General features: G+C 37.3%; 1 protein-coding gene across 1 annotated transcript; it reads left to right on the forward strand.

Annotated features, from left to right (window-relative positions):
• The first annotated feature begins 44,573 nt into the window (after positions 1–44,573).
• LOC123953045 (mitochondrial import receptor subunit TOM5 homolog) lies at positions 44,574–44,791 on the forward strand. Its single transcript, XM_046022955.1, has one exon. The coding sequence runs from the start codon at positions 44,574–44,576 to the stop codon at positions 44,727–44,729; it is 156 nt and encodes a 51-aa protein (XP_045878911.1). The 3' UTR covers positions 44,730–44,791.
• Positions 44,792–72,089: the final 27,298 nt, after the last annotated feature.

Raw genomic sequence — 72,089 nt, forward strand, 5'->3', positions numbered from 1 at the left:
TGCAAGCAACTATGACCACTGTTGAATGCTTTTCCAGCCAAATCTTTTATACTGTGCCAATTAAGCAGAAGGTGTGGAATGTTGGCAGGGGGATTTAAATGTCTCATCAAAAGGTCAACACCTAACAACAAGACAGCATTTATCCTGAACTGGACTGTAGAGTCAGCACTGGGTTTGAGCCCAGTTGCTGTGGGGAAACTTAAATATACAGTCCTCCAAATGAGAGCGGGTGGTGTCAAAGGAGCTATACTGGTGTTCAAGATATATCCTAAAATAGCTTTAAGCTTCTTGATGACCTCATTTTGCCATGCTGGCTTGCTTACGAGTGTGTTTTTGGGTGGTGTTAATGTTCTAGTGTCAGCCATTATAATTTATGGACTGACATAGTATCATTAACACTGAGCATGGATTGTACTCAGTAGACAAAGCATAACTTTTTTTTTCCCTCTCTATTTCCTGCAGCTGGCCAGTGTTTTGTAAGCAGGGCACCAACTCTGGAGCCAGTTGGTAACTTTAGATGTTTGATTGGATGTGCAATTGGCATTACATTCATGGTTAACCAAGGATAATATTAGAGTATGCGTGACAGTTTCAAGATTTCATACTGTGAGACAGAACTAGTTTTAGCACAAGATGAAACCAGATAGTTGTATTTATAGTAAGATTTTATTTAATAAAAGTATTTTAGGCAAGGTGAAAGTGACTGTGACTATTTAGACTTTGAATAGGTAAATGAGCTAGTAATTTTTAAATAAATTTTTTATCAAAGTAAGCCATGCATTTAGTGTGTTTATGAAGCTTAATAATGTTGTAAGACTTATAATGAAAAATAGCAGACCTTTGTCTTGACCTCTTGTTCTTCACTTTAAGTCCTGCTTCCAAGGGCAGCTACTTTCCGTTCTTTTAGACATTTCTCTTGGTATTGCCACCATATTTCTAAGTAACACAATTATAATTTTAGTTCCTGATTCTTCAGTTTTAGAAATTATAAATTGAGTTTCTATTATGAAGGGGAGTATTTAGCCCTCTTCAACCCTTTTGCCCCCAGCACACATTCTCCTCCCCCTCTTTGTCACAGTTTTTGGTGAAAAAAATCAGATGATTTTCAATAGGGGCAGGAATAGTCATTCTTAAACACTATTCATTAAAAGATTATAATAACCTAGGTTAAGGAGCTTGATGGCCTAATACTACTGTTGAGACAGAATGATACACAGAACATAAAGAAACAAGCTGCTTCCTAGACTTGAAAGGAACATAGCAATAGCATAAAGACAGGTGCCAACTAAAGGAAATCAGACCTAGACGGTCTCTTGGAGAGAGAACTGGCAGGTCTTATAGTCCCTCACTTAGGTGACCCCACCACTTTTGTTTTAGTTTTATAATACCCGCTGAACCTAAAGTTTTCTGCTTAGAATGGTCCCTGACCATTTATTTATGACTCAGTCTGGGTCCATGAGGCAACATCTCCAATGACACCAAGTGGGGAGGAGTGGTGAAGTCAGCTCTTGACTGAACGTTAGGCAGCAGGTGAAGGCTGGCACGGACTGGAGCTATTGCAACCTTGGACAACATTTTGTTATTGCTGACTAGGGAGACACTGAAGAGTTGAAATTAAGTATTACAAATGCTTACAAGGTTGCAGTAATCCAGAGCAGAGATCAAAGTGGATGTATCATTCCATGCATTACAAGCACCGCCCGCACCAAGCACACAATTTTAAGGTGTATCTTGTATGTTTATCAAAAAAGTCCTTGGAACAGCCTTATGCATTATTACAGTACCTGCATTAGCACCTAACACATTACCCATCACATGCTAAGAAATAAATAACAGTGGTTTAAGTCTCAGCTGTTTGGGTATAACTGTGTAGTACAGTTTAACTTACTGCAGAAAAGCAGGTATTAACTCAGGCTCCATCCTTTTATGACGACTCTTGTTTAACAGGTGTGTCCACTGGCAATGCTAGACTCTTGACAATTGCCCCTTGCTTCATCTGATCAAGTTAACAAGGCCATAAGGGCTCTTTCACTTGGGATATTATGGTCATTCTCACAGTTGAGAACAAGTGAACACACACAGGAGTGAATTTTATATATATATATATATAGTTTATATATATATATATAGTTTATGAAATGCTTGATTTTAGCAAATATGTACTGTATAAGAAGCTACAAATAATATACAAAGTGGCTTGATTATTTAATTAATACCTACTCTTAAGGAAAAACTAGATTACATTAAGAGAAATACCTCTATTTGATCTGTTTAGATTTTTTTCTTTATCTTTTTCTAATATTATTTGTTATTTTTGGTTTATGCTCTGCATTGGTCTACATCCTGCATTTGTTTATCATTATAAAAATTTAGATATAAAGCACCAATTATTATAATCTACCTATGCTTTAGGTGTATATTTTATTTAGTAATTTTTAAAAAATTAAATGTTCAGTTGAAACACTAGAAAACAAAGAAGAGCCAGATGATCAAACAAAAAACCCATAATTTTCCTGCTCTGGAAAAAGTTCTTTAACACATTGCTGTATGTACTTTCATACACATTCTGTGAATGTGCAGGTATTTGTGTGTGTGGATTAAAAGTTGAAATCATACCATTTTGTAGCTTGCTTTCTTTTACTTAGAATTTTCCCATATCAAAACTGTTCCTTAATAATATTACGGGTGGTGGTTGCATTATGATTTGCATGAATATGTAACCATTATAAATAGTAAATCCATACTACTGAGACTTTGGTATGTTTCTAATTACTTTTGGTCATTGTATCTATAGATTTTGCTAGCCTTGTTCCTCTGTCTTATTGCACAGCTTTGGGCAAAGCTGGAAATGTAGAGGTTTGCCATTTTCTAATGTAAAGGCTGCAAAATAGGTTATGGTTCCTAGGTACCCTGACATGCATGCACCACCCCTTCTCTTTGCCTTCTCTTGCTCTTGCCTTGCTCTCTCACTCTCCTACCATAAGGTGGTAGGAGGGCTATAAAATCTCCCAGGATTCACTTGGAAAGAATAGAACTTCCTGTTTAGGTTCAGCTAGGAAACCTCCCTCTGCACAGGTATTGTTAGCTTTTGAATCATAACAATTCAAGGTACCCATTTGGGATTCGGTGTTGTAACCATTTCAAGCCCAGTCAGTACATTGTTTGCATACTTCTAAAACTAGCTTCCATGGGCTGCAACCTCTCCTTATCAAAAGTGGTTTATAGCAAAACTACAAGATGAAGCCTGCAAGATTCTTGGGCTGGGGGATGCTGTGGAAGCAGGACAATGTGGTGAACAATCGGCCTGCCAGGACCTGGACCTTTGTAAGCTAATTACTGCTGCTCAGCCTCTATTTTGTCATCTGTAAAATGAGTATAGTTATACCCAATTTTAAGGGTTTTTGGAGATTGAAAGTGAAAATACATTTATTGCAAATTTAGCAAAGAGTATGGTGCTAAAGTATTAATATGCACAAAGTATTAATGATAACATCATATTGTTCTGGTGAAACTGCAGATGACAAGAGATATGCTGATGCCGTGTTGAGAAGCACAGTCAGATGGACAAAGCCAGATGGAACCTTAAAACAGATCTTCCATAGTCTTTATCTGCCTACCCTCCTCCATACATCTTGGAAAAAGCAGCCCTTTTTGATTCTAGTATTTTCTCTGTCCTGAGAACCAGTATAATACTGACGAAAAGGGGAAAAAAAATTCAAACAACCTGAAAACTGAGTGCTCTGAGAGGCTGTCATTTGTTGGAGCTTTTCCACTAGATTAGTTTTCATTTGTCCTACTTCCCACTGTCGCCTGGCCCCCCAACCAGCCTCAGTTTTACTTTGTTATTGACAATAAGGCTTTGTTCATGGACAAAGCAAATATGAGCATGGTTAAGTTATTTGTTTAACCCTCTCTTAAAGTTATTGCTCTTTGCAACCCAGGGCATTTCTGGTATTTGAACAGGAAAAATTCTGAGCGAATGAGTCAAACAGTACATTTTCTTTTTTTAAAGATTTTATTTATTTATTTGACAGACAGAGATCACAAGCAGGCAGAGAGGCAGGCAGAGAGAGAGGAAGGGAAGCAGGCTTCCTGTTGAGCAGAGAGCCCAATGCGGGGCTCGATCCCAGGACCCTGGGATCATGACCTGAGCCGAAGGCAGAGGCCTAACCCACAAACAGTACATTTTCTTAAAATGGATCCTTTGTTACAATGAGTGAGCTAACCAGAATAGATTAGCAATACAAGTGTGATTTTATTCCTGACCAAGGTCACCACACTTAATTACTCAGAAGTGTCATCAGCAAATGTTCTAAATGAAGATACTCTTACTATAAATCTAAGTAGTAATTTCAAGTGGTAAAATTTTTCAAATCTCATAAAAGGAGCATAAACATACCTTATGCATTGATTATTCAGGCGATCTTTATAACGTGTACATATAGCACATAAAGTAATCAAATATGTTATAAATTGTCCTAGCTCAAATTATAGGCATGCTATGACAAATATTAACATTTAAGTGACAGCTTTAAATTTAAGTTCATTTGGAGGCATTATTTGATTGATCAAAATAGCTTTAAAAGCTATCAAAGGAAGTTTGATAATTTTTAAAATAAATAAATTTTTGATTTAGCAAGTAGAAGCATTTGGAGTCATTTCATTGACCTTAAGCATGCTCTCAAATTTGAGATGTTTATATGTTTGTTTGTTTGTTTTTAAAGAGTCATTGAGGCATCTAAATATTTCAAGGGCTCTCCAAGGTTTTTCACTGTGAGAGTTTGAAGAGCCACAGACTCTTAAATATGACCCTTCTGTTTATCATTTTTCCCTCTTCTCAGCAACTATAAGGGCTGAATAGAATAAGAAAAGAAGTCACAGGAAGGCCCCTGATACAATAGGGAAGATGGCATTGGGGAAAGACAGTCAAATCTCTTTGCCTTTCTGGTGGGAAGTATTTATTGGCTCATGTATGTAATTAGATATGTAACTATAGGAAACTTGAAGACTGAGACATACATACATACATATGATTTATCCTATGGTATGTTATTTGTATATGTGTATATGTGTCTATGTATATATTCCACATTAAATACACACATTTCAATATAACACATTATGTGATACATATATGACATATAGATATATATATCTATTCACACACACACATGTATCTCGCAACCTCAGAGTTTCAGATCTTTTCAGACCCCATCTAGTGGAGTTATTGTCTTTTTTCAGATTTAATTGTCTAGGTCAGCATTGTGTTGCAGAAACTTTATAAGCAGATGTCACTAAAAAGTAAAGAAAGTATTATAGACTGACTAGTTAATAATCCCTATTCTATCACTTGTTAACTCTGTGAACTTGAGGATATTATTAATCTATTGAGCAGGAATTTCTTCATCTATGAAACATAATTCTTAATACCAATTCTTTAAGGTTGGAGTGAGAATTACATGACATAATACATTAGCGTATAGCTAATGACTTTTAACTTGAAACTGATCATGATAGACAAGTGCTCTATAAGAGCAGTTGTTACAATTATTTTTTCTATTATGAGTAAGTTCACTACTAATAACAGTGGAATTTATCATACAGAGTATTGACTGAAAGAGACTCATTTTATTTAAGTATTTACTTATGTTACTCAAGTTCCTTGAATTTGTGCATGCAGCATTATTACTATTTATCTATTAATATATTTCTAATCTGGGTCCTAATAGAGTTTTTTTCCTAGGCAATTATTTTTTTTTTTTGAAAGAGGGAGAGAACATGCACATGGGGTAGGGGGTGCGGAGGGAGAGGGAGAGGGAGAGAGAAAACCTTAAGCAGGCTGCACACCCAATGTGGAGCCAGACGTGGGGTTCCATCTCAGGATCCTGAGATTATGACCCTGAGATCATGACCTGAACTGAAATCAAGAGTTGGACCCTTCGCTGACTGAGCCACCCAAGTACACCCTTAGGCAATTATTTTAATCCATGTTGGAAAGGATAAGCAAAGTCAATGTGGATGAGAGGAAAGGAATTAGATCATTAGAGTCTAATCTTTGTAGCTTTTGCTGATAACCAGCCTTCAGCAGCTTTGGGGAAAGGCCAGGAAGATTTAAGTAAATAACTAAGTAAAGATTTTCTAGAGTTTGCCCAGGGAGGCTCTGTGAAGAACTGTAGTTTCACTTGTTTTGGTGTTTATTAAAACCCCACAAAATCCATATTCCCACTGTGATCTTGACTAAAGACATGATATTGGCAACAAATTAATCAATCAGATGTTTTTATCCACTTGGGTGCATCTTGCAGGCAGTTGAGAAGGGAAGAGGAAAGATTTGATGACACATCTGTTTTGAAAGTGTAATATCAGCTAGATGTTGGAAAGAAAATACAATATACAACTTGCCATTACCAGTCAGTGTCCATCTAATTATAAAAGCTTCAGAACCTGGAATTCTATTTGACTTCAAACATATTAAAGGCTCAAGTCATTCAACCTGGTATAATATTTTCTGAGGATTTGGTCGGATCCTTTTCTTGCTTCAAATATTTGATTGAACCTGTTGTGGGTAAAGAGGTCTGCTCTTTGACAACTCACAAGTAGTTTTCACAATGACTTATCCTTAATCATAAGTTGTATGTCATCTTTGGCCTCCTGCACAGGTAGATGGGAAATTAGTGGGACAGTCCATGAAAATACTGGCCTGCAAAAAAGTCGTGACTGTTTCAACACCACCTGCTTTCCAAAAACACTTCACTTAGGCCCCATGTCAATGTAAATATTAGAAGACTTGGAAGAGTTTGCAATTTTTTGGCCTATGGTTAAATGATCATTTTAACTCTTCCTTTTCCTGAGTACCACTGATGGATAACTTTAGTTCGTTTAGTTTGTTTTCTTTTCTTTTTTTTTTAATATTTTATTTATTTGACAGAGAGAAATCACAACTAGGCAGAGAGGCAGGCAGAGAGAGAGGAGGAAGCAGGCTCTCTGTGGAGAAGAGAGCCCGATGTGGGGCTCATCCAAAGGCCCTGGGATCATGACCTGAGCCAAAGGCAGAGGCTTTAACCCACTGAGCCACCCAGGGGCCCCCATTTAGTTTGTTTTCTTAAAGAATCTCCACTTAACTGGAAAAGCAAATGATATAGCACACAACATAAGTCAACAACAACAAAAACCACTGGGTAATCCATTGGTCTAGTTTGTTGAGGTGTGGCTTTATTAATTTTTTTTTTCTTCAGAAAAAAAAACTCAGCACTATTGCTTGGGTATAGAGTTCTGTAAAAGCCCTAGGCTTGCTGTGAGGATTTTTCTTTTATGGAGAGGAAAGGAGATTATAGGAAAGAATACCAGTTGAAGAAAAAGAATAGTTGGAGAAATCTTTTAAAAGAATTTGCATATGAATAATCCCCAAGGATAGTAGTTAGGTATGAGAGTATCACAACCTCTCCAAAATGGAAGTGAATCCAAAAAAGGGAAATATAATTTTTATAAATTGTGTTTGAAAGTAAAATATGAAAGGAAAGATGAAGAGTCTGATTCCTTTATAAATGTTAGATGGTTGGATAGTAAACACATCAGTAGCAATTCTGTGTTTTGTGTTTCTTCAGTCCTACATAGTGCTGTTCTGGATGCATCATGTTTCTCTCTCAATACTGTTAGTTCCAGTTCAAACCTTTATATCTCAGATTTCTTATCACACACTGGTTGTGTATTAAAATTGCCTTATGTCACATACTCCATGCAATTTAGAGAAAGATTTTCATCATGGCACAAACTTGAAAAAAAAATATTTCTAGAAAAGCAATTTGCTTTGCCAGGTTTTGCCTGTATTCCCAGTACAATTACTGTAGATTATGTGAGTTTGAAAATGAGCTTTCTTCCTTGCAACCCACTCTGTTTCATTCTCTCATGAAGTCATAATCCTCTGTTTGCGCAGTAAGCCTGTTGCCATGGAGATTAATGTGATGTTACAAATTTGCTATTATTTATGACTTCATTGTAGGATGGATCCGAATAAGAAATTAATCTCTGATTTCTTCACAAATATTTGGTGAGTCATATGAGAACAGGTGAAGACATTCTTAATTAGGAGGTGGAAGTGCTTTCCCTGGTGAAAAATACAAATATCTAAGAAATAATAATTGCAAAAAAATGTTCAAATAAATACTTCTGAAGAGAAGTTGAAGCATGTGAAACACTAGGATAAAATTTATTTATTATTTACAAAATATCTGCAGAGACCTACGGGATATGCTCCTTGAGAAACATAGCTTGTCAGTGTCGTTCTCTCAACAAGTTTCTCCTTGGTGCTGCCATGTTTACTTTCTCAGCACAGAAAGGCTAAACAGTGAGCACTCTGGTGCATAAGCCCCTCAACCATTGCAATATTGAATTCTGATCTTTAATAAACCAACATTGATTTACTTCACTGCTTCTGTTTGCTTAGTTAAACTCCACTGGGATAGGAAAAGGCACACATAATTCAATCAAATTGCTTTTTTTTATTTGATTTTTTATTATTGCGCAAAGCAGGCTTTAAGCATTCAGAATTTATTTTTACCACTAAAGTATCTTTCTTCTCTCTTGGAAGAAAAGTTTGAAATTATAGTTAATTTCATCCCTCACTTTCAATATGTACAAAAACAAAACAAAGACAAAATACAACCAATGGTCTTATTTTGGGGTATTAAATTTAATGTCTTTCTTGACATCAGTGTTTATTTGAAGAATCAGTGTAACATCTAATCGGTATTGATCTTTGAGATCTCCAGATTTCAGATGCCAATAAACAAGTCAGTACCTTCAACATTTTAAGTTAGTCAATGTTTTTCTTTTGTTACAAATGAATTTTTCCTGATCATCTAGGTTAGCCAATTAATAGATGAAAAAAAAACAGACTTGGAAAGGTGACTGATTGGTCAAAGATCAGGAGGCTGATTGACCATGGTGGTGTCCTTGACATATGGATAGTGACTAGAATACTACACAATTTTTATAATGATAGTAATGGTAATAATAATTATCCTGATAATGTTGAGTACAAGGCCAACACCCACCACCACAATAGAAAACTGTGGCTCTTCATTCTACTTTCAGATCTATATTAATTTGCTGACTTATAGCTCATCGACTCAAGGGAAAAGTGGGCCTCTTTTTAAAGGACTCTACAATTTGCCAAAAGTATACATAGAAAAACATTTCTTTGATTATTCCCCCAAAAGTACTTCTCCCTGGGGAAAGATGATATTAGACCTCTAATGGATTCTCAAGTTTGAGGTTTGTGGGGACACTGATACCAGGACACCGGAAATGTTATTACAGTCTGATTACAGTCAAGACTTATAGAAACCTCATGATAAATGGTATTATGTGGATCCAGTGGGTTTGAGGATCCATTCTATGATTATTTCCTCAGTCCAAGAGGGTATAATTATGTATACTCTACATAGAAACTGGCAAAACACTCATATCGGTTTCCTGATCTGTAAAGTAAGACCCATTATGGTAGAAAGCATTGTAGAAGCCCCTTGTCCCAACAACTGGCACACAGCCACAATAATAAATCAGAAATAATACTGCTTTTGGAAAGAATTGTGGAAATTAGTACCACTATCAAAGGTGTGCTCTTTGTTTTGTTTCCTTCCTGAACTCTACAAAAAGCTCATGACAACAGATAAGGGACGACTGTAAACTTAACCAGGTAGTACCTTAATTGAAGTTGCCTTGTTAAATGTGTTCTCTTTTCTGAAACAGATCAACACTGCCTCTGTTATATAGTATGTGGCTGTTGATTTGGTGACTACTTTGTTCTGAATTGCAGTCAGTATGAAGAATTACATAAGTTCATCTTTATATTGTAAGGATAGTGACAAACTGGCACTGTTTGTCCTTAGGTCTCACTGACTCTCCTGCTGTCTGTTATAAGGGGCTTTGATCATTTATCAGTCCCTGTCCCTTCATGAGACAGAACCAAGATATATTAATATAGAAAATTGTTAACCTGGTATAAGAGAACTGAAAGGCAGAAGGGAACAAAAAGATGAAAAGGAAAGAAAGTAGTAACTACAGGAAGCACTTATTCCTCCTAGTGTTGGGTGTAAAAGGGAAAATATTGGAATTACTAAAATCTAGAGACTTGAATAAGGGCCCTGGTGAAGGTGGGACTCAGCTCCTCTGGAGGGTCCTGCTTGGCTGGTATAAGTGCCGTATGAGCTCAGTGGATGGACCCTGTGGAGCTGGGATTAGACCCATGAGGAAGGGACCCCAGCTGAAGTGCTGTTAACTCTGAAAGTGCATGATAAAGCTAGCTGTACTTGTGTCGAAAAAGTGTAAAATGGAACCAGTTCCTGCTACTGGAATCAACGAGGAAAAGATGAACCATGGGACTGGGCGTAAAGCATGTGGCACCATAGAACCTCTCCCAAAGAGGTGAGTCTCAACAATGTTCTGAGGAAGTAAACCAGCCTCTCTCTTTGGCACCCTCCATGGTTGCACAGTAAGATCATCTACAGAGGAAACATTGTGTCAGAGATGGAGGTTATTATTCATGGATCCAATAGCTCGGGCTCTTTTCCACCTGAGATGCTTTAGTTGCTGCTACTGCTGATGGCCACACTGACAGTAAAAGAAAATGCTGCTCTGTGGGTAAAGTCCTTTGAAATACCTTTGTACAGAGTTGTTTTCTATTAAGATACCCCTTATTTTGGGCTGGTCTTAGGCTTTGCCTTCTTTTCCCAGAGCTCTACTTAGTCATGCCTTCTTTTTTCCCCCTCTTTCTAGATTCCTCTTGCTTTCTTCTTTCTTTGCTTCCTTCCTTTCTTTCTGGTGTATCTTTCACTATATCTTTATTTTCAACTTTCCTATCACTTTTATAAAACTCATAAATTTGAATCTTGGCAGTTGGTTTTACAGTCACTCTCTACACTGATTGTGTAATTTATGTCTTCGTTGTTACAGTGGATCCACATAGTGGAGAACTTTTCCATGTAACGCTCAGAATGTGTTAGGGACAATTAAAATGCAAAAATTATTAGTATTCATTGAGAAGGAGTTCCTAGAAAGTGAATATCAGCAAAGAATCCATGAGCCAGAGACAACAGTAAAGCACAGCAAAGCAGTTGATTAGTTATAGTGATTTCCTTCTAGTTTGTGTTTCATAATTCATTTTCTTTATAACATTGCTGGATGAACAGCAATGCAGTTATTAATTTTAATGTAGTTATTTTTATATGTAGTTAATTTTATAAATTTGTTTCCTTTATGGTTCATTCAGTCTGTATTCTATTTATGAAAATCATCACCCTGAGTTCCTAAAGATACACTTCTTTATGGTCTTCTGAAAAGATTTATAGCTTTATCATTTACATTTAATTATTTAATTCACTTATAATTTATTTTAATTTTAATTTAAGCCAAGGATCTGATTTTTTCCCCATAGATTACCAATTGTTTCAGTGACATTTATTGAATAGTTCCTCTTTCCTCCCAATTATTTATAATGCTAGCTCCTTTCTGGAATATCTGGTCTTTTCCATTGGTCTGTTTGTTTAATCTTGCACTAATAACAAATGTTTAATTTTTACTTTATTATAATATATATTATTATACATTTATTATAATTATTATAATTTATTATAACTCTAGATACCTGGGGAGTTCTAGTCCTTTCACCATGTTTTCCTTCTTCAGTAGTATTTCTAAAAGTTCTCTCTTTCTTTAATAAATCATCTTAGTCATTTTATGAGACTACTTTCTTATATGTCATTCTTCTCTCTTATTTCTTTAAATGTATTGAACATACTTGGTTTTATAGTATGAGCCTGATACTTTCCATTTCTAAGTTTTGTTCTTTATGCTGGCTTTCTCTTTCCGTGCTTTCCTTCCTTGTATCTGTTGAGATATTTTTGAACTCTGAGCTCCTGTTCAGAGGAACTCTATTTACATCAATTCTAAGAGGTGTTTTTGAAGGTATGTTAAATCCCGAGGTTTCTTCTGCCAGATGCCCAGATAGACCAGTAATTCAGGACAAAATTATTATAAATCTTGGCCTAAGGTCTTTGGAATTATCCTGAAATATGGCTGATTCATGATTATGAATTCTCAAAGGGGATATTTACTCCATCCAGTGCCAAGGTTGAGAATGGAAATTTTTCTTTACTTCTTTTTTTTAAGATTTTATTTATTTGAAAGAGAGAGAGAGAGATCACAAGTAGGCAGAGAAGCAGGCAGAGAGAGAGGGGGAAGCAGGCTACCTACTGAGCAGAGAGCCCGATGCAGTGTTCCATCCCAGGACCCTGAGATCATGATCTGAGCCTAAGGCAGAGGCTTAACCCACTGAGTTACCCAGGCATCCCCTTGACTTTTTTTTTTTTTAAAGATTTTTATTTATTTATTTGACAGAGACAGAATACAAGCAAGGGGAGTGGGAGAGGGAGAAACAGGCTTCCCACCCAGCAGGGAGCCCAATGTTGGCTGGATCCCAGGACCAGGGATGATGGGATCATTGGATCATGACCTGAGCTGAAGGCAGATGCCCAACGACTGAGTCACCCAGTGCTCCTTTCTTGACTTTTTCTAAGGGACTTATTTATTTCTGACCCACTCCTATACCATGAGTCTAATAGCCCTTTGAGAGAATTACTTTACATAGATGTGTCTTGGTAGATCTCCCATTTTGAATTGGTCTTGCCATTTGTCTCCTGTTCCTAGCACTCTACTTAATTATCAGAACAGAAGCTCAGTGTGCCTGGGGTTGGGTACATGTCCTCAGGGTGAAAATTACTTTGATTTTTTTTTCTGTCTTTCCAGATACACATTTTACTTTATTATTGATCTTTGAAGTTTCCCTAACTTCCTTGCCAACTGTCTTTTATTTTTGCCTTCTACATTTTTCCAGCATTTTTGTTATTGTCATATCAGAGGGTCTAGTCTACCATGTTTAAATATCAAAATCTTTACAAGACCAATTTTTAAGACATGTAAAAGGATAGTTCAAGGTTGTAGACATACACATCATCAGCACTGCCTTTTACTATCCCATTGCCTTGATCATTTGATCCAGACTTAGGCCAGTTTCATGTCTGTTTCTATAATATATGCTTCCCTGTCAGGTCTGTTGTGAAACTTAAATGAGATTATGGAGGATGAAGCACTAAGTATTGGACTGCCTGACAAATATTGGGTTTTCATAAATTATTGTAAAACTAAATATGGTTAATTCTATATATTCCCAAATCAATGTTTTGAACAATTCTTCTATGAATCACACAAATATAAAGAGGTAATCAGGTAAAATATGTTATGCTTATAAAATAACAATATGAGGATGTTGAAAATAATGGTTTCTCTTAAAAATGTTGGTTGTTAAAATGGATCAATGGAAATAAACATGCATCTCCACAGTAAACAAGTGTTTAAGACAAGCTGTGTAATTGAAGATAGATCCTCTTGCTAAGAAAACTCTGGAAACAATGAACACTGTTATGCTGAAAAGAAAAAAGAAAAAGAAAAAAAACAAAGTGATATATGTTTTAGAAAAAAAGATAATCTTAACAAATGAAAAAACCAAAAATAAACCCAAAAAAACAAAAAACCTCTGGAAATAGAGGAGCACTTGCATATGTTTAAAAATATACAAATTTTCTAAATCGTATCCAATAGCTCTGTAATGAGATGTTCGCAGAAACTAACAGCATAAGCTATAGTTTTTCCATCCAAAAACTTGGTTACTTTTATAAATTCTCACTAGAGTCCTATCTGTGTAGAAGATTGAGCGTAAGTTTAGCTTCCAGATTGTTTTAAAAAAATATTTATTTGCTTACTACTTTACTAAATTCTCTATTTTTTTCCTCTTTTTTGGGGAATTAAGAGTATTTTAATGATATCTGAGTAATTCTAGAGCAGATACTATGTTGGGAATTGCAAAATGTACATTTCAAAAAAAATTTGTTTTGATTTCCTGGTTGTGGTGGAAAGTTCAGTAGTATATTGACACAAAATAATTACATATGCACATAGAATCCAAATTAAAACATATGCAATTATCTAGAAAATGATTAGGTAGGTCATTGTGGGTTCCTTTAGATTCATATTATTCCTAGCCCTAGAGAAAGTTAGAATTTGACTCATCATAATCAGAATGACGATTCTACCTGTCTGTTCTCTTTTTTAAATATAATCATATTATATTTTTTAAAAGATTTTATTTTTAAGTAATCTCTACAGCCAACATGGGACTCAAACTTACAACCCTTGCATGCCCTGCTGGCTAAACCAGCCAGGTGCCCCTACATGTCTGTCTTCTAATGATATTCAGAATAAACTTTAGTTTAAAAAGATGTTCCTACCTAACTTTGCTAGTTCCAATAGTCACAATGTATTGGAATTGCATTTAACAGTTTGATTTCCCACCTAGAAAGTGACATTGTGCATTCAGAGTACTCTTATGAATAACCCTTTTGCATTTCAAGAAATACACTTATTTTTCAGAATACCATTATCTTCTCTTGTATAGTGGTCCCCAAATGCACAAAACCATATTATTTTTGGCAATGCCAATAAATGCCAAGAAAGTCTCATACATGATTAGTTTTTCTTTTTTCTACTCAGTAAAATCTCAAGTTAAAGAGCAAGTAAGTGTTTATTGAGGCATGGTGCTACATAGAAATAATAAACATAAATATAAATGTTAGAACTTGACAAAATAACCTCTGTATTATCTTAGTTAAAACAACTGCCATATCACAGATGATAAAACTAAAGCACACTGAAGTTATGTAATGTGTTTAAGATCATATGACTTACAAGTGGCAGAGCCAAAATGCACCCTCGGACAGTCTACTCCTTAACACCAACCTCCTAACTTCTCCAGTCTATGTTCTTCCATATATATATATATATTTTTTATGAAGGATTCTTATTTCTGATTTATACAGAAGAAGCTAACCTGGGAGAAGTGAATGAAGTGACTTATCTGTTTAGCATGTGGCAGAGCAGAGCCCTTGCTTGAACCGCAGGCTCCTTCCTTCCATAGTGTCAGGGCCTCCATCACGTGGTGGAAAAAAAAAAAACAAAAACAAAAACAAGAACTTAATATTCAAGTCTCAGTTTATAATATGTTAGTTTGGCTTTAAAATATTCTTTAATGTGTTATAAAAAAAAAAAACTAGATGCCATTTTCCTGGCATTTTAAGTGAGATTTGTGTGTGTATGAGGTTTTAACTGTGATGTTCACAGTTTTCTCCTGGATGATACTGTGCCTCTTCTCCAAGTGTGGAAGTTATCAGCTGCTAGCCCTTCAGAAGTAAATTTTATGTATAAACACTGCTCAGCTTTCCATTTTGGGTTGATTAAAATTAGCTGCATCAGACTATGTGATAGCTCTGAAGTTTCAAATATTAGTCTAATCATAAATGTAACAAAAGAGACCATTGTGAAGGTTCAAGCATGAGTGTTTGTTTGGCATTGTCCAAGGAAGAGCTCCGAAGTGATTACTCCTCCTGAGAGTTCCAGAGTGACTGATTACTTCTAATATTCTTTTATGACTTGATTTCATTTCTCTAGAATAGGTAACAAAAGAGAAATGTAAAAGCATTGCCTAATCTCTGAAAAACTTCTCCTGTCTTTACTAAGATTTATTTGGCAAAATGCTAACATTCTAGGGTCACTTGTGGAAGTTGTACATAAAGCCTTATGTTTTAGAATGGGAGGTAAGGCATTACTGGTTACCACTTTGGTGATTCTGGACAAGTCATTATGACCTTTCAACTTCTTAGTTTCCTTCTCTATTGTCTATAATACCTGTTGTTCCTATACATGAATGCTCTTGAAGGTGTTGCATGGTAAGTTAATATATACAGAAGCATTTCATAAATGATTAACTGCTCCATAAATAACAAAAGAAAGTATACCAACAGCTGGAATACCAGTTTGGTACTATGAATTTTGGAGTGATTTATTTATTTTAATCCTTAAATAGGTATTTCTGTATCATTCTTTAAGCTGAAGAGAGGCAAAGAAAAGACATTAGAAAAGGAGACTCCCATAGAATAAGAAATTCATTGTATTTCAAGTAAAAGTCTGCCATATTCAAGTTAATCATGGGTCTCCTATTCAATTGTTGATTTTAGAAAGAATGAGGAAGGAACGCATAGAAAAACAATCTCTGATTTTCCCTCATTGAAAGACATTTTGGTGTCTCTTATATTTAATTTATTTAATTGTAGTTTATATAAACAGGAAAGTGCTCTTTCAAAAGATAACTGCAATATTCAGCTAAACTTGGCCTAATGTGTCTTCTTGATTTGGCTAGAGGGCAACTGTAATCCTTATTTTAAATAATGAATTATAAACACTATCCTTCTACTGTAAGTGTAAAAATTTTGGTGTTTTCTTGGGTGGCCTATTTTTTTCATAAACATCTGATCTACAGATAAAAGTTAAAAAAAAAGAATTCAAGAAACTAAAATGTTCGCTTCTCCTATAAACTACCTAATGCAAGGGCCTTGCTGTAAATCATAACCTTGCTATTGAATCTGATGTCTTCCTTGCAGAAGTGCACTGATGGGAAATTCAGATAAAATTAAAACTCTGTTTCTCAAAGGACAAGATGCTAGAAATGCCATGGGAATTATTTAATTAGAATTAATAGACACAGATATTGCCATCACATTGGAATGAGCACACATCTGGAGAAATTTTCTCTCTTCAAGTCCAAGACTCTCTCTGGGCATTGTAAGGGGCTTTGGCATAATTCTTTAATCAAAATTGGTTCTAACAAATGAATAAACAAAACAAAACAGCAAGAGGCTCATAAATACAGAGAAAAATCAGATGGGGGTTGGAAGGATGGGCAAAATAGGGGAAGGGAATTGAAAGGTACAAAGTTTCAGTTAAAACATAAATAAATCAAAGGGATATGATGTACAGCATGGAGAATATAGTTATAATATTGTAACAATTTTGTATGGTGACAGATGGTAGCTAGATTTATCATGGTGATCACTTCATAATGTATGTAAATGTTGAAGTACTATGTTGTATACCAGAAATTGATATAATATTGTATATGAATTATACTTCTGAAAAGATTTACTCTTAGTCATTCTCATGAAAAATGCATAGCTTTACTAGCTTGGACAAAACAAAGATATTACCAAAACACGCAATAATAGAATGGCTTGTGTTTAATATAAGTGACTCATGAGGAAAAATCATTAGCCTAATGGAGAATAAGGCTGGTTCTGACTTTAGTTAGCTTGCCATGTGTCTTGAAGTAGCAACTTCACTTCTCTGTGCTTTGGCTTTTAATCTCAAAAATGGGGGATTGAATTTTTTTTTTATTATTTTTTTTCCATTTTATTTATTTTTTCAGTGTAACAGTATTCATTGTTTTTGCACAACACCCAGTGCTCCATGCAAAACGTGTATTGTTTTTCTTTCTTCACTGATGATGCCCTTCTTGTTTCTAGCAGCCTAGATTCAGTATTATCTCTTATTTCATATAGTGATTCTTAATGGAAGTGCTCACTATCCCTGCCAGGTTGAGAATCACTGGATTGTCTCTAAGGTCACTCAGAATTCAAATTCTGTGTGCCCCAACTTCAGGAGTTCAATGGAATCTTTTTAGGCAAGCACTCATATTTCCTATTACTTTCACCTAAGAATGATCAGTGCTCTTGTCAGGCAGATGCTTCTGTTGTTAAGCCACTTTTTGTTGTATTACAAATAACTTATTTTTCTCTTTAGTGTGTCAGATACAGACATCAGAAATCAGCCTTAAGGATGCCTCTCTATAGAGCAGTTTGGGATCTATACAGCTAAATTCTCAGCCTGAATCAGCTACAAGAAATAGCTTATTCACTGCCTGAATTAGCATTGAAAAACTTTTCCATTTATATGCATTTATAGGAAAGGTGTAAGAAGACATTATAACCTTTCATTAAAGTTTTATTTTAGCCAGTATTTTGTTGCATTTTTAAAAAGGATTTCTTTCTTTTTTTGGTGGAATTGGTAGTGGAGTACTATTGTTATGAGAAGATATTTCATTGATAAGTCCCTCTAATCATAATTGTAAGCTACTGGTTGAATGTCCATAAATGAATTCTAACGAGAGCTATGAAAGAAAAAGGGGAGACAGAGCAATATTGTTATTTACTAGGTGTTTGAGAAGAGAGCCAACAGTGCTCCACTACCATTAAAAGAAAGTGGTCAATTTGACTTTGGCATTTAGAGAGAAGAAATTCTTGGCCCTTAAGATTTAATGTTGGCTATAGATTGAGGTGCACTTGTCTCTTCTCTACTCTTCTCCTACACTCTTTAACATTTCCAATGAAGTTTGAAATGTTCACTGTCCTGAAGTGATGAGTATGGATGGCAGTTTTCTGGCCTCTGTTCCTACACACACTTGTGTATTTCTTTTGGGAGGAGGAGTTTCCCTGATGGGTGATAATACGGAGACACATTATATTTCTCTGGTTTAGAGCTGCATGGTTCTGGGAGCTTGGACTCTATACTTGCTTCAGCCTCCATGTCTAGGGTCTCATTGAGTGAATCAGAGCCCACACCTGTCTCTGTCTCTCCTCTCATGGTTCCAGGGTGTGGGACTACAATTCTGATTAAGTAGGTTTACCCTAATTAGACCTATGTTCTTTAAATGGATCTCTGAAGGTCCAGACTTCGGGATGGGGATGAGAATGAGGGAAGAAAATTAGGAGGCCAGAGTTTGGTCCCATGTCTAAGTAATAAAGATCATGTCTTTATTTCCATCAGTCTGACTTTTTTTTTTAAAGATTTTATTTATTTACTTGACAGAAAGAGATCACAAGTAGGCAGAGAGGCAGGCAGAGAGAGAGAGGGAAGCAGGCCCCCTGTTGAGCAGAGAGCTCAATGCGGGGCTTGATCCCAGGACCCTGAGGTCATGACCTGAGCGGAAGGCAGCAGCTTAACCCACTGAGTCACCCAGGCACCCCTCCATCAGTCTGACTTTTTATTTCTCAGTTTCTCAATTGGTTTGAAATTTAGATGGGATCGAAGAATGTGAACAATATCATCTTTAAAACCCCAAAAGCTTCTTTTACTGTTGTGAACAAGAGATATATGATTATTATTATAGATGTCTTCTTTCTTTGAGCATGTGCTTTAATCAACTTTAACTTTCTCTTAATTAAAATTTTATTTTTTGGAGCAGTTTTAGGTTTACAGCAAAATTGAAAGGAGGATATAGAGATTTCTTATACACTTCTTGACCCCATACATGCATTACTTCCCACATTATCAACATCAGTCACCAGATTGGTACCTTTTTTTTTTAATCAAGAATGAATCTACATTTAATCTATATCAAAATCACCCAGACTCCAAAGTTTACCTTAGTGTTTGCTCTTATTCACTATTGTGAATTTTGTAGGTTTAGAAAAAAGTATGATGATATATATCCATCATTATAATATCATACAAAATATTTTCACTGCCTCAATTATCCTCTGTGTACTGGATATTCTTCTCTTCCCCCTCTCTCTGCCCTTAGTAATCTTTTTATTGTGTCCATACTTTTGCTTCTTCCAAAATATCATTTAGTTGGAATCATACAGTATGCAGCCTTTACAGATTGGCTTCTTTCACTTAGAAATATGCATTCAAGTTTCCTGCATTCCTTTTCATAGCTGCTATTTCTTTTCAACATTGATTAATATTCCATTGTCTTGCTGCACCACAGTGTATTTCTCCATTCACATACTGAAAGACTTCTCAGTTGCTTCCAAGTGTTGGCGATTGTGAAGAAAGTTGCTATAAACATCTAAACATCTATATGTAAGTTTTTGTATGGATGTAGGTTTTTAACTCCTTTGGATATATATCAAGGAGCAAAATTGCTGAATTATATGGTAAAAGTATGTTTTATTTTGTAAGAAACTGCCAAACTGTCTTCCATTGTAGTTGTACCGTTTTGTATTTCCACCAGCAATGAAGAATTACTTTTGCTCCACATCTCACCAGCATTTGGTATTGCCTGTGTTCTGGATTTTGGATATTCTAATGGACATGTAGTGGTGTGTCATTGGGTTAATATGCATTTTTCTGATGACATAAGATGTGGAGAATCTTTTCATATGCTTATTTGCCATATGTTATCTTCTTTGGTAAGGTGTCTGTTAAGGTCTTTGGCCCATTCTTAAAAATCAGGGTGTTTTCTTACTGTAGAGTTTTAAGACTTCTTTGTATATTTTGGATAACAGTTCTGTATCAGGTGTGTCTTTTGCAAATATTCTCTCCTACTCTATGGGTTGTCTTCTAATTCTCTTGACATTGTCTTTCACAGAGCAGGAATTTTTAATTTTAGTGAATTCCAGCTTATCAATTATTTCTTTTATGGATCGTATTTGTATCTAAAAGGGCATCACCATATCCAAGGTCATCTGGGTTTTCTCCTGTTATCTTCTCGGAGGTTTATAGCTTTGCATTTCACCCTTAGGTCTTTTATTCATTTTCAGTTAATTTTTGTGAGGGTGTATAGTCTGTGTCTAAATTTATTTAATTATTTACTTTTGTATATGAATATCTACTTGTTCCAGCACCATTTGTTGAAGAGACTATCTTTGCTCCATTTAATTGCCTGTGTTCCTTTGTCAAAAATAAGTAGACTATATTTATAGGAGTGTATTTCTGGGCTCTGTATCGTGTTCTACAAGGTCTACTTGTCTGTTCTTTCTCAGTGTGTTCTACTACACTGTCTTGATTACTCGTCTTGATTACTGTAGCATTGTAGTAGATCCTAAAGTTGGGTAGTGTCAGCCCTCCAATTTTTTTTCAATATTGTGTTGACTCTTCTGGGGTTTTTTTTTTTCTCTCCACAGAAACTTCAGTATCAATTTGTCAACATCCATAAAATAACATGCTGGAGTTTTGGGGGGATTGCATTGAATCTATAGATTAATTTAGGAAGATCCAACATCTTGACAATGTTAAGTCCTTTTATCTATGACCATGGAATATCTCTCTTTCTATCTAGTTCTTTGATTTTATTCATCAGAATTTTGTGGTTTTCCTCAGAAAGATCTTATACATATTTTGATAAATTTTTACCTAAATATTTTGTTTAGGGGATGCTATTGTAAATGGTATTGTGTTTTAATTTCAAATTCCACTTGTTCACTGTTCGTCTGTAGGAAGACCATTGACTTTTGTATATTAACCTTATATCCTGCAACCTTGATATAATTGCTTATCAGTTCCAGGAGTATTTTTGTCATTTTCTATTTTCTATACAACCTATCATGTCATCTGCTAAAGTCAGTTTTGTGTTCTTCCCAATCTGAATATATTTTTATTCTTTTACTTGCCTGATTTCATTAACAAGGACTTTATACATTGTGTTGAAAAAGAGTGGTGAGATGGACATCTCTGCCTTGTACCTGATCTTAGTGGAAAAGGTTAGAGTTTCTCATGAATAAGTATGATGTTAGATATAGGTTTTTTGTAGATAGTCTTTATCTATGAGGATGTTCCCCTCTATTCCTAGTTTACTAAGTTTTTATTGTGAATAGGTGTTGGGTTATGTCAAATGCTTTTTCAGCTTTTTCAAATGATAAGATCATGTGATTTTTCTTTTTTGGTCTGATGATGTAATAGATTACATTACTTGATTTTCAAATGTTGAACCAACCTTATATACAAGGGATAACCTCTCCTTGGTCATGATATATAATTCTTTTTATTCTTTTTGGGAGTTCAATTTGCTAATATATTTTTGAGAATTTTTGCATTCATGTTCTTAAGATATTGTTCTATAATTTTCTTTTCTTTTCATGTTTTTTTTTTTAATCTGGTTTTTAGTGTTGTGGTAATGGCAACTCCACAAAATGAGTTAGTAAGTATTCCCTCTGTTCTATCTTCTGAAACAGATTATAGAGAACTAGTATAATTCCTTCCTTAAATAGTTGAAATAATTTACTGGTGAATCTAACCTATCTGCTTTGTTCTTTCTGTTTTGTAAGATTATCAATTATTGACTCAATTTCTTTAATACATATAGGCCTATTTAGATCATCTGTTTATTTTTGTTTGAATTTTGGCAGATTGTATCTTTCTAGGAATTGGTTCATTTCATCTAGGTTATCAAAATTGTGGGCATGGAGTTACTCATAGTATTTTATTATTATTATTTTTTAAATTTCCATGGAATCTATAGTGATTTATCTCTTTCATTTTTGATATTGGTAGTATGTGTCCTCTCTCTTATTTTCTTAGTTTGCCTGGCTAGAGGCTTACCAATTTTATTGATCTCTTCAAAGAACCAGCTTTTGGTCCGCTTGCTTTTCTCTATTGATTTCGTATTCTCAATTGCATTGATTTCTGCTCTAATTCTTAGTAGTTTCTTCTTTTTTGTTTGGATTTAATTTGCTCTTCTTTGTCTAGTTTCCTAAGGTAGAAACTTAAATTGCTTATTATAGATATTTCTTCTTTTCTAATATATGCAATCACTGTTACAAATTTCCCTCTATGTATTGCTTTTGCTGTATCCCACAAATTTTTGATGAGTTGTATTTTTAATTTTCATTTAGTTCAAAATATTTTATTTTTTTAAGATTTATTTATTCACTTTAGAAAGAGAAAGAGTATGAGGAGGGGCATAGGGAGAGAATCCTCAAGCAGACTCCCTGCTGAGTGTGGAGCCCAATTCAGGACTCAATCTCATGACCCAAGTTGAAAGGAATAGTCACCCAGGCACCCCCCATAGTTCAAAATATTTTAAAATTCCTCTGGAGATTTCTTCTTTGACCCATGTGTTATTTGTAAGTGTGTTGTCTAATCTCTGTGTAGTTTGGGATTTCTAGCTATCTTTCTGTCACTGATTTCTAGTTTAATTCCACTGTGGTATATGAGCAGACATTGTATGATATTTTTAAAAAATTTGTTAAGGGGTATTTTATGTCACAGAATGTGGTCTATCTTAGCAAATGTACCATGGAAACTTGAGAAAAATGTGAATTCTGGTTTTGTTGGATGAAATTGTTTACAGATGCCCATTGTATCCAGTTGATTCATGGTGTTATGTTCTTACTGATTTTTTGTCTGCTTGATCTGAGAGAGATGTTGATGTCTCCAGTTATGATAGTGGATTCATCTATTTTTCCTTGCATTTCTTTTTTTTTTTTTAATTTGTTTATTTGCAGCATAACAGTGTTCATTGTTTTGGCATCACACCCAGTGCTCCATGCAGTACGTGCCCTCCCTATTACCCACCACCTGGTTCCTCAACCTCCCACCCCCCCCGCCCCTTCAAAACCCTCTGGTTGTTTTTCAGAGTCCATAGTCTCTCATGGTTCATCTCCCCTTCCAGTTTCCCTCAACTCCCTCTCCTCTCCATCTCCCCATGTCCTCCATGTTATTTGTTATGCTCCACAAATAAGTGAGACCTTATGATACTTGACTCTCTCTGCTTGACTTATTTCGCATTTCTATCAGTTTTTGCCTTATGTAGTTTGACTCTGTTGTTAGGAGCATTCATGTTAAGCATTATTACATCTTTTTGGAGAATTGACTACTTCATCCTTATGTAATACCTTCCTTATCATGGATAACTTTCTTTATTTGAAGTTTTCTTTCTCTGAAATTAATACAGCTATTCCTGCTTTCTTTTGGTCCATATTACTATGGCATATTTTCTCTATCCATTTACTTTTAATTTATATGTGTGTTAATGTTTAAAGTGGGTTTCTTGTAGACAAAGTATAGTTGGGTTGTGTTTTTTGATCTGCTCTGACAATTTCTGTTTTTTGTTTTTTTTTTAAGATTTTATTTATTTGACAGAGAGAAATCACAAGAGAGGCAGGCAGAGAGAGAGGAAGGGAAGCAGGCTCTCCGCTGAGCAGAGAGCCCAATGCGGGACTCGATCCCAGGACCCTGAGATCATGACCTGAGCCGAAGGCAGCGGCTTAACCCACTGAGCCACCCAGGCGCCCCACAATTTCTGTTTTTTAATTGGTGTGTTTAGACCACTGATAATACATTTTAACTTTATTCATGAAAAGAGTTTAACTGTGAAACAATAAAGTTTTGTCTATATCCTAGGACTTAGACTTAAATAAAATGAACATCATGTATTTTTAAATTTTGATATATCCTGCAATTATTCCATATAAAGTAGAATTTAGCATAAAGTCAGTCCACCTTAAAGCTCCAAATGAAAAGATTTATATGCTGTGCATTTTAATAATTCAACAAATATTTATTGAGTTCTGAATAACCTTTAGGTGCCATTATTATGTGCTGAGGATACAGTTGAAAATGACATAAACAAACTTCATTCTTTTATACAATTCATGAATGAGGTGATTTCAAAAAATGGTATAGTACTATAATGAAAATTAAATCTGAAGATGTGGTAAAGGGTGACTGGGGGATGAGGAAATTACTTTATATAATGTGGTCAAACAATATCAGTCAAGATTCTCTAGAGCAGATAGTCAAGTGGCAGAAAAGTTGTGCTCTGATCATCAAAGTCTGGAGCAACACAGGATGTCAGAGGTTCCATATATATATATGGACATACACATACACACACACATATATATATAATATATATATATATATATATATACATATATATATATATATTCATGATCATCATAGCAGGGTAGAGGAGATGTGGTGAATCAAACACTGGCTCTTAAAAGCTTCTGTCTGGAATTGACCTGTCACTTCTGTGTAAACATTCTACATGCAACTTCTGCTTAAATTTCATTGGCACAGCAAGTCATGTTGCCATGCCTAACTTCAAAGGAGGTAAGAAAATCCAATTATACCAAGTGCCCAGAAGGATCACTGGAATATTTATGAACATTCTTAATGGTTGTCAGAAAAAGCTTTTCTGAGGAGGTGGCAGTATAGTTCAGCTTGACCAGCAAGAATGAACCAAACATAGTTGTAAATAGTGATTCTTAACCCTTGCTGTTCATTAAAATCACCATAGACGACAGTGTACTGTATGCTCTCAGCCATTAACTTTATTATCTCACAGCAGTGATAAGATTTAACCTTCATCTTTATTTTATAGAAAAAGAAACTGAGGTGGAGGGAGGTTATGTTATATTTACATTTATATTTACAGTATTTACAAAAATATTAAGTACAAAAATCAGGATTTGCACTGTTTGATTTCAGTATCTACAATCTTAAATATTCTACTACAGTCTCTGCTTAGGTTATATAAATTATGGTCTTATGTATAACTAAATTTAAATCAAGAATGCTGCTCCTTAGGATTTGCTACTTCTACTCTTGCCTCAGATGTGTATGCCTGTGTATGTGCATATGAACATAGGTGCCTGCTTGTATGCGTACACTCCAACCCTTAGTAAACTGGGCTGCCTTATGTCATGGCTGCACTTGTTGTTCCACTCCAAACACACTAGTCTCCTACTATCCTTTGGAATCTTAAAGCACCATTCAACCTCAAAAACTTTTTACTGCTTCTTCCCTCTACATGGAAACCAGTTCCCCCAGATAGCTAAATGATTCACTTCACCCTCTTTAACTCTTTGCTCAACCATCACCATTTCATCCAAGCCTATCATGCCATTCAAAATTAGCAAGACAGGAAACAACGTGTGCTGGAGAGGATGTGGAGAAAGGGGAACCCTCTTACACTGTTGGTGGGAATGCAAGTTAGTGCAGCCACTTTGGAGAACAGTGTGGAGATTCCTCAAGAAATTAAAAATAGAGCTTCCCTATGACCCTGCAATTGCACTGCTGGGTATTTACCCCAAAGATACAGATGTAGTGAAAAGAAGGGCCATTTGTACCCCAATGTTTATTGCAGCAATGGCTACGGTCGCCAAACTGTGGAAAGAACCAAGATGCCCTTCAACGGATGAATGGATAAGGAAGATGTGGTCCATATACACGATGGAGTATTATGCCTCCATCAGAAAGGACGAATACCCAACTTTTGTAGCAACATGGACAGGACTGGAAGAAATTATGCTGAGCGAAATAAGTCAAGCAGAGAGAGTCAAGTATCATATGGTCTCACTTATTTGTGGAGCATAACAAATAACATGGAGGACATGGGGAGATGGAGAGGAGAGGGAGTTGAGGGAAACTGGAAGGGGAGATGAACCATGAGAGACTATGGACTCTGAAAAACAACCAGAGGGTTATGAAGGGGCGGCGGGAGGGGGTGGGGTGGGGTGGGAGGTTGAGGAACCAGGTGGTGGGTAATAGGGAGGGCACGTACTGCATGGAGCACTGGGTGTGATGCCAAAACAATGAACACTGTTATGCTGTAAATAAGCAAATAAAAATAAATAAATTAATTTTAAAAAAAATAAAAAAAATAAAATAAATAAAATTGTTACCATCCTTCTGCACGCCACATCTTCCTTACTTGCTTTATTTTTCTCTGTATCACTTACCCACATCTAAAGAAGTATATTTTTCTTTATTTAGTGTGTTTTCTTTTCTTTCTTTCTCTACCAGACTCTAGGGTATTTCAGACTACATGAGGACAAGGATTTTTCCTATTTTAATCCCTGATGTCTCTTGAGGGCTTAGAAGAGGGCTTAGAAGAGAGCACATAGAATGAACTCAGTAAACACTTGGTTACCTGAATGCTTCATGAGAACTCAGGCCAGAGAGTTGGCCATGGAGGGTAAATGAGATTGGATGCCACGGTCTTGCCATAGTATGAGGAGGCTGAGTGCAATGCCTATCAGGGAGATGTGGTATGATGGAGAGTTCACTCCTCAGCAGCCTTCTGTGGTTGTCTTTATCCCAAAGAGTCCATAAACTAACCTAAACAACAGTCACTGCAGCCAAGGAGAGGAATATAATCTTGCATAGCCAAGAAGGAAACATTTATTACTCTTCTTTCTCTCACCCTTGCCCATCCATCTCCTAAGAGATCAGCACAAGGAAGGCGAAGAGCTCATGAGGGTGGGTGAATGAGTAGATGTGCACATGAAAAGCTCCACTCAACTCTAGACTGCTGGAGTCATAGTCTGTCCTACCCTGGAGGCAGAGAGAACTTTGAATCATTTCAGTATCTTCCAGTACTGAAATAAGATTGTTCTAATAATCAAAATTCACTGAAAATTCATGAAATCTGTCAGTTTTATGAAGGAAGTCATTACAAAGAAGAAAGAGTTAGTTCTCCATAGCTGACTTGCTATGGAGGAATGTATTGAAAAAAACAAAATTGTTATTTTTTAAAAAACTGTTTTTAAATAGTTTCTGTTTAAAAAAAACATTATTAGCTTTGTCCACAGATGTAAGTTATCAAAAGTTATCCACGGTAGTTTTGATGTTGAATGCAGCTTTAAACAATAAAAAATTGTGTTTTGAGGAACCAAACAGCATGGAGGTTCCTCAAAATGTTGAAAATAGAACTACCCTATGACCCAGCAATTGCACTACTGGGTATTTACCCTAAAGATACAAACATAGTGATCCGAAGGGGCACGTGTACCCGAATGTTTATAGCAGCAATGTCTACAATAGCCAAACTATGGAAAGAACCTAGATGTCCATCAACAGATGAATGGATAAAGAAGATGTGGTATATATACACAATGGAATACTATGCAGCCCTCAAAAGAAATGAAATCTTGCCATTTGCGACGACGTGGATGGAACTAGAGCGTATCACGCTTAGTGAAATAAGTCAATCGGAGAGAGACAACTATCATATGATCTCCCTGATATGAGGACATGGAGAAGCAACATGGGGGGTTAGGGGGATAGGAGAAGAATAAATGAAACAAGATGGGATTGGGAGGGAGACAAACCATAAATGACTCTTAATCTCACAAAACAAACTGGGGGTTGCTGGGGGGAGGTGGGATTGGGAGAGGGGGAGGGGGCTATGGACATTGGGGAGGGGAGGCGAACCATAAGAGACTATGGACTCTGAAAAACAACCTGAGGGTTTTGAAGGGTCAGGGGTGGGAGGCTGGGGGAACAGGTGGTGGGTAATAGGGAGGGCACGTTTTGCATGGAGCACTGGGTGTTGTGCAAAAACAATGAATACTGTTATGCTGAAAAAAATAAATAAAATGGGGAAAAAAAAGAATAGGGAAAAAATTGTGTTTTAAGTGTACTTCTCAAAGCAAATTATACAACTAGGGAGCCCCCAAACGTGTAAACTAAAGATTCTGAAACAAATGCACCAAATAAAGTTGGCAACATTAAAGAAAGGTCACATGGATTTTTAGATAATTGTTAATACCTCAGAAAATTAATACTACTCAATAAACCAGTTTACTTTTTTCAATTTTTATTTTTTTAAACCAGTTCATTTTTTTAAAAAAGGGATTTTATTTATTTATTAGAGAGAGAGCTTGAGTGGTGTGAAGGGCAGGGGGAGAAGCAGATTCCCTGCTGAGCAGGGAGCCGGATGCAGGACTTGATCCTGGGACTCTGGAATCATGACCCGAGCCAAAGGCAGACACTTAATTGACTGAGCCATCCAGGTGTTCTAAACCAGCTTACTTTTAAATGAGATATGATTCCATTTTAGAGAAGGTTGAAGTTAAGGCTTAGAAAGTTAAACAATAAATTTAAGGTCATACCATAGAAAGTATTAGCCAGAATTAAATATCGTTCTGGCTAGGTTCGATGTTTATACTGTTGGGATTTTTTTCTGACCTGCAGTGAGATGAAAGGACAAACCAAAGGAAAACACATACACACACACACACACACACACAATTACTTCCTTCTGCTCAACCCATTTTAAGTTATTCTGATAAAGTGTTGAATCTAGGTTTTCTCTTCATGGGCATCTGCTTAAATAGTTTGATATCCCTAAATGTATGCAGCTGGAATATTATCCAAAAACATCAAGAAAATACAAAATACTAAATGGAAGCTGGTTGTACTCATTCCTTCGTATAGTTTTCCTCTGTTGTTTTTTTTTTTTTTTCAGTAACATTCAATTAATAACTAGCATTCACTTAAAAGCTTAGAATTACTTCATTAGCTTAGCCAAATTATCTTTTTATGCTGGTGATAAATAAGCAGTTATTAGCAATGGTTCAGATTAGTTCCATGGTTTAAAACAGCTAATTTCCTCTTGGATGCTTTACAGCACTCACACTGATACTTTTTCTCAGTGTATTCATATTAGTTTACTTGTGCTAACAAGGTCACTCTCCTCTCTTGAATAAGACCATAAATTTCTCTTCTCTATAGGACAAGGCTTGGTAGATCCTACTTTATTAGAAGTAGGTATTTTTGTTTAGATCTCTGGATTGGTTCAAAGGTCTAGGGTAAAACATGGAAGACAGACTAGCTCTTTTCTTTCTTTCTTTCTTTCTTTAATTAACATATATGGTATTATTTGCCCCAGGGGTACAGGTCTGTGAATCATCAGGCTTACACATTTCACAGCACTCACTATAGCACATACCCTCCCCAATGTCGGTAACCCAACCACCCTATCCCTACCACTCCACCCCCCAGCAACCCGCAGTTTGTTTCGTGAGATTACAAGTCTCTTATGGTTTCAGACTAGCTCTTTCAAATGTTGGATACATTTTCAAGGCACAAACAGTGCATGCAGGGCAAGTCAGTTGTATTGTGGGGGTAGGGGCTAAAGGTCCCACAATTCTTGTTTTCTATCTCTGTCATCATTTCTCTTGTCCTTTACCTTATCCTTCCACTTGGTTTTAGCAAGAACTCAAATAGACTCAAAATAGATAGTTCTTTCTAAAGTTCATTGTGTCATCTGTAGAATGTAATCATCTTGCCTTTGGTGCTTAATCAGTAGAATGACTGGCCTGAGAGTTTTACCTTACTGTCAGAATTTACGTTGATGTTCAGTGAGTTATCACACTCAACATACACGTGTTTATCTATAGAATGGTTTTGAAAACAGTCTTCACACAGTATCCAGGTATTCTACAAGCTTATTAGGAGGAAATCAGCAAATAAAAGTAAACTGGAGGTGCCAATATTTCTGTGTTATATTGGTGGCTTCCTTCTCATTAGATCAAATTTCAGAGGTTAAATTCTTATGTGTGGCTCTCATATTTGCTGTTACTTTGTAAATTTATACTCATGATATTCTTCCTTGGGATATTTTGGCAACAGTTGGACAATTGTATCGTGATCTAACAAACTAGGATTCTCAACAAACATAAGGCACATTTTATTTTGTTTTTTAAAGATTTATTTATTTATCTTATATATAGAGAGATAGCATTTGTAGGGATTGTAGGGAGGGGAAGAGCAAGAGGGAGAAGCCCAAGCAGACTCCCTACTAACCTCAGAGCCCAATACGGGGTCATGACCCTGAGATCATGTCATGACCTGATCAAAATCAAGAGTGAGATGCTTTATCAAGTGAGCCACCAAGACACAACTAAAATAAAGCACATTTTAAATTTAATCTTGCTTTTTAAAAAAAAAAAGATTTTATTTATCTATTCAAGAGAGCAAAAGACAGATACAGAGACAGAGAATGCAAGAGAGAGCATGATCAGGGAAGAGAGGGAGAAGCAGGCTCCCACATCAGAGGGAGTCTGATGTGGGGCTTTATCCCAGGACCCTGGGATCGACCTGAGCTTAAAGCAGACACTTAAATGACTGAACCACCTAGGCTGCCCCTAATTTTGCTTTTATAGAAAAACAACTTTTATAAGCCACTAAGTCTCATCTTAGTTCTAAAAATATATTTAAGAAGGGTTTTAGAAGAAACTATTAAGGAAACAAATGTTTAGATATAATTTAGTACTTTTTAACTGAACTGGGATTCCTCCTGGTGGTAGTAGTGCTTTCTTTAATTCATTCTGAATCTATGAATTAAGTCAAAGCCCTCCTTGTTTGTATTATGCTTCAGAGTCTTAACCAGGCTATCATCTGGTGGTCTTACTAAAATCCAAAATTCTTCTTATGTTCTTGCACTCAAGAGTGAGTCAGTTTCTATATACTCAACTTACCAAAATCTGGGGGGAAAAAAAGAAAATGTACATGATAGCATGAAACTGTTCATGGAGTGGAAATGCCATAATTGTGATTTGGGGGCCATTTCAAGGGACCCAATTTTATAAATGATCTTATAAAAATCCTAGCCAGGTTTCCTTTTAAAAAATGATTAAATAGCTCAAAGATTCTTAATGAGTAACTCATGTAATCTCCTTTATGTCTTTTAAATACTAAAACAGTAATTCATGATATCACTTTGCCAATTATTTCTTGTTTTATATATAATTTCATTCAATTATTCAAAATAATTTCATTCAATTATTTCATGCCAATTATTTCATTATTTCATGAGTCTTTTCAAGTTATGTTTATTGGGAGTAGAAACTACATCTTAATTATATTTTACAGTTCCTAAAATTTTTATTCAGAGTTGAACTCATAGTAGATTCTCTGTGGTTAACAAATGATTTTAGTATGACGACTAGAGTGATCATGGCAGCCATGGAAGCACAATAAATCATTTAATGTGTTGGGTTTGGCTTTCAGTTCACTTCCTGGTTATCTTTAGTATTTTGTGGGACTGTTGTTCTGTAGCTGTTCATTGCAGTATTTCAGAACCCATCTAAGGTCCAATCCATGTCTAATTATGCCATTTAAGTCCTTTTATCAGGCTGTAATGGAACTTAGAGTCTACTCTCTTACAAATAAAATTGGAATTATTACCTTTTTTGAAGATTTTATTTATTTAAGAGAGAGACAGAGCATGAGTTGGAGGGAAGGGTGGGAACAGAGGGAGAGAGAGAAGCAAACTTCCTGCTGAGCAGGGAGCCAGATGTGGGGCTTGATCCCCAGGCCCTGAGATTGTGACCTGAGTCGTAGGCAGCCATTTAACCAACTGAGTCACCCAGGTACCCCAAATTTGAATTATTTTTTAAAGACATTCAGAGACAATTTTTTTGGGTAATGGTTTTATTGAGATATATTCACATATCGTACCATTCACTCATTTACAGCGTTCCATGTATACTTCTTAGTATATTCACACAGTTGTGAAATCATTACCGTAATCAATTTTGGTGGATAGTCATTACCTCAGAAAAGTAACCCTATACTCCTGAACTATCACCTGTCAATATTGCTATTCTCCCAGCTCTAAGAAACCACTAATCTGCTTTTTATCTCCATACATTCACTTATTTTGGACATTTCATATAAATGGACTCCTATAATACATTGTCCTTTATGACCAACTTCTTTCGCTTTGCATAATCTTTCAAAGTTTACCTATATTGTAGCATTTATCACTACATTTTTAAAATGACTGAATAATATTCCACTGTGTGGATATATAAAATGGAAACATCTTGTTTATCCACTCATCAGTTGATGGACAGTTGGATTTTTCCATCTTTCACCTGAAATTTTTATACCTACTCAAATAGGCTCAAGGTGCTTTGTGCTACTTATCCCTATCAGCTTGAAATCCTGTGACCAGAAGAACTTAAATTATATCTGTAAACTTCAAAATTTTAGTATGTTCACTTTTTCTCAGGTCATTTCTACAAATATAAAAGCAGAACCAGTCTCTTATTTACTGCTTTGTTTAGGTATCTTAAACTTCAAAGAACTTAATTATTTCTATCCTAACCCTAAGCAATTCCCTATTCATCTATTATATTGTTAAAAATGTTCCTCCACTCTCAGGCATTTCCTATTCAAAAAAAAATTAGTGTAAGAAGTGCTGCTTGGCTGTAGTATTTGAATTTAGTCATTCATTAAGCACCTACTTTGTAGTAGGCCCTTTTATTTCCTTCTATTTTAAAATAACTTTTAGTATAATGGGAGACATGTATTTGGCAATGAAAGTTTATAATAGAATGGGAAAAATGGTCTTTAAAGTCTTATAGAAGTTTAGAGGAAAGAGTAGCTTTTGATTACATTGGAACTTGGGTCATGCTAGACAGTGATTCAGAGAGGAGATTATCCCCGGCAAAAGGGACAACATAAAAAAAGCCATGGGAGTAGAAATTATGTGGGAGTTCCATATTCTAGGAGAAAGTGAAGAGAGATGAACAACATTATAAATGGAAGGGTGAGTAGAAACAGATTTTTAAGATCATGGAGAATCATTCTGAAGCATTTAGAACTTATGGACAACCATTAATAAGGGTTTGTTTCTTAAAGTGATTTAAAGAAGGAAGATAGAAACTTCAGATAGAAAGTTTTCCATGATCTGTTAGAAACATGACTGATAGAAATGTAAACATTGGAAAACAACTGAATAGGCCATTTACGATATTTGAAATTACAGAACACGGAAGTAAGCAGTGGCAGTGCAAATGGAGAGAAGAAGATGCATTTATATATTTGAATCAACAGAATTTGGTGACCTTTTGAAGGGAATTTGTTGAAGAAGAAAGAGTAATCAAGGAAGCCTCCAGTGTTTCAAATGTGGATATAAGGCAAGGTGATGTCCTTCCCTGAAGGAACACATCTTCATGTCTGAACTTACAGGTTATGTTAGTAATACAATACACTCTCTCTAATGCATATTAATAAAGAGAAAAACAACAATCAGTAGTTGCCACTGTCTATAGAAGCCTTGGAATGATCCTCTCTGATCTTGACAGTGCCATAAGTATGAACTTTATATAATGAACTCAAAACTCAGTGGCATATCATATTAGCATTGTCTACAATGCTCACCTGATCTAGGTAGATTCGGTTGGGCTCATCTTCCTTGGACTAGCAGCTACTGGAGGCATTTTCATATGACCAAAGTTTGGGGCTCAAGAGAGCGAGCCCATTGTGCATCAACATTTCAGTATTTTTGCATGTCCTGTCCATTTCATTAGCCAAAGCAAGTTACCTGGCTAAGCCCTCATTCAAGGAGTGAGAAGTATATTCTAACCACTATAAAGCTAGGACATAGGTGTGGTGGTATGATACTATTATAGAATAGTGAAATATTGAGACCAAAACAAAATCAATCTACAATACTCTATGGCTGTTTTTGTTACCCTGGGAACCAAGATCTTTTTTCTCCCTGAATAAATATTAACTCAATTTTTTTTCTGGTTAATCATGAAAGATGATGAAGAGCCTTCTCAAAGGAAGCCTCCATTAGACCCTGTTCTAGCACAGGTGAACATGATGCTGCTGAACTTGAGTGACTGTGTATTTTTCAGTAAACAGGTATCTAAGTTGGATGGGCATGTTCCTTTTAGGTCAGACCACCCATCAGAAAGCCAGCAGCCGCAGCTTCCGCCCCTTCCCTCCACTGTTCTAGTAAATCTTAAAGTCTTCCCTAGAGATCATCCGATTCCAAGATATTGATTGGCCTTGATCCTGTTTAACTTACAAGAACAATCAGGCTTCCCACTTGAGGCGATACAGTATCTGCAGTTCTTGGGAAAGAATGACTAAATAGGGACGCCTGGGTGGCTCAGTTAGTTGAGCTGCTGCCTTCGGCTTGGGTCATGATCCCGGGGTCCTGGGATCAAGTCCCATATCGGGCTTCTTGCTCAGCGGGGAACCTGCTTCTCTCTCTGCCTCTGCCTGCTGCTCTACCTGCTTGTGTTCTCCCTCTCTCTCTCTCTGACAAATAAATAAAATCTAAAAAAAAAAAAAGAGTGACAAAATAAATGTCACAGAGAAGAAGCGATAAGCGGCAGTGTCCGCCTCTGCCCGTAAATGCTGTGTGTGTCTTTGTGTCGGTTTTGCTGTCACCTAGAGTGCTTGTACCTTGGTTGCTGAAGGGTTTCCGCCGCAGTCTTTTTGCTATCTCTTCATCCCTTCTCATAAAGTAGGCAGTTTGCAGTAATAGCACTGGAATGAAGCTCTGCTTCAGGCAGGAAAGGTTAAACATTTTTAAAATGCAAACCAGATAAACTTTTAAAAACCTCAAGAGTCTTGGTGCCACAACACCCCTATGCTATCCCCAACCCTTCTCTTAACAAAAGATGCTTCTCTCTTATGCAAGCTTCTTGTTTGTCAGAGGAGAGATTTCCCCATCTCCTCAGCAGCACACTCTATAATTTAAGGTGACTCACTGCACAGGAAAGTTCACCTTCCATTAGCATGTTTTCTTTAGTAGGCACTCTCTTGCAAGTGCTGTAGTGTAAACATGAGTGCCTTCGAATATGAACATTTATTAAATAGCACTGATGAATATTTCAATACCTCAGGGAGAGCAATTCACAGCTCAATCATTCAGGCTGTTTTAAGTGCAGCACAGGACAATTCCACTACATCTTCCATTAATATTTAATTGCCCATTTTATTCTGTTTACCTTTTTGGTTAATATATAATTTAAAGCCCTTCCACTAAAAAGAGGGGAAAAGAGAACAGCTGTTCATCTGCTTTTAACAAATCTCTGGAGAGAGCTTTTACCTCATTTAAAATTCATTGCAAAGAGTTTTTATTTAATATCAGTAACACAAAACCTCAGGTATTAAAAGTAAAACTTGGAAGTGACTCTCATGCAAAAAGCCTAGCTGTGACTTGCGTTTGATTACACTCCATTCGTGAGTGGCAGGCATTGACAGGAAACGTCTGAATCGCCAGCAATGGCGCCGTGTGTCACATCCTCACGAAACAGAATCACAGTAACTCGACCTGACACATTCTGACAACATGTCGGAAAGTTGTTATGCACCCTGCAGAAAGTGAGTCCTGTCATCCCAGCAATGCAGATTTTACTGATGGGATAAAACACATCTCTGCTTGCTAAAGGACAGCGAGGTCAAATATGTGCATGGCCTCGAGGAGCTGGGGAATCCCTGATGCACTAACCGTTCATTTCTCTTTGGTCCTGCCTTGGTGGATGCCATCAGCCTCTCTCTTTGCCATGTTCAGATTTCCAGGGCCTAGTTCTTGTCATTTTAGCTTTCTTTCCTCCCAACGGCTGCCGTCATTTATCACAGATCTGTCTTTTAGCCCTACCTGGTGGCAGAGTCCCTGACATTTACTGACAGATCTCCATGTCATTATGGGCTTCCGAGACCTCCCAGGCCAGTGAGTAGAATCTACCCGAGATCCACTCCAGAGAAAGTCACCCTTTCCTTTCATCCTCAGTCACCTGGAATCAGCTGTTTTCCAGGACAGCGAGCTGTGTAATCTCCAGTTTTTCCTGCTCCACTTGATCCCTGCGGTGGATTCATTGGTCCCTTTCTACTGTGCTGTGGCCTGTTTAAGTACGATCAGCATGGCCAAGCTCGCAGCAGCAGCAGGAACTTCAAAAACACCGTCACCACTGTCATTTTACTTCAGTCCTGAAATCTTCTCTAGGGTTGATTTCTCTTATCTGCTTTGCATCACTCCATGACTGCTTTCCCCCGTCTCTATTGTTTGGTTCACTTTCTCCATCTGACTCTATTAATAGAGCCTCTTACATAATGCTTCCTTTCACTCATTCATTTATTCATTCACAAATATTTATTGAGCATTTGAGCTAGGCATTGTTTAATGCCCTAGAAATACAGGAATATAGTATATGGTAAGATGGGAGTGAGAGTGAGTGGGAGGAAAGGAGGGGAGAGACAGAGAGAGAGATTGAGAGAGAGAGAGAGAGTGCATGCCAGTGTTTGCCTGCAGGAGCCTACCTGTCTTTCTGAAGCTTGCATAATTTGAGGAGGAGTCACTGTTGAGCACTACTAATGATGAAGACAGGTGTGATAGCATGTTCTATGTTCACTCTGTATGAACTGACAAATGGGGATGACACAGAGGATGAAGAAACCCTACTTCAGGCTCTACAGGCCCTACAGCAGGAGCACGAGACTGAGATCATCACTGTCAGCCGTGGCCAAAGCATCAAGTCCCTCACCAAGGGTGAGACCTTTTACTTCTTACCTCCCACCCTTCCAGGGCTTTCAAAAGGTGATCCCACAGTGATCCCACAGACTGGGTCTGTGACTCCACCAGACTCAAAAGGACTCCAGTCCAGGGATGGATTTCCTACTTACCCTGCGTGTCTGTCCCTGGAGAAGGGTGAGGCTGAGGTACCAGGGAAAAAAGATGTGCTTCTCTTTGCTCTACCTCTTCTCCCATCCTAGACTGTCTCTGAGCCAGGGTCTGTAAACCTTTAACACCACATGTGTTCACACACACAAGTATATATATACACACACACACACAACTGCACAAGCTTCTGTCTCTCCCCCTTCCCACCCCATTAGCTGTTATTGCCTCCCCTCTCAGGCTGGTGCAAGATCCTTCCTAGGAGATGGAAGGACCCCTGGCTGCAGGCAGTCTTCCAAGCAATAGGAAGATAGGAATCCCAGAAAGGTGACTGGCGGTGGGAGGCCAGGCTAGACACTGATTTGTGATATTAAAAAGCTCACCTTCCCAAAACAAAACAAAACAAACAAACAAACAAACAAAAAACAACCACCACCACCAACAACAAAACACCCTTGCCCTGGATGCTGGGATCCCCCTGGATGTGCCAGAATGTCTGAAGTTTCAGCTAGAAAGAGAAAGAGATCAAGTACTATTATAAATTACTGGCATGATGCCTCCAACTGCTCACCCTCTCTATGTCAATACCCTCTGAAGCTTCTCTTGTGAGGTGAAGTCTATCCTCCATCTTTTGGATCTGGGCTATCCTTATGACTTACTTTGGCTAACAGAATCTGAATTAAAGTAATGTTGTGCAATTCTAAGTCAAGAGGCCTGTTTGCTTTTGTTTTCTTCTGGACCCAGCCTCTGCCTGGACTAGCCTGCAGGGGAGTAAGAAACCCCATTGTGCGGAGATGAGATATCTCTGATGAGACGATCCTATAACACCTAGTAATGAGCCAATCAAGGTTGTCACAGTGTCTATCCAACACATAATGGACCGCAGATGTATGAGAGATCCTAGCTAAAACCAGCATAACTACCCCAACAAGAAGGCCCAAAAACCAACCTTCCCAGATAATTCTGGGCAATAAAAATGCTAAATGTTTTGGGCCATTAAATATAGGGGTGTTTTGGTATGCTGCAATAGCTAACTGGTAAATATAGTCTTTAAATTTCTATGAGCCACTTAGGTGAGATCTACTCCTGCACTCGTTTATCCTGTGGCAAATTCTACTCCAACAGATCTTAGGATTTGCAAGTTTGGACTTATTTTTTAAAAGTTTTCAAGTTTTGGGGTAGGCAACTAGATCAAATCCCTTTAAAAACTGAGCTTAGACCACAGTGAACTAGAAATGAAATGAGAGCCCAAGACTAAAAGAAGGGGAAAGATATGGTTTAAATTCATTGCAAGAGAGAATTGGATGACTGTTTGGATTGATTTATATCTCATCAGAAAGGGCTCACATATCTCTGGTTGTAGCCATTTACCAGCTTGAGTGGAAAAACTGATGCCATGATGTAACTGTACACAGCTCAAATTGTGGTTACAACTCACATTTCCATCCCTCCTTCCCCACTACCTTCAATCATAGAAGTTAGGTGGGTTGATAGGGAGACCTATTAAGTCATCTTGCTTTTCCCTAAAAGCCATATCTGAATTTCTACGCATATTATATTTTCAAATGCTTTGTCCAATAAAGTTGAAAATGGCTTGAGCAATGGTCCACCCTAAAAGCTTTAACTGGAAGTATACTATTCTTTAAGTGCTTTACTGGAAAAGAAATTAAAACAGTAAAAATAATTGGAGTTTTATCTGACCAAAACCCACACAAGCAAGGAAATTCAAAGTAATGGTCAGATTCTCTTCCCTCTCTGTCCTCTTTTTTGCTCTCTGTCTTGCTACAGAGGTATCAGATACCTTTGGGTGGGACCTGAGAGCATATTAGTGTTAGAGGTGAGTATAAGGACAAGCTGGGGACTGCTTGAATTACATGGCTGATCTGAATTTCTCAGATATGGCCAAATCCTCAAAAGTTTATCAATGTCAGAAAATATAGATAATTTGTAAGAAGGGTAATTTGAACCAGAGAGAATTACAATATTGCATTTTGTTATAGCTGAGTCCATACTATCATCTAATCATTTCCAAATTATGGCCTCAGGCCTAATTATGGTCTTCAACCCTGGGTTCTGTTCCTAGTGTGATTACTTCAACTTTCCATAGAATATAATTATTCTAAAAATAAGAAAATGGAACAAAGGAATCCAGTGCAGAGTAGTTCCTGAGCTGGAGGGATTTATGTGGGTTTCTGGGTAGATAATCATGGGTTTAAAAAAAATTCATGATGAAGAAATTAAAGTACTCTTGAAAATGAGATATAAAAAGCAAAAGTCCCAGTATGTACCAGTTAGAATGATGAAAATCCAGACTACTGACAATACTAAGTGCTGATAAAATACGGAACAACAGGAATTCTCTTTTATTGCTTTTGGAATGCAAAGTGGCACAGTCACCTTGGAGGACAGTTTGATAGTTTCTGACAAATCTAAACATATCCTTACCATGTCATCTGGCAGGCATTCTCTTTGTTTTTGTTTTTGTTTTTTTTTCTTTTCCCCCAGAGGAGTTGAAACCTTATGTTCACACAGAAACCTATACATGGATGTACCTAGGAACTTTATTCATAATTGTGTAATTGTCAAAACTTAGAAGCAACCAAGTGATCCTGCAGTAGATGAATGGATAAATTCTGGTATATCTAGACAATGGAATATTATTCAGTGCTTAAAAAAAAATGAGCTACCAAGTCATGAAAAGACATGGAGGAATCTTAAATGTATAATGCTCATTAAAAGAGGCACTCTGAAATGCTACATACTGTATGATGTCACTATATGATATTCTGGAAAAGGCAAAACCTGGAGACAATAAAAAGATCACTGTTTTCAGGGGTAGTGAGGAGGAAGGAAGAATTGATGTAGCATAAGATTTTGAGGGCAGTCTCCTTTTCCTGAGTCCCATACCTGGAGGCAATCACTTTCTACTCTTTTGCCTTATTTTTTAGTATTTGAACTTGAGACATTGTTTGCTGACTGCACAGTATGGAAGTAAACATTTGGTTTTCCCCTACTGCTATTCTACCCTCTGCTACTCATGGTATGAATGGCAAATATTTATGGTGTCAGTGTGGTAAATTTATAGTTTGGGCTGGTAAATTTAGTATTTACATTTCTATTACATTATTCAGACGTGAGTCATATAGTGAACTATGATCATGTTTCCTTACCTGTGCTGGCTTTTTTTTTTTTTTTTTTTTTGGATATAATAATTTCCCTTTTTGGTTTGTTAATTTTTAAATATACTTTATTTTTTTAAGATTTATCTTATCTTATTTATTTGAGAGAAAAAGAGAGAGCATGAGAGGGGAGAGGTCAGAGGGAGAAACAGACTTCCCACATCAAGTCTGATGTGGGACTCGATCCCAGGACCCCAGGATCATTACCTGAGCTTAAGGCGGATGTCTTAATCTCCTTTCAGTACTTTTTTTTTTTAAAGATTTTATTTATTTATTTGACAGAGAGAGATCACAAGTAGGCAGAGAGGCAGGCAGAGAGAGTGAGAGCGAAGCAGACTCCCCGCCAAGCAGAGAGCCCGATGCGAGACTCAATCCCAGGACCCCGAGATCATGACCTGAGCCGAAGGCAGCGACTTAAACCACTGAGCCACCCAGGCGCCCCTCCTTTCAGTACTTTCATTCACATGTGTATTCTAATGGTTTTGTCCTCTGATCCCTCTCAGAGCATTCTGACCTGCTCCAGTGTATACAGTTTGCCCTCTAGACCTGGTGCACAGCTGTCACTCTGGATTCCCACTTGCCACCATCCTGGGGATGCTCTTTGCAACTGATCTGTAGTCAGTCTCCTATTCTTGTTTTCAAGGTTGCATTAACCTCTCATGTTACTCAGAAGGCTTTAAAGATAAATATTTTGAGACTTTCTTTTTCTTACATTATGTCTATTTCCTGCAAGGTGCTTTTTTCTATTCATAGTCCTAGGATATTTACTAGTCCTGGATGTCTGCTTACAAGTGAATGGAACTAGTTGACAGTAGTATCACTGTAGGGTGAGCTGGTTACGTTGATGTTGGAGAACTGATTTCAGTATTGTTTTGTCTCTTCTCATTGGCTGAACAGTTTCTCTAGAAGAGACTCGCGATCTCCTGCTTGGAGGGTGAAGGCCCAGCAGCCAACACTTGGAAGCTGAGTGGAGGAAGCAGACTAAAGTATGTATGTGTTAAATTTTCATTATAGTGAAGCATACCTGCCCCTAATTTGTTCCCCTAGTTCTAGATATCATCTGTTTTGTCCTTTTGTTGGCTTACAACCCTCCTGGCAACTTCCCCTGGTGTAATTTGAAACTGGTCCCTGTTACTCAGAGGGCAAGAAAGACTGAAGACACAGGCCACTCCAGGTTAGTAGGTGGGCAGTTTTTTTTTTTTTAATTTTGTTTATTTTTTTAAAGATTTTATTTATTTATTTGACAGAGAGAGATCACAAGTAGGCAGAGAGAGAGGAGGAAGCAGGCTCCCTGCGGAGCAGAGAGCCCAATGTGGATCTCGATCCCAGGACCCTGAGATCATGACCTGAGCCGAAGGCAGCGGCTTAATCCACTGAGCCACCCAGGCGCCCCTAGGTGGGCAGTTTTAATAAACAAAAGGAACTTACGTATGAGGCTTGACTTGGCCAGCAGCAAGAGGGATGGGTCCCCACACCTGCCCATCAAATCTGAAAAGTTGGTGAAGAGACCTTAACTGAGTTCAGAACACCACATTGGTGTTCTCTATACCACATCACTATCTCAAGGCTGTGTCCCTGGAGCAATCTCTAGGAGTGGGAAAGGCGGTGGAACCCACATTCTAGGACAGGAAAAGAGTGAGGAGCTCAGAGTGCCTACGTTCCAGCTCACAGGTCAGTTGGCGGTCACATTTTTTCAATGACATTCCCCAATATCCTTCCAGAAAATAAATTTCTGTCTTCTCCCAAGATGGGATAGTGTAAAATGGAGATGGAACGGGGCCAGAGAGAGAACTTTCAATAAGTTTGCAGTAGGTTTCTTCTTATTAGACCATGCTCCTCACTCTAACTTTAGATGATGTTGCCCGTTGCTGGGCCTATTGGACCTGGCTTTCTCCATTGATGGTGTAGAATGCTCTATCTCAGGTTTGTTTTTGTTTTTAGTTTCCAGTTATTTTATATTAGAAATCCAAAACCTCTCCAAAATGAGGTGCTGTGAAGAATCAGACCTCTCATAAGAACCATCAAAAGTATGGCCCCACAAGGTAGAAGCATAACAGTAGTTTAGAGGAATGTAATTACAGATCAAAAGGCCCCTACAAGTCCCAAGGATCGCTGTGAGTTCTTTTTATAACAACTGAGAAACATCTACGGGGTCAGATCAAATTCCTTGGTCACTCAAACATAGTCTTCTCATTGCCTTTTTCCTTCTGAGTCCTGCTTGCCACATTATTTATTTCTGTAGGATTTTTTTTTGAGAATATATATAACATGAGCCATTTGTAAGCGAGAAGATGATAATAATACCAACTAAAATGATAGGTAATGTCATTTATGCTGATGTGGAGAAACCCCAAATTTTAAATGCCAAGAGGCTTGCCTGATTGTGGTGAAAGATGAAATGGTTTTGATTAGATATTTGGGAATGGTTTGATTAGAAATGGGTGAAAGTGTTCGGTCTGTCTAGTTGCTTTGTGGCTCTCAGTTCGAGTGTTGATAGCCTGTGTGAATTCAGACAGCATAATACAGGATGCTGCAATGCCAAGTCCGTGCTTCACCTAAGCAGAGACATGGCTTCAGACTTGGGAAATGAAGAAGTGGGTAAGGTCATGCAATGTTCTCTCCAAGGGCATAGATGCTAATTGGACTATGAATTCCTGATAATTCCATGGGTTTGCTTCATTTTGCTCAGTCACAGACAAAGACAATTAAAATGATCAGTCTTTCATTATGTCTGGGTTGTCTCGCTTTCCCTTTTTTGCTGTCTTTAAAGAAAGTGATCTTTATCTAGATTCTCAGCTGACTTTTACTCTATATTATTCCCTTATATCTCAGTTCTTTCTAATTACGACTCAGCCAATTCTTCTCCAGCCTCCCAAAGTTTGTTATCCTCTCCCCTCTTTTTTTCCATTTTTTTTAACTGAAGGATAATATATGGAGTGAAAAGCACATAAATTACAAGTGTATATTCGATGAGTTTTAACAATGTGAACACACTCTTGTAACATTATAACACTTTTGAAGCCTTCCCTTCATTTACCCAAAGATAATCTCTATTCTGAATTCTATCACTTCTATCAGTTCTATGAGTTTGAGCTGTTTTTAAATTTTGTGTAAATTATATTGCACATATTCTTTAGCATTTGGCTTCCTTTGTTCCCCATAATGTTTGTAATATTCAAAAGTTTATTGGGTCATCATATTCCATTGTATAAAAACACTGTAATTTCTTTATCTCTTACACTGCTGATGGGTATTTGGGTTGTTTCCAGTTTGGGGTATTATGAATAATGCTTCTATGAACAATGCTGTGTACCTTTTTGGTGAATATAATGAATTTCTTTGCATATATACCTAGAAGTGGAATTGTTGGATCACAGTGTGCACTTGCTCTACTTTAGTACATACAGCGAAACAGTTTTCTAAAGTTTTTGTAACAATTTATGCTTCTACCAGCAGTGTAAAAGAGTTCCAGTTGCTCCATATTCTCGCCAGCTCTTCATATTTCCTTTTAGTTTTTGCCATTCTGGGAGTGTTGAGATAGCTCATGTGGCTTTAATCTGCATTTCCCTAATAACTAATTATGTCAGGAACCTTTTCATATGTGTATTGGCTATCATTTTTTGTAAAGTACCTAATGAAATTCTTTAGAAAAATCTTAAAAATTAATTATCTGATCTGTCTATATATATATATATATATATATATATATATATAAATCAACCTTGAATTCATTGTAATATATTATATATCTTTATATAACTGGACTTAATTTGCTATTATTTTGATTAGGATTTTGTATCTATACTCCAGAAAGAGACTGGAGAGCAAGTTTATTGTCTTGTTCCTCTCATATTTTGATAATCAAATTATCCTGGGATGGGAAATGTTTCCTTTTTTCTTGTCTCTGGAAAAGTTTATATAAAATAGGTGTTTTTTTAAAAAATAAGTATTAGGAAGAATTTTTATGACAGATTCAATTTCTTGCATAAATATGGAACTATCCATATTTTCTTATTTTCTTTATGTATCAGACCTGTGTTTTGTGGGAATTTATTGATTGCATCTAAATATTCAAATTTATTGGCATAAAATTTTTGATAATATTTTATTTTCTTTTTAATTCTGTAGGGACTGTAATGATGCTCCACTGTTCATTTCTGGTAATGGTTCTTTTCTACCTTCTTTCTTTATCTTCACTTTTATAAGACGTTTATAAATCTTATTTTTCTTTTTAAAGAATCAAACAATTGGTTTTCTGGACTTTTCTATTATATGTTTATTTTCTACTTCATTCATTTCTTCTTTTATCCTTATTATTGTCTTCCTTCTGGTTTTTTGAGGTATTTAATTTATTATTCCTTTTATAGCTTCTTGGGGAGGTAATTTAGCAAATAGATCTTAAGTGTTTTTTTTTTTCTTTTAACATAGGCTTTAGCTGAATTCTATAAGTTTTCATACATCTTTTTTAAAAGTTTTCATTTAGTTCGGGAAGCCGGGGAGGCAAAGCCAAGATGTTCCGGATCGAGGGCCTTGCGCCAAAGTTGGACCCTGAGGAGATGAAACGGAAGATGCGCAAAGATGTGCTCTCGTCCATACGGAACTTCCTCATCTATGTGGCCCTGCTGAGAGTCACACCTTTTATCCTAAAGAAATTGGACAGCATATGAAGATGGGCACCACATGTGAATGCATGATATGAGGAACCCAGTTACAATTTCTACTCCTATCTACAAATGAATAGGCCCAGAAATATGTAAGAGACTCTTGGATTGAATGGACATAAAAATTCTACTTGTTAAGAACAAGTTTGGCTCTGGTGACTGACCTTCATAGCTAAAATTTAAAACTACCTGGGAAGTAAAGACATCTTGGGTCATAATACACCCATATGCCTGTGATGTTCAGTCTCTGTGAATGCTGATATAATTGTAAGTAATGTCAAAGTCCATTTTCTAGCAAGTATTAATTATAAGGGAATTATGTCTACAATAGCACTGTCTTGTTAGTCATTTCTGTTTACCTTTTTACTTCTGTCTGGAGTATGTATGTTGAAGAATTCCTTATGATTAGTTTTGTTTTACAGAAGCCAACACTCAGCCCCAACAACACTTGAACACGGGACCATCAGTCTATATTTTTAATTAAAGTAGCAACTAAGGAAAAAAATTGGGATTTTATTTCTCTTAACCTGCTTTTTGCTGCAGATCTCTTTAGTATTATAATTATTACAAACTACATTAAATTGAGTTCCTCTTGTTTTGGACTAAAAAAAAAGTTTTCATTTAGTTCAAAGTATTCTCTTTTCAGATGATTTCTTCTTTGGCAAATAGGTTATTTATAACTATACTGTGTAAGTTCTAAATATGTGGTCACTTTTTTAACTTATCCTTTTGCAGTGAATTTCTACCTTAATTACATTATGATCAGAAAACATACAACGACCATAGTAAGTCCTCACAAAATTAGCTGCTTTATTAGTGTATGATAATGGTTATCATCTAGCTGTGGTTCACTCCTACTTTGCTTATTTCTCCTTCAATTTAACAGCACTAAGGCCTTGTGTAAGTAACTTTACTTCTCTCAGACTTGTTTTCATGCACCTTGAAAGAGAGAGTTGGATAAATGAGCTCTAAAATTTCTTCCATAACTCAAATATTTTATTATTCTATATTATCTTTATACTCTTAACTAGAATTCATCAGCATGATAGTAAAAGGGAATACATAGAGCAAATTTTATTATTTGTTCACATAATAAGAGCTATAATTAGTAAAATAGTTCACATTTCACCAAATCACAGACTTAATTTTGTTTAATTAAGAATAAATCAGGGGTGACTGGCTGACTCAGTTGGTGGAGCTTGCGACTCTTGATCTTGGGGTTATGAGTTCAAACTCCACATTGGGTGTAGAGATTACTTAAGAATAAAATTTAAAAAAAGAATAAATCATTATACTTATGTTTTTAAAAAGGGTATGTAACAATAATGTGTGCTGCTCCTGCCTTTTAAGACATGCTTGATTTTCAGAGAGATCATGAATGAAAACATTGAAATACCATCAGAGAAAGCTATAATCTTTTTTTTTTTAAAGATTTTATTTATTTGACAGTCAGAGGTCACAAGCAGGCAAGAGAGGCAGGCAGGGAGAGAGAGGAGGTAGCAGGATCTCCGAGGAGCAGAGAGCCCGATGTGGGGCTCGATCCCAGGACCCCGAGATCCTGAGGAAATCCAGGAAATCTTGGAAAATTGCAAGAGGAAAATTATTTTCTCACAAATTTTAGTCTTAAGTCATAGAGTGCTCTCTTCCAAATGCAGCTTGCTCTTGACACATTTTGTTAATGAGCACTCTGCTTTACTATGAACAAGACAAGGTTATTTCAGACTCAAGTTATGAATGTTTCCTTCTTGTCCTGTGCATTCGAAATACTTGTGGATTTTTTTCTGATAATGAACTTTAAAAAAATTTTTTGACGATTTTGATTCTTGGAGAAAGGAATCAAGATTGACATAAAGAAATAGATTGAGCCCTACAAAGTAGAAGGCTTTCATAGAGAGAAGGGGCGGGGACAAGGACATCATAAATAAAAGAAGAGATTACTTCCAGCAGGGTCACCCTATTTTGGGGGAGGGGCAGGGCTCTATCAGCACTCCTCTCAACGGGATTCGATGGGATGCTCATGAATCTTTGAATAAAGCCAATTAGATCTTCCAATTTACTCCACTGAATTTTGGTCTTCAACAACTTGTTTTTGTATTTGTATTATGATTCAATAAAGAGTTAAAAATAAACATGCCATCTTCATAAAAAAAAAATAGATTGAGATTTTGTCTTGAAGGCAGCTTTTGAGGTTTTAGCAGCTAAGCCTTCTAGTTTATTATGCATTGTACTAAAGAAAACTGATTCTTTTAGGGTTTGGGTAGTTTTTACATTGAAAATTGTGATCACTCTTTAAACATTCAATATACAAATACATTGTGAGAGGTTATTTAAGTCCCCACATATTTTTCTTCTTCTTTTTCTTTTTGATGAGAACATTTAAATTCTATTCTTAGCAAATTTCAATTATACAAAATAGTGTTATCAACTATAGTCAAAATGTTTTACATTAGATTCTCAGACCTTATTCATAGTATAGCTATAAGTTTGTCTCCTTTACTAACCTCTCTTGATCACCTCCCCCACTCTATCCCAGCCCCTGGCAACAACTTGTCTACTCTGTGTTCACTTCTAATTGTTATTCTAGACACTTGGTTGACACATGTACCTTCTAAAGAATTTTTTTTTCCATTTTATTTATTTTTTCAGCGTAACAGTATTCATTCTTTTTGCACAACAACCAGTGCTCCATGCAAAACGTGCCCTCCCTATTACCCACCACCTGTTCCCCCAACCTTCCACCCTTGACCCTTCAAAACCCTCAGGTTGTTTTTCAGAGTCCATAGACTCTTATGGTTCGTCTCCCCTTCCAAATTTTTTTTTTAATAAACATATAACGTATTTTTATCCCCAGGTGTACAGGTCTGTGAATCGCCAGGTTTACACACTTCACAGCATTTACGATAGCACTTACCCTCCCCAATGTCCATAGCCCCCTCCCCCTCTCCCAATCCCACCTCCCCCCAGCAACCCCCAGTTTGTTTTGTGAGATTAAGAGTCATTTATGGTTTGTCTCCCTCCCAATCCCATCTTGTTTCATTTATTCTTCTCCTATCCCCCTACCCCCCATGTTGCTTCTCCATGTCCTCATATCAGGGAGATCATATGATAGTTCTCTTTCTCCGATTGACTTATTTCACAAAGCATGATACGCTCTAGCCATCCATGTCGTCGTAAATGGCAAGATTTCATTTCTTTTGATGGCTGCATAGTATTCCATTGTGTATATATACCACATCTTCTTTATCCATTCATCTGTTGATGGACATCTAGATTCTTTCCATAACTTGGCTATTGTAGACATTGCTGCTATAAACATTCGGGTACACATGCCCCTTCGGATCACTATGTTTGTATCTTTAGGGTAAATACCCAGTAGTGCAATAGCTGGGTCATAGGGTAGTTCTATTTTCAACATTTTGAGGAACCTCCATGCTGTTTTCCAGAGTGGTTGCACCAGCTTGCATTCCCACCAACAGTGGAGGAGGGTTCCCCTTTCTCCACATCCTCGCCAACATCTGTCATTTCCTGACTTGTTAATTTTAGCCATTCTGACTGGTGTGAGGTGATATCTCATTGTGGTTTTGATTTGTATTTCCCTGATGCCAAGTGACGTGGAGCACTTTTTCATGTGTCTGTTGGCCATCTGGATGTCTTCTTTGCAGAAATGTCTGTTCATGTCCTCTGCCCATTTCTTGATTGGATTGTTTGTTCTTTGGGTGTTGAGTTTGCTAAGTTCCTTATAGATTTTAGATACTAGCCCTTTATCTGATATGTCGTTTGCAAATATCTTCTCCCATTCTGTCAGTTGTCTTTTGGTTTTGTTAACTGTTTCCTTTGCTGTGCAAAAGCTTTTGATCTTGATGAAATCCCAATAGTTCATTTTTGCCCTTGCTTCCCTTGCCTTTGCCGTTGTTCCTAGGAAGATGTTGCTATGGCTGAGGTCGAAGAGGTTGCTGCCTGCATTCTCCTCAAGGATTTTGATGGATTCCTTTCTCACATTGAGGTCCTTCATCCATTTGGAGTCTATTTTCGTGTGTGGTGTAAGGAAGTGGTCCAATTTCATTTTTCTGCATGTGGCTGTCCAATTTTCCCAGCACCATTTATTGAAGAGGCTGTCTTTTTTCCATTGGACATTCTTTCCTGCTTTGTCGAAGATTAGTTGACCATAGAGTTGAGGGTCGATTTCTGGGCTCTCTATTCTGTTCCACTGATCTATGTGTCTGTTTTTGTGCCAGTACCATGCTGTCTTGATGATGACAGCTTTGTAATAGAGCTTAAAGTCCGGAATTGTGATGCCACCAACTTTGGCTTTCTTTTTCAATATTCCTTTGGCTATTCGAGGTCTTCTCTCGTTCCATATAAATTTTAGGATTATTTCTTCCATTTCATTGAAAAAAATGGATGGTATTTTGATAGGGATTGCATTAAATGTGTAGATTGCTTTAGGTAGCATAGACATTTTCACAATATTTATTCTTCCAATCCAGGAGCATGGAATATTTTTCCATTTTTTTGTGTCTTCCTCAATTTCTTTCATGAGTACTTTATAATTTTCTGTGTATAGATTCTTAGTCTCTTTGGTTAGGTTTATTCCTAGCTATCTTATAGTTTTGGGTACAATTGTAAATGGGATTGACTCCTTAATTTCTCTTTCTTCAGTCTTGTTGTTGGTATAGAGAAATGCAACTGATTTCTGTGCATTGATTTTATATCCTGACACTTTACTGAATTCCTGTACAAGTGCTAGCAGTTTGGGAGTGGAGTCTTTTGGGTTTTGCACATATAGTATCATATCATCTGTGAAGAGTGATAGTTTGACTTCTTCTTTACCAATTTGGATGCCTTTAATTTCTTTTTGTTGTCTGATTGCTGAGGCTAGGACTTCTAATACTATGTTGAATAGCAGTGGTGATAATGGACATCCCTGCCGTGTTCCTGACCTTAACGGAAAAGCTTTCAGTTTTTCTCCATTGAGAATGATATTTGCGGTGGGTTTTTCAAAGATGGCTTTGATAATATTGAGGTATGTGCCCTCTATCCCCACATTTTGAAGAGTTTTGATCAGGAAGGGATGCTGTACTTTGTCAAATGCTTTTTCAGCATCTATTGAGAGTATCATATGGTTCTTGTTCTTTCTTTTATTAATGTGTTCTATCCCATTGATTGATTTGCGGATGTTGAACCAACCCTGCAGCCCTGAAATAAATCCCACTTGATCGTGGTGAATAATCCTTTTAATGTACTGTTGAATCCTATTGGCTAGTATTTTGACGAGAATTTTTGCGTCTGTGTTCATCAAGGATATTGGTCTGTAGTTCTCTTTTTTGGTGGGATCCTTGTCTGGTTTTGGGATCAAGGTGATGCTGGCCTCATAAAATGAGTTTGGAAGTTTTCCTTCCATTTCTATTTTTTGGAACAGTTTCAGGAGAATAGGAATGAGTTCTTCTTTAAATGTTTGGTAGAATTCCCCTGGGAAGCCGTCTGGCCCTGGGCTTTTGTTTGTTTGGAGATTTTTGATGACGGTTTCAATCTCCTTACTGGTTATGGGCCTGTTCAGGTTTTCTATTTCTTCCTGGTTCAGTTGTGGTAGTTTATATGTCTCTAGGAATGCATCCATTTCTTCCAGATTGTCAAATTTGTTGGCGTAGAGGTGCTCATAGTATGTTCTTATAATTGTCTGTATTTCTTTGGTGTTAGTTGTGATCTCTCCTCTTTCATTCATGATTTTATTGATTTGGGTCCTTTCTCTTTTCTTTTTGATGAGTCTGGCCAGGGGTTTATCAATCTTATTGATTCTTTCAAAGAACCAGCTCCTAGTTTCATTGATTTTTTCTATTGTTTTTTTTTTTTTTTTTTGGTTTCTATTTCATTGATTTCTGCTCTGATCTTTATGATTTCTCTTCTCCTGCTGGGTTTAGGGTTTCTTTCTTGTTCTTTCTCTAGCTCCTTTAGGTGTAGGGTTAGGTTGTGTACTTGAGACCTTTCTTGTTTCTTAAGAAAGGCTTGTACCACTATATATTTTCCTCTCAGGACTGCCTTTGCTGTGTCCCACAGATTTTGAACTGTTGTGTTTTCATTATCATTTGTTTCCATGAATTTTTTCAATTCTTCTTTAATTTCCTGGTTAACCCATTCATTCTTTAGAAGGATGCTGTTTAGTCTCCATGTATTTGGGTTCTTTCCAGCTTTCCTCTTGTGATTGAGTTCTAGCTTCAGAGCATTGTGGTCTGAAAATATGCAGGGAATGATCCTAATCTTTTGATACCAGTTGAGACCTGATTTGTGACCCAGGATGTGATCTATTCTGGAGAATGTTCCATGTGCATTAGAGAAGAATGTGTATTCTGTTGCTTTGGGATGAAATGTTCTGAATATATCTGTGATGTCCATCTGGTCCAGTGTGTCATTTAAGGCCTTTATTTCCTTGTTGATCTTTTGCTTGGATGATCTGTCCATTTCAGTGAGGGGAGTGTTCAAGTCCCCTACTATTATTGTATTATTATTGATGTGTTTCTTTGATTTTGTTATTAATTGGTTGATATAGTTGGCTGCTCCCACGTTAGGGGAATAGATATTTAAAATGGTTAGATCTTCTTGTTGGACAGACCCTTTTAGTAGGATACAGTGTCCTTCCTCATCTCTTATTATAGTCTTTGGCTTAAAGTCTAATCGATCTGATAAAAGGATTGCCACCCCAGCTTTCTTCTGATGCCCATTAGCATGGTAAATTGTTTTCCACCCCCTCACTTTAAATCTGGAGGTGTCTTCGCGTCTAAAATGAGTTTCTTGTATGCAACATACTGACGGGTTTTGTTTTTTTTATCCATTCTGATACCCTGTGTCTTTTGATTGGGGCATTTAGCCCATTAACATTCAGGGTAACTATTGAGAGATATGAATTTAGTGCCATTATTAGCCTGTAAGGTGACTGCTACTGTATATTGTCTCTGTACCTTTCTGATCTACTACTTTTAGGCTCTCTCTTTGCTTAGAGGACCCCTTTCAATATTTCCTGGAGAGCTGGTTTGGTGTTTGCAAATTCTTTCAGTTTTTGTTTGTCCTGGAAGCTTTTGATCTCTCCTTCTATTTTCAATGATAGCCTAGCTGGATAGAGTATTCTTGGCTGCATGTTTTTCTCGTTTAGTGCTCTGAATATATCATGCCAGCTCTTTCTGGCCTGCCAGGTCTCTGTGGATAAGTCTGCCGCCAATCTAATATTTTTACCATTGTATGTTACAGACTTCTTTTCTCGGGCTGCTTTCAGGATTTTCTCTTTGTCACTAAGACTTGTAAATTTTACTATTAGGTGACGGGGTGTGGACCTATTCTTGTTGACTTTGAGGGGGGTTCTCTGCATCTCCTGGATTTTGATGCTTGTTCCCTTTGCCATATTAGGGAAATTCTCTCCAATGATTCTCTCCAATAGACCTTCTGCTCCCCTCTCTTTCTTCTTCTTCTGGAATCCCAATTATTCTAATGTTGTTTCGTCTTATGGTGTTACTTATCTCTCGAATTCTCCCCTCATGGTCCAGTAGCTGTTTGTCCCTCTTTTGCTCAGCTTCCTTATTCTCTGTCATTTGGTCTTCTATATCACTAATTCTTTCTTCTGCCTCATTTATCCTAGCAGTGAGAGCCTCCATTTTTGATTGCACCTCATTAATAGCTTTTTTGATTTCAACTTGGTTAGATTTTAGTTCTTTAATTTCTCCAGAAAGGGCTTTAATATCTCCAGAGAGGGTTTCTCTAATATCTTCCATGCCTCTTTCGAGCCCGGCTAGAATGTTCAGAATCGTCATTCTGAACTCTTGATCTGACATATTACCAATGTCTGTGTTGATTAGGTCCCTAGCCTTCGGTACTGTCTCTTGTTCTTTTGTTTGTGGTGATTTTTGCCGCCTTGTCATTTTGTCCAGGTAAGAGGATATGAAGGAGCAAATAAACTACTAAAAGGTGGCAAAGACCCCAGAAAAATGCGCTGTAACCAAATCAGAAGACACCCCTAATTGTTGGGGGGGGAGAAAGGGGATAAAAACAGGTTCTGGAAAAAAAAAAAAGGAAAAAAAAAGAAAAAAATTAAAAAATAAAACAAATAAAAAAATATTAAAAAAAGAAAAAATATATATATTTAGATGAACTAGTCAAAAAACGTTAAAAAAGAAAAGGGTAAAAGTTTTAAAAAACTTAGCAGAAGAAGAAAAAAGAAAAAAGAAAAAAAAATTGAAAAAAGAAAAAAAAAATTGAAGTAGCCGCAAGACTAAAGAATCATGGGGAGAAAGCCATGAGTTCCATGCTTTGCTTTCTCCTCCTCTGGAATTGCTCTGCTGTCTTAGGAATTGAACCTGCTTTCTCCTTGATAGATGAACTTCATCCTGGCTGGATATTTTGTTGATCTTCTGGGGGAGGGGCCTGTTGTAGTGACTCTCAAGTGTCTTTGCCCGAGGCGGGATTGCACTGCCCTTAATGGTGGCCGGACTAAGTAATCGGCTTGGGTTCGCTTTTGGGAGCTTCTGTTCCCTGAACGCTTTCCGTAGAGTTCCAGAGGACGGGAATGACAATGGCGGCCTCCCAGTCTCCGGCCTGGAGGAGCCAAGAGCCTGGGGCCCCACTCCTCAGTGCGCCCCCAGAGGACAGCACCCAATCACTCCCGTATCCCCAGCCTCTAGCCGCGCTCCGAGCTCACCCAGCCCGCGACCAGTTCAAGGTAACCCCAAGCTGAGAGTTCAGTCCTTGGCTCTGTCTCTGCAGCTGGCTTCTCCGTTCTAATACCTGTGAGCTCTCCGACACTCTGACACCCCCGATCCTTCTGTGACCCTGCGGGGCCTGGGGCCACGTTGACCCCGTGTGGGCTTCACCCTGGTTTAGCCTCTGGAGCAATGTCCCTCAGTGGAACAGACTTTTAAAAGTCCTGATTTTGTGCTCCGTTGCTCCGCCGCTTGCCGGGAGCCGGCCCCTCCCCCCGCGGTCTATCTTCCCGTCGTTTTAGATTCACTTCTCCGCCAGTCCTACCTTTCAGAAAGTGGTTGATTTTCTGTTTCTAGAGTTGCTGTTCTTCTTCTCTTCGCTCTCCCATTGGATTTGTAGGTGTTTGCAATGTTTAGATAAGCTATCGAGCTGATCTCCTGCTACCTGATGTAGTCTCAGGCTGCTATTTCTCCGCCATCTTGACTCCTCCCCCCCCTTCTAAAGAGTTTTAACCTGGGAGAATCTTGGACATAGAGAGGCTTGGATTCCATGTCAGTAAATAAAATAGCAAAACTTTCTGAGATTGACCCATTGCATAATCCTACATGCAAAATCATGATTTAGTTTTTAAGGGATAGTTTAAAGGAAGAAAAAAGAAGTCTTAAGCCAACAGTTCTCTAATATTCCTTATCACCAACCTTAAAACAAGATAATGATTCTTTTCTAATAGTTTCCTCACAAAGGGGCATGGTTATCCTTAGAGACTACCCTTCTGTTATCATAGTTTTAGGCTTGACCTCCTGAATTCTTTCTATTCTGCAAATCCACAATGGCATACAAACTCTGTTTACCTTTGATATCCACTTGCTTCTAGTCTCCTGTTTTCTTTCTTGAACTTCACATTCTGGACTGTCCCTTTTTCCCTTGGTATATATTTGCCTGGGACATAAAATTTCCTTTCCCCTTTTTCAATGCTTTGCGGCTATGGTCAGTAAAACCACCCCCATCTGTAATCTTGGTTCCCGAAGCTCATTTTTCAAATTTGCTATCTCAAAGTCCACAAAACTTTACCCAGAGAAGTAGTGGTGGGCCGAATCTCACCTTTTAGGGCTTTGTAGCTCCCAGAAGAACTTGGATGCAAATAGTTGCTTCCAACTGACATTTCTTACAGTTTATGTGGAAGAAAGCTTAAGAGGAAGAAGCTAGAAGAAAGTGAGGCTGGTTTGCTTGCTTTTGTGCTCCAATATTAACTACCACCATGGTTCATTAATTTACATTCTGGGGTGCAAGAATCTGTGACTCCTTGTTAAATACTTTTAACTTACTCTAGAGATTCTTATCTTCAGTAGCAGGAACATTTTTTCTGTCTCAGAAATTTCAAAATGCAGGGGCGCCTGGGTGGCTCAGTGGATTAAGCCGCTGCCTTTGGCTCAGGTCATGATCCCAGGGTCCTGGGATCGAGCCCCACATCAGGCTCTCTGCTCAGCAGGGAGCCTGCTTCCCTTCCTCCCTCTGCCTGCCTCTCCACCTACTTGTGATCTCTGTCTGTCAAATAAATAAATAAAATCTTTAAAAAAAAAATCTAAGTATTAAAAAAAAAAGAAATTTCAAAATGCAAATAACAGTAGCAAAAACAACTGCAAAAAACACTGTAACATTTATTGAGAACTAGTATGGTCCTATCCACCTTTTATATGCATTCTCTCAGCAACAACATAATGAGCTAGATCCTATCATAATCCTCATTTCAGAGAGGTTTAGAGAGGCAAATAAATTGCCTAAGTCCACACAGCTAGTATATATTGAAATTTGGAAAAACATCCAGTTCTGTTTCTTAGAAAACCCAGCTCTTAATTACTAGAATATTGCCTTCTTCTTTGCTCCATGATTTAACATTCCAGAATGATTTCTGGCATGTGTGGTTTCACTTACGTTAGTGCCAAATTGGAGGTTTCGCATTAAAAGCCTTTTATTTCTGATAGTATGTGATTAAGAATGTTTGAGCAGTAATAACATTTTATATTTGTTATAGTTTTTTACTATATAGGACATATTTTCCATACTTCAGTACTCATATTAATCCTGTATGGGTGTCTGCTATAAAGATGAAAATTTGATCTTTAGAAAAATCAAGGAATATGCCCAAGTTACATGCAGAATCAAAACATGGGCATAGTATTTTGACAACTGTATTCTTCTTCCTAATGCAAGATTCTATATTACTGCTTACCAGAATTACTCCAAAATGTCTCTGAAATGGAATTTCAGCTGTGTGCTAGCTCTAGTACTTTTTGGAGATGATAAGAGGAACCAATTGTAAGAATATTTCAACATTTTGTATATAGAAGAATCCTAGTCAACATTCACAATCTTTTTTTTTTTTAAAGATTTTATTTATTTATTTGACAGTGAGAGAGAGATTACAAGTAGGCAGAGAGGCAGACAGAGAGAGAGAGAGAGAGGGAAGCAGGCTCCCCGCCGAGCAGAGAGCCCGATGTGGGACTCGATCCCAGGACGCCGAGATCATGACCTGAGCCGAAGGCAGCGGCTTAACCCACTGAGCCACCCAGGCGCCCCAACATTCACAATCTTATGTGTCAAAAAGGAGACTGTATCTTATAGGATTTCATGAAGAAATCTCCCCCTGGTCACCAAGAGAAAGAACCTCTGATCCTTTATACCCACTATTCCTGCCACATCCCCTGTATATTATTAGAAAGTCAGCAGCAGCCTTCTACAGTCTTCCAAGTGCAGCACCTTCTGGGGTGGCATTAGGTTCTACTCCACTGAATCTATGGTAATTTCTGTGTCACAAATTTCAATTTTTGTCTAGTGTGGTATGTTGAATTATACTGTTGGATAATTTTAGTAGTATTTTATGACTATTGGGAGTACATCAGTTTTCCCAACTGTTGCAACAGGTTGGTGTGATTTCTTTCTTTCTTCCTTCCTTCCTTTCTTTCTTAAGATTTTATGTATTTGACAGAGAGAGAGAGAGAGAGAGATCACAAGTAGGTAGAGAGGCAGGCAGAGAGAGGGGGAAGCAGGCTTCCTGCTAAGCAGAGAGCCTGATGCGGGGCTCGATCCCAGGACCCTGAGACCATGACCTGAGCCGAAGGCAGAGGCTTAAACCACTGAACCACCCAGGCACCCCGGTTGGCTTGATTTCTTAAGTGTGATTAAAGGGAAAACATTTTTGGTGATGTCATTTCAGGCTGAGCAGAAGTGACAGCTCCTCAGTAGAACCCAGACAATTCAAAAATCCCCACATAGCATTTATTAGTTCTGCTTATGTGAAGTAGCAGAGACATTGGTTTGCAGCACCATTGTTCAAAATACTAGAGTGGAATTTCACCTGGTAGTTAAATTCTAATCAAGGTAACCCTAACAAATAGCTTTGTATGACTGACAAAAGCAGCAGCCTGGTCAAATCCACAACAAATAAATAACTGATTATAAAGTGAAATTGTTAGTAGAGTATTCTAGATACAGAAATAAAGCCATCTTCATAAACTCTTCAATACAGGGAAGGAAGGGGAAAAGAGTTGGCCATGTTATTAAACATTTTGCATGTTATTTATTTTTTAACAATGAGCTAGTAAATCAGGTCTCTGGGGGGAAATTCCCTGATTTATAGATTTTGCTGATTTCTATGGCATAAATATTCTCCCCATGGCCAGTTTCAAGCTACCAAAATGATGTCACTACATGCAGAATTTAAAAGAGATGCACCAAAAAAAAAAAAAAAAAAAAAATGCGAACCTTTGTTTCTCACTAACACACACAGTGACTTTATGAGATGGGTGTTATTATCTGAGATGTTAAGTCACAATGACTGGGAAATTGTAACAGTTGAAATGAAATTGGAGTAGTCAGATCTGTGTGACCAGGAGCTCTGTTGTATTCTACTATGCCTGAAAATAAATGTGTATATTGAGACCTTTCCCTGTGCTAGACATTGAAGACACCTTGCCGTGGTAATACCTAAAAATAATGAAAAGATGCATGAAGCCTCCAAACTTGGCAGTTTGTTGCTTCTGTACCCACTCACATGGGAAAGGTGAGAGAATTTCAGGTATAGTACAGATCTACTGAATTTAGAAAATATAACAGAGTAGAATGAACATATCTAATGTATGCTGCAGTTGGTTTTGTTTGTTTGTTTTTGTATGTATATATACTTATATTACTGCTTAAAATTGTAGAGAATTGAATAATATCCACAATGTTATTGAAATGGGAAGAATTAAATATAATTAAGTCACCCCTTTCCTGATATTGCATTAAAGAAATATGAGCTCATTCTGCTCTTCTATTTGTCTCAGAAGAATTTGATTATGACACAGGATATTATAAGACAACAAAGAAATGGGCCCATTCTCAAATCCCATCCCAAGTGATCAAGGATGTTTCATTTCATTTTGATTGATTTTTCATCTGTTTCTATTCTTTGTTTAATTGGAAAGAGTTGGCAGAGAGTGCTTAGTGTCTAAACCTATTAGAATCAATTCCAAATTTTGTTTACCAAACTCAGATGGATACTCAGGCTCATAGTCTTAAAGAAGCCTACTATGCTGTGTTCCTTCTAATTAGGTTACCTGGAAAAAGTGATTTTTTTCCTAAAATTGTGCTAGAGTCTCACAGCATTCATGCCTTTGCCTGGTAGATGCCCATAGAGTTTTTAATGCCTCTGTGGCCAGAAAGAATGATAAGACCCCTCCAAGTAGCTAATTTACCACCTGCCTAATGCTGTGCCCATGACAGTTACACAGAAAGTTGAAATAGAGCTAAATTGCCCCTTTGCTCACAGTCTCTGGTCAAACTAATTCCATCCCTAGGCTATTACAGCACTGTGGGGAGAAAGGCTTAGAGGCTCATAGAATTGAAACTGTTATTGAAAATTATGGTGTCTTAAAATGACTGCCTGACTACTAGATTCTGAATAGAAATTCTGGAAAATCTAGAGGTTCCCATGTGGACAATGTGTGGAAAGCAAGTGAGAGGGAAATGACTCTGTTGCTGGCCTTCATTTTCTGATGCTGTGGTCTTGGCTGACCTGTGGTAGCAAGGTCCACAAACACCAGAGTCTGTCTTTTGTGGAGTCAATGAGAATTGATGAGGAAGGAGCCACCATCCCTTCTCTCAGAGCCCTAATGAGAACCTCTCCCCAAGCTCCTTGACTATTCTTCATATGCGTTGACTAGCCATAGCCATAGTATTGGTGACATACCAAAATGGGTAAGGGTGTGGACTCTGGAATCAGAGTGCTTGAGTTCAAATTCCAGCTGTGCGACCTTGTTATTCTTTGTCCCTAAGTTTTATCATCTGAGAAAAATGGGAATAGTAATAGTACCCAAGTCATAGACTAGTATGTAATATGCTTAGAGGTAAACATTACATAAATGGTCACCCAGAAAAAGATGCTCACGCTCGGGGCACCTGGGTGGCTCAGTGGGTTAAGCCGCTGCCTTCGGCTCAGGTCATGATCTCAGGGTCCTGGGATCGAGTCCCACATCGGGCTCTCTGCTCAGCGGAGAGCCTGCTTCCCTTCCTCTCTCTCTGCCTGCCTCTCTGTGGTTTCTCTCTGTCAAATAAATAAAATCTTTAAAAAAAAAAAAAAAAAAAAAAAAAAAAAAAAAAAAAAAAAAATGCTCACGCTGGGTACTATAGCACTTGATGCCAGTGTTCTGGCCATATCTCCTTGCTATTCACTTTACATGCTGAGGACTGCAGACATGCACCAGCCAGAGGTCTTTTTTATGGTCACAGGTTGGCTTGCATTGAGGACAGGCCAGAAGTTCTGAAAGTTAATGTTTCTGGTACAAGTTCTAAGCCAGTGGCAGAAAGGATGTTGGTGCATAAATACCCAGCTTCGTACAGTTGAGATAATTCTGGAGTGTGTTCTATACCGTCTCCTAGAGCTTCCCAGGGAGATGAAGCCTCAGATGCCCACAGTAGTAACTGGCTTGATAACAAACTTTACTGGCTTTGTTTTCTCTCTTTCTCTCTCTCTCTTTTCCCTCTCTCTTTCTTGCCCCCCTCCACTGTTCTACTTCCATACTGTTGTTTCCTGGGATCACTTCTCAAATTGACTACCTGCATTTGAATCCTTCTCAGAGTACGCTTCTGGGGGAACCCAAATCAAGACAGGTTTCATGGCTTTTGGAGTATTATAAGTAGCTACTTAATTAGGTGCATTACTTTAAATTTTTTCATTAAGATGGTATACTTTCTTTAGAATCTCTAACAGGCTGGTGTAGGGTTTTATGCTTTGGTTTATATACACAGATTTTTTTCTAAGTGGAGAAAAGTTCTGGACTTTGAGATAAGAAAACCCAAGTTGCTGTTGATTAATTGGATAAATGCATTTTTTAAAAACTTCAGTTTTATCAGGTGATACTATCTATATATTATTATAACAAGATAATATATCTAAAACAATTCTGCAAAGTCCACATTATTGTATCATTAGCGGTCATCTCACTGGGGTTTTGTTTTGTTCTTAGAATTTTTACCACTTGACATGGATTATGTGTAATTATACAAAGTAAAAGTATTCATTAAAATCAGGCCATATTGTTATGATCTACCTTTTGTTCTTCAATTTTTGTTAACATTTTCATTTGAACTTTTTAAGTGATTTTTTTTAAAGATTTTATTTATTTATTTGACAGAGAGAGATCACAAGTAGGCAGAGAGGCAGGCAGAGAGAGAGAGAGGGATAAGCAGTCACCCCGCTGAGCAGAGAGCCCGATGTAGGGCTTGATCCCAGGACCCTGGGATCATGACCTGAGCCGAAAGGCAGAGAGGCTTAACCTACAGAGCCACCCAGGTGCCCCTCATTTGAACTTTTTAACAACCTATCTTCTTTGCCATTTTGGCATCTGCCTGATGTTCTAGGAGGCAACAAGTGCAGTGGATTTTTGAAGTATGTGTCCAAGATCCTGGTTTCTAACCCCAGGCTGCAAATTGCATAAGATAGTTTGATAAATACTGTTAAGAACATTTCTTTTTTTTTCCTTATACAAACAGTTTATGTGCTATTTGACTAATGCTTGTGCCAAGTATGAGTTTACCAAACAACTAAGCCACAGGCAAATTCAAACCTTATAGCATTTTCCTGTTACTTTAATGAAAAAGAAATGCATATTCCTAAAAAGTAAAGGAGCATTACATTGCTTATTTTATGAGTTAGTCCATAAAGAACTAATCATTAAGAAGTTCAACTACTTACTTTTTAAAAATAATTTTGTAAATTTAAAAGGCAGTACATAGGGGCGCCTGGGTGGCTCAGTGGGTTAAAGCCTCTGCCTTCAGCTCAGGTCATGATCCCAGGGTCTTGGGATCAAGCCCCACATTGGGCTCTCTGCTCAGCAGGGAGCCTGCTTCCTCCTCTCTCTCCCTGCCTGCCTCTCTGACTAGTTGCAATCTCTGTCTATCAAATAAATAAATAAAATCTTTTTAAAAAAGGCAGTACATAATTATTTTGAAAATTTTGTAAAACAGCAGTAAGAAGGAATAATAGAAGGAATGGTTTATATTCCCACCAATGAGAGAACAACAGTTACTATTTTCATGTATTTCTTTCCTATTTTACATATATTGTTTTCCTTTACAGCATTGATTATATCATGTAATGTATATTTCTGCATAACATATATTTGGCATAAGTCTGGGGCTATTCAACAGGCATGTCTCATGGCCAAGCACTTTCTTCTAGGTTCTCACTTATTCTTTCCATGTCATTTGCGTGACATTTCCAGTGTCATTCCATGATACTGCTGGCAGCCTCTTTTCTTCTAGTCTGGTTTCCTTCTCCCTGCCCCACCTCCAGCTCCTAACCTCTCAGAACGCTGCCCCTAATGCAACCATGTGCCTGAGTTTTATCACTTTGGTACCAGGGCCACCCACAGTCTGGAGACTCACCTTCTTTGGGCAGATGGATTCCCTTTCATCCCTAGTGTGGTGATCGCATCTGTGTCACACCTTTGCTTGGGGCTGAGCAGGAAAGTCTAGTCTTTCTTTTCCTTTCCTTTCCCCTGGGCAGCTATTCATGAAGTAAGGTTATGAGTAAAGGGGGAATTCCCTGCAGGTTCCTTCCAGATGCCCTCTCCCCTTTATAACTGGATATCCAGTTTTTTAACCCATTATTTAAGAAAATACATTTTTGAAATTGTCAAGGTAACAAAGTGGTGAGGTGGAATTTTAAATTATAATACAGTTTCTTTTTCAGAGAGTGAGCCAGAAAGTTACCTTAAGAAAAAATTTTCTTATTATGTGAAAAAGAAAAGTGACTGGCTTACCTTAGTTATGTAAATGCTTAGGTAGCCTGTTCTGGTGTTTTTGTGTTTGGCCTTGAAGGACAGACCATAACATTCTGGTTTTAGCAAAGTCTCCCTTTCTCACCCCTGAACCTTTGTGAAGTTTGTGAGCCAGTTTTTCATCAGAAGTCTAGCAGCCCTAAAAGACCCCAGATTTAATAATAGACAAATTTGGAAGATGCCACAGTGTCCCTGACTGAGGCCCCTGACAGGAAGGAACTCTAGTAGTAACTAAGGAGAACTCACAGGGAAAGAAAAAAAGTTTGGGCTTTGACAAGTTTCAGACAAAGGTGTAAGATAGGTCTGGCTCTAGCAGACCCTGAAATGAGCCTTCATATGGTCCCAGGCCTGGCCCACCAGGTGCTAGGTCATGGCTCGGCAGCAGTGGGGTTCCCAGCTAGCTGGAGTGCAGCCGTGGGGCCCGCCTCTAGTTTCAGCCACCCCGGATGTGGCCACGGCCTCAGGGCTACCTCTGGCTTGTGGCTGTCCCCCATGTTGCAAGAATGGTAGAAGTTTTTGGTCTACAGAGTTGTGGTTGGGGGTGACATGGGAGACCAAATTGCCTGCCAGTAGTAGAAGCAGATGCATTTGTAAGTGATCAATTAAAATAATAAAAAGGATGTGGCTATTTTATACCCTGAAGCAAGTTACTATTACTCAAGGACTTTTCTTTTTCCCTTTATCTTTTCTTTATTCAAGCACATTTCCTGTTATTAGAACCTTCAATGGCCGCCTAATATTGTACTGAGCGAATATACCATACTTTATTTTCTCATTTCTCCATTATTGGACATTAAGGTCTTTTGCATGAGCGATTTCTGACAGAATCTAGTATTGTTTTAGTGCTGTTAGTGTAACAGTAGAAGGAATATATGTTCTAGGTGTTAAAAATATGCAGCTATAATGTGAAACAAGTCATACAGAACACAAACGCTATTTTTTGGAGTATGATGAATTTAGTTTTCTTCTCTTTTTATATTCAAGAGACACTGGAAACCTCTGCCAAGGGTGGGGTGTAATAGAGAGAAGGGGCTCAGAGAACCAAGAGAGCAGACCATGCTTGAGTCCCAGGTGTTCAGGGATCCTTTGATCAGAAGAAGGGTCAGGGATAGTACTGTGTACTGGGTAGAAAGCCCACATCTATTAGATTTAAGAGACCCTGGCTCTCCCCAGTGATTCCCCAGCAGCAAGTGGGCCCAGCACTTACTTGGTGCTTGGTATGTATTTTGTGAATCTTTGAATGAATGGATATTTCCATTAAACACTCAGGGAACAGATTACAAGCCTGGGTAAGCATTCTGGAATTAAAGGATCAGATATACACAAAGTTGGCACGTAATTTTGAAAGTGCTGTTTAACCTCTAGAAGGCCATTTTCTTGAATGTAAAATTGGTAATGATAACTGTACTTACCTTTATAAAGAGCATAATATTATAATACGATAGATCCATGTGGTTTCTTAGTGATGTTATGTTATTTCAAGATATTATTTTTCCTGACTGTGTTTATATGATCTACACCTGGATATAGAAAACAACAACAAAAATGAAACAAAAAAACCACTGATATAAAAGGAAATAGTAGCTCAAGTTCATAGCATGGATAGTACTTTGCAGTAGATAGGAGTCTGCATTTCTGAGTGTACATTATTATTTCTGTTAAATTTTCTCTAACTTCCATTCATTTGAGAACTGTGGCAAAATGAGACTACAGGTTCCATTTTCAAATTGGAGAGTTTAGAGAACTATAAAATGATTCTTGTTTTGTTCATTTTGTTTTTTCCAGAAGACATTTGGCATTGTTTTAATCTCGGAACATGGTGGCTCATGGAGTAATTTATCCAGTCAGGTCCCCCCTACCTTGCCTTCAAAGGGGAGCCCATTAGGTACAACTGCCCTGAGAATCTTAACTCTGGGTCCATCATTTTTACTTATTGATATTTTTTGTAGACACAAGGAAATGCATTTTCTGCTACAACATAGAGATTGGATTTAGAAGTTCCATTTTTTTGTGGACATAAAAGGAAACTTATTAATTGAGCAAGGAGATAAAGCTCAATGAGTTAAGTGGTGATGAAATAATATCTGAAAAGGGATTACTTCTATATAATCAATCACATGATTTTAACATATGTTATCACATTCAAATCTCAGTAGAGGCCCTTGAAGCAAGTTGGAGAGGCACCATTATCCTTCTTTAAAAATTTAGGAAACGAAAACTGAGACTCAGAGACCAAAAAATTTAGGGGTCATGTCTAGAACAATAAGCCTAGTCCCTGAAGATCAGAGTTTAGGTATTCTCACTCCTCCTACTTCATTGTGCTGCTGTTGAAGGTGCCAGAGTCTTAGAATCTTTCTGTCTTTCCAGAGTCATTCAATCATAGTTCCAGAATATTTGTGCAAAAGAAATGTCCCTTCTGAAATTCAGATCCATTAACGTATTATGTTATCACTATAGTTCCATCTACAAACTTCTACAAGTAACATGAAAGTTTGAGGCATTTCTTTTTTTTTTTTTCCCTCTCCTCTTCCCCTTTATGTGTGTGCAAAGAGTATTCTTCTCACAATGCCATTTCCTAGGGGAAGGGAACATAGAAATTCTTGTTATTCATCAAGGCTCATACTCTGTTTTTCATTTAAATTAAGGGGGGAAAAAAGAAAATGCTTTCTGTAGACTCTATAGGTTATTCCAACTCCTTCTCATTTGTGCTCAGATTTTAAATTTTTCTCTTCTATTTTCTGGCCACAAGGCTCTTTGATAGGAAATTGCAATAAAAGAAAGGTCGGTTCCCTTTTGGAATGCTCTCCACACAGAAAGCCTGGGAGAAAAGTTGTAGCATATGTTAGAGACCGTGGCTTCTCGGAGCTGGGCCAGCAAGCAGTAATGAAAGGAGATTCTCTCTGCTTTCAAGTTTCAGTTCCATTTTTCAAGAACTCCATTCTTATGGCCAGGAAAAGGAAATAGAGTTGGTTCTGAACCAGATGCTGTTCAGATTTCCTGGTTATCAGAGCAGAAGTGAGAAGGCAGAATAAAAGGAGACAAAATAAGAGAGAGACCGAGAGAGAGAGTGTGAACGCACGTCTGTGTGTGCACGCCCTTGTACACACGCTGTTAGAGGGCCACAGTTTGAGAACCCAATATAATCACAAAACCAAGCACATTTTTCCATTGCAAGTAAGAAGGAAGGAAGAGAAATAGATCACTAGAGTAGGGGTCTGCAAACTTTTTCTGTAAAGGGCCAGATAATAAATATTTTAGCCTTTTCAGGCCACACGATTTCAGTCTCAAACCCTTAACTGTATTGTAGCCCAAAACTACCTTAGACAACACATAAACAAATGAGCATGGCCATGTCCCAAAGAAACTTCATGTATTGAACTGAAATTTGAATTTTATATAACTTTCCCATGTCATGAAATCTTCTTTTGAGTTTCCCCCACCACTTAACAATGCAGAAGTCATTCTGAGCTTATGTGCCTCTTAGCCTCTTTCAGCCAGTTCAGTGTTTGCCTCGCAACTTTTGCTGACTCTGTGCCATCACTGAGACTCCTTCTGACCTTAACAAAGCTTTATAAAAAGCCTCTCTGAGAGGATAATGGTTTACAAACCATCATTTTGTTGCTGGGGATGAGGATAAATTAGTAGTATGTGAATTTTGTTAGAATCAGCTGGTGTTTCAAGTGTGTAATTAGATAAACTAACCACGAGGTACCCTGTCTGTAGCTTAGAAGTAGAACCCAAGAAAACAGATGCCATTCAGTCTCTTCTGTCCTTAGATCATTGAGGAACCCATGCAATTAATTCTCAGGGCACAAGTACAAAGGCTTGGAAGTGTAAAGGAAAAAGGCATTGTTTAGCAACTAATACAGTGTCACCATATCAAGGTCCCCTAAATGGTCACTTAAGTTATTGGATTGGTGCCCCTCATTATTAATTTCGGTTAAATTATACCTTTAAATAATAATGGTTAAGTTATGCCTTTAAAGAAACCAAGCTCCCCTCTCCCCAAAAAAGAAACCAGCCCCCATAATGAGATAAAATATTTAAATTACTACATAGGTAACTATAAACAAGCAAACAAAATAAAAAAAATTAAGTTCAAATAAAGCTCTAGTGGGTTCCGGTACTTATTGATTCTCCCTACTAGGGAGAAGTGTGCAGTAGATTTTGAGTTGGATTTTCTTCTTCCTACCTGTTGCTAATTATGTGTCATCTTTGGACCTCTCTACTCCCATCTTATTGTAGTGTTTTAGGTTCCTGGTACTAGATGTTATCTAATTTCAGAGTTCTAAGTTCAGTTTACCATTGCTCTACACCACCCATCTACCATGTTTTAAAAATTATTTTTATTAACATATACTATATTATTTCCCCAGGGCTACAGGTCTGTGAATCATCAGGCTTACACATTTCACAGCACTCATCATAGCACGTACCTCCCCAATGTCCATAACCCAATCACCCTCTCCCTAACCCCCATCCCCCAGCAACCCTTAGTTTGTTTGAGATTATGAGTCTCTCATGGTTTGTCTCCTGTCAATCCCATCTTGTTTCATTTTTTCGTTCCCTACCCCCCAAACCCCCACCCTGCCTCCAAATTCCTCATATCAGAGAGATCATATGATAACTGTCTTTCTCTGATTGACTTATTTCACTCAGTATGATACCCTTTAGTTCCATCCATGTTGTTGCAAATGGCAAGATTTCATTTCTTTTGATGGCTGCATAGTATTACATTATATATACATATATACACCACATCTTCATTATCCATTCATCTGTAGATGGACATCTGGGCTCTTTACCTAGTTTGGCTGCTATGCACATTGCTGCTATAAACATTTGGGTACATGTGCCCCTTCAGATCACTACATTTATATCTTTAGGGTAAATACCTAGTAGTGTGATTGCTAGGTTGGAGGATAGCTCAATTTTCAACTTTTTGAGGAACCTCCATGCTGTTTTCCAGAGTGGCTATACCAACTTGCATTCCCCACAACAGTGTAGGAGGGGTCTGCTTTCTCCACATCCTTTCCAACATCTGTAGTTTCCTGACTTGTTAATTTTAGCCATTTGACTGGTGTGGGGTGGTATCTCATTGTGCTTTTGATTTGTATTTCCCTGATGCTGAATGATGTGGAGAACTTTTTCATGTGTCTGTTGGCCATTTGAATGTCCTTGCAGAAATATCTGTTCATGTCTTCTGCACATTTCTTGATTGGATTATTTGTTCTTTGAGTGTTGAATTGGGTAAGTTCTTAATAGATTTTGGGTATCAGCCCTTTATCTGATTTGTCATTTGTGAATATCTTTTCTGTCAGTTGTCCTTTGGTTTTGTTGACTGTTTCCTTTTGATCTTGATTAAGTGCAAATTGTTCATTTTTGCCCTTGCTTCCCTTGCCTTTCGTAATGTTTGTAAGAAGAAGTCATGGCAGCTGAAGTCGAAGATTTGTTGCCTGTGTTCACATCAAGGATTTGGATGGATTCCTGTCTCACATTGAAGTCTTTTATCCATGTAGAGTCTATTTTTGTGTGCGGTGTAAGGAAATGGTCCAGTTTCATTCTTTTGCATGTGGCTGTCCAATTTTCCCAACACAATTTGTTGAAGAGACTGTCATTTTCCATTGGACATTCTTTCCTGCTATGTTGAAGATAAGTTGACCATAGAGTTGAGGGTTTTTTTTTCTTTATTTCTGGGCTCTCTGTTCTGTATCATTGATCTATGTGTCTGTTTTTGTGCCAATACCACATTGTCTTGATGATAACAACTTTGTAATATAGCTTGAAGTCTGGAATTGTGATGCAACCACCTTTGGCTTTCTTTTCAACATTCCTCTGGCTGTTTGGGGTCTTTTCTGGTTCCATATAAATTATAGGATTATTTACTCCATTTCTTAAAAAAAAAAAGTTGACAGTATTTTGATAGGGATTGCATTAAAAGCGTAGATTGCTTTAGATAGCATCGACATTTTCAAATTATTTGTTTTTTGAAATCATGAGCATGAAACATTTTTCCATTTCTGTGTCTTCCTCAATTTCTTTCATGAGTATTTTTAGTTTTCTGAATACAGATTCTTTGCCTCTTTGGTTACGTTTATTCCTAGGTATCTTATGTTTTGGGTGAACTTGTAAATGGGATCAACTCCTTAATTTCTTTCTTTTGTCTTGCTGTTGGTGTATAGAAATGCAACTAATTTCTGTGCATTGATTTTATATCCTGACACTTTACTTAATTCCTGTATGAGTTCCAGCAGTTATGGAGGAGAGTCTGTTGGGTTTTCCACATAAAGTATCATATTATCTGCAAAGAGTGAGAGTTTGACTTCTTCTTTGCCAATTCTGATGCCTTTTATTTCTTTTTGCCAAGGCTAGAACTTCTAGTACTACGTTGAATAGCAGCGGTGATAGTGGACATCCCTGCTGTGTTTCTGACCTTAGTGGAAAAGCTCTCAGTTTTTAACCATTGAGAATGATATTTGCTGTGGGTTTTTCATAGATGGCTTTCATGATATTGAGGTACCTTCTATCCCTAAACTGTGAAGAGTTTTCATCAAGAAAGGATGCTGTACTTTGTCAAATGCTTGTTCGGCATTGACTGAGAGTATCATGTGGTTCTTGTTCTTTCTTTTATTAATGTGTTGTATCACAGTGATTGATTCGTGGATGTTGAACCAGCCTTGCAGCCCAGGAATAAATCTCACTTGTCATGTGAATAATCCTTTTAATGTACTGTTGGATCTTATTGGCTGGTATTTGGTTAGAATTTTTGCATCTGTGTTCATCAAGGATATTGGTCTGTAATTCTCCTTTTGATGGGGTCTTTGTCTGGTTTTGGTATCAAGGTAATGCTGGCCTCATAAAATGAGTTTGAAAGTTTTCCTTCCATTTCCATTTTTTAGAACAGTTTCAGGGAAATAGGTATTAATTCTTCTTTAAATGTTTGGTAGAATTTCCCTGGGTAGCCGTCTGGCCCTGGTCTTGTTTGTTGAAAGACTTTTGATAAATGCTTCAATCTCCTTACTGTTTATGGATCTGTTCAGGTCTTCTATTTCTTCCTGGTTCAGTTTTGGTAGTTTATGTCTCTAGGAATGCATCCATTTCTTCCAGATTGTCAAATTTGCTGGCGTAGAGTTGCTCACCATATGTTCTTATATTTGCTTGTATTTCTTTGGTGTTTGTCATGATCTCTCCACTTTCATTCATGATTTTATTAATTTGAGTCCTTTCTCTTTTCTTTTTGAGAAGCCTGGCTAGGGATTTATCAATCTTATTAATTCTTTCATAGAACCAGCTCCTAGTTTCGTTGATCTGTTCTACTCTTCTTTTGATTTCTAGTTCACTGGTTTCTGCTCTGATCTTTATGATTTCTCTTCTCCTGCTGGGTTTAAGCTTTCTTTGCTATTCTTTCTTTAGCTCCTTTAGATGTAGGGTTAGGTTGTATACTTGAGACCTTTCTTGTCTCTTGAGAAAGGCTTGTATCACTATATACTTTACTCTAAGTACAACCTTTGCTGTGTCCCACAGATTTTGAACAATTGTGTTTTCATTGTCATTTGTTTCCATAAATTTTTTTCAATTATTCTTTAATTTCCTGGTTGACTCATTCATTCTTTAATAGGGTGCTTTCTAGCCTCCATGTATTTGAGTTCTTTCCCACTTTCCTCTCGTGATTGAGTTCTAGCTTCAGAGCATTGTGGTCTGAAAATATGCAGGGAATGATTCCAGTCTTTTGGTACTGGTTGAGACCTAATTTAGGACCCAGGATGTGATCTATTCTGGAGAGTGTTCCATGTGCACTAGAGAAGTATGTGTATTCTGTTGATTTGGGTTGGAATGTTCTGAATATGTCTGTGATGTCCGTCTGGTCCAGTGTGTCATTTAAAGGCCTTATTTCCTTGTTGATCTTTTGCTTGGATGATCTGTCCATTTCAGTTAGGGGAATGTTTAAGTCCCTCACTATTATCATATAATTGCCGATGTGTTTCTTTGATTTTGTTATTAATTGTTTTATATAATTGGCTGCTCCCATGTTAGGGGCATAGATATTTAAAATTGTTAGCTCTTCTTATCAGACCGACCCTTTAAGAATGATATAGTGACCTTCCTCCTCTCTTAGGATAGTCTTTGGCTTAAAATCTAATTTATCTGATATAAGGATTGCGACCCCAGCTTCCTTTTGATGTCCATTATCATGGTAAATTGTTTTCCACCTCCTCACTTTAAATCTGGAGGTGTCTTTGGGTCTAAAATGAGTTTCCTGTAGACAGCATATCAATGCATCTTGTTTTTTTTTATCCATTCTTATACCTGTGTCTTTTGACTGGGGGCGTTTAGCCCATTTACATTCAGGGTAACTACTGAAAGATAAGAATTTAGTGCCGATGTATTGCCTGTAATGTGACTGCTACTGTATATTGTCTCTGTTCCTTTCTGGTCTGTTACTTTTAGGCTCTCTCTTTGCTTAGAGGACCCTTTCAGTATTTCCTGTAGGGCTGGTTTGGCATTTGCAAATTCTTTATTTTTTGTTTGTCCTGTAAGCTTTTTATCTCTCCTTCTATTTTCTGTGACATCTTAGCTGGATATAGTATTCTTGGCTGCATATTTTTCATGTTTAGTGCTCTGAATATGTCATGCCTGTTCTTGGCCTGGCAGGTCTCTGTGGATAAGTCTGCTGCCAATCTAATATTTCTACCTTTGTATGTTACAGACTTGTCCCGAGCTGCTTTAGGATTTTCTCTTTGTCACTAAGACTTGTAAGTTTTACTATTAGATGTTGGGGTGTGGACCTATTTTTATTGATTTGGATATTTATTGATTTTATTGATTAAGCATCTGTGTGATGCTTTTTTCCTTTGCCATATTAGGGAAGTTATCTACTATAATTCACTCCAATATACCTTCTGTCTCTCTCTCTCTTCTTCTTCTGGGATCCCAATTATTCTAATCTTGTTTCATCTTATAGTATCAGTTTTCTCTGGAATTCTCCCCTCTTTGTCCAACAGTTGTTTGTCTCTCTTTTACTCAACTTCTTTATTCTCTGTAATTTGGTCTTCTATATCACTAATTCTTTCTTCTGCCTCATTTATCCTAGCAGTAAGAGCCTCCATTTTTTTTATTGCACTTCATTAATAGCTTTTTTAATTTCAACTTGGTTAGTTTCTAGTTCTTTCATTTCTCCAGAAAGGGCTTTTATTTCTCCAAACAGAGTTTCTCTAATATCTTCCATGCCTTTTTGAGCCCAGCTAGCACCTTGATAATTGTCATTCTGAACTCTAGTTTTGACGTATTTCCAATGTCCATATTGATTAGGTTCCTAGCCATTGGTACTGTCTCTTGTTCTTTTTTTTTTTTTATGGTGAGTTTTTCTGCCTTGTCATTTTATCCAGATAAGAATATATGAACAATAGAATAAAACACTAAAAGTGTGGGAAAGATCCCAGAAAAATATATGCTCACTAAAGCAGTAGAGACCCAAAACCAGGGGGAGAAGAATGGCTGGAAATAAATAAATAAATAACATATACATATATATATTAGATTGGTGGATAGAACAGAGCCACACACTTGATTTTGGGTGTATTCTGGTCTTGTAGGATAAACTACCTCCCAGAATTTAAAGAAAGAAAAACTTACATATATAAAAAATAAGGTTAAGCACAATGAAGTGATGGAATATGACTATAAAGATGAAAATTAAAGAAAGATTCTAAAAAAGGAATTGATAATATAAGTTGGGTGGAAAAGAAAATAAAAAAAGAAAAGAGAATGTGATCAGGCTGGAGACTAGAAAATAGCCATGTGCTAGATTTATTTATTAATAGCCATGTGCTAGATTCATCTATTAGAAGAAATTGCATCCCAAAATTTAAAAAAAAAATCCTATATGTATATAAAATATAAGGTTAAATACAATGAAGGGATAAAATATGAATATAACAATGAAAATTTAAAAAGATTTTTTTAATTGTATTGTTAAGATAAAATAGTTAAAAATGTTAAAAGAGGAAAGAGGAAAAGTTAAAAAAATAGAATTTGAAAAAGTAAAATTTAAAAAAATTAACTTTGCAAGACAAAAGGATATAAGAAGGCCATGAATTCTGTGCACTGATTTCCTCTAGCTCCGGAGTTCAGCAATTCTCATTGATCGATGAACTTGGTTTTGGTTGGATGTTCTTACTGATATTCTGGGGTAGGGGCCTCTTGCAGTGATTCTCAAATGTCTTTGCCCAAGGCAGAATGGCACTGCCCTTGCCAGGGGCCAGGGTAAGTAATCTGCCCTGGTTCACATTCAGTAGCTTTTGTCTCCTGAACACTTTTCCTTAGAGCTTTGAAGGATGGGAATGAAAATGGCAGCCTCCTAATC

Source organism: Meles meles, chromosome 11 (assembly GCF_922984935.1).
Source record: "Meles meles chromosome 11, mMelMel3.1 paternal haplotype, whole genome shotgun sequence".
In the NCBI taxonomy this organism is placed as follows: domain Eukaryota; kingdom Metazoa; phylum Chordata; class Mammalia; order Carnivora; family Mustelidae; genus Meles; species Meles meles.

Excerpts from the sequence above, each read along its gene's own strand:
- LOC123953045 (XM_046022955.1), top strand. The coding sequence starts at position 44,574 with ATGTTCCGGATCGAGGGCCTTGCGCCAAAGTTGGACCCTGAGGAGATG.